Source organism: Leuresthes tenuis, unplaced genomic scaffold (assembly GCF_036924035.1).
Source record: "Leuresthes tenuis unplaced genomic scaffold, fLeuTen1.0.hap1 SCAF_13, whole genome shotgun sequence".
Lineage (NCBI taxonomy): Eukaryota > Metazoa > Chordata > Actinopteri > Atheriniformes > Atherinopsidae > Leuresthes > Leuresthes tenuis.
The window spans coordinates 15,765,378-15,837,466 of record NW_027325367.1 but is presented as its reverse complement, the minus strand read 5'-3'; the positions used below and the strand labels follow the sequence as shown (position 1 = coordinate 15,837,466).

Below are 72,089 nucleotides of genomic sequence, written 5' to 3'. Positions count from 1 at the left end.
ATCTGTCTATCTGAGTTAGATATAAAGCAAATGAAATGAACACATATCCCCAGTCGGTGTGCTTCCATTGGAGAGCAGGAGGCATTAATGTAAGGTTCTTCTGCACTCCTCCCACACGCTGAGACTGAGGAGAGAGAAGGGGGGGGTGACAAGATGGATTTCCCATGGGCTGCTACTGAAATGATAGATTTGTAGGAGAGTGCTGCAAGTGCCTCATTCAAGGCAGAACTATAAGAATACATTTCACAGCAGATAAATGTGTCAAAGTGTTTTATATCCCAGATATGTTCCCTGATGCTTCTTTAATAACGGAAGATCCCCGTCGGGCTTGATAATGAAGCTCGAATGGATACTCAAATACAGTTGTGTGGATAATAGCATTAGACACACAATCATTAACAACATAAAATATATCTGGCTGTATTCTACTATTCAACTCAAAGGCAGGGTAGAAGGCATTATCATGTATTTATGATGCAGTTAACTGAGTGATATTCTATATTTTCATGATTGTCAACAAGTGTTTTTCTACTCTGTCTGGGACACTAATGCAAAATCCTGTTCATTACAAGATAAGTTCCAGAGGCGCTCACTCAGCATCTCCTAATTGGGCCACACACCAACCGGCTCCACAGTGGGAAGTCCAGGGACACCTCCATTGCAGAGGACACACTTCGTGTCTGCATCAACTGTCCAGAGGCGGCTGTAGGTAACATACTTTTGTGGCAGACTCTCTAAAAAGAAATCACAAGAAGAAAAAGAAACCATCGTGGATATCACTCCATGTTGTAGTGTCACGCTGAACCTTCAGCTCTTTTGATGATCTCGAGCACGCCTCAAGACTGTGCAAATCCTTGAAGAAGAAAGGATGTTGTGGCATCAGTCATGTCATGACCATCACCTAACTTTAACCCCCCCGGATGAGTTTGACCAATTAGTTCGGAGCACACAGCCAACAAATGCCCATCTCATATAGGAATGTCTTCAAACTACTAAAAGATAATTTTTCTTCACCGTAGGACATGATTAGGTGAGAGTAAGCGGCTGGGAAATGTTGAAAATACACTTATTAGTGGTTTCTAGAAGTGGCAACTTGTTATTTTGAGAACCCAGCTGAAGATGATCCTAAACTTACATTTATTCTTAAGGAAAGGAGTTTCATTTCATACTTGGAATGCACAAAGTACAAAAAGCATATAGCCATACTGCCTTGAATGCATGGTTTTGGCAAAGTCACCAGACCAAACCCAGGCATCATGCTCAGGGTCTGTATGAGCTCTTTGTGGAGACGAGTCAATTGTTTCTAACAGCATAAGCAGGTTCTTGGCTTGCAGGAAGGCAGATTAAAAAGTGTAGCGTGAGTTAACAATGAATAAGTCCCTTCAAAATTGCATTTTCTGCTCAACTTTAGAGAAAACCCTAATAACATATCATTGTTGATAGATAACAGCAAGCACACTGCAAGGGAGGGAGGAATCTCACCAAGGAAATCTCATACCGAGCCAAACGTTCAGGATGACTACACATACAGTTACGCCCCTCGCTCAGAGACAGTGCAGCTCATTGCCTTTATCCCCCAGCTCATGCTGGAAAATTCATCACTTGTCTTGTGTATACAGGCATGATATGTGAAGCGTACAGTTGCCTGAGAGGCTCACAGCAGCTGTTCGTCTTCTAAGGTGAGGGAGCTTGTGGGCAAGACACTACACAAACAACAGCTCGTACGCTGGCTATGTGAAGCCATCATAGAGCCACAAGGGGGGACATCCTGCCAAGACTATAGCAACTTCAGAAAATTGTAAACATCTGTGTAGTCTCTGGATATACTGTTAACTGTCTGTTGGAATTTAATGGATCGTGCTTGTACTCAGATCCACAAGCCCTGCGATCACAGGACTAATGTTAAAATTCACTTTGGATAGTCATTAATATTCACTGCCTCGACAAAATATGCAACACATGACTTTTGGCTTTTAAAGCTTAACAAGATGACTGAGCTCAAAGCTTTAAAAGCAGAATTAATTCATCATTAAAAGAACTAGTAAGAAGAACTAAAGAGTAAGAAGAGTCAAATCTGCTTGTTGAGCTGTGTATAATAAACCACAAAGGATTATCAAATAGGCTGTCTTTCAAGGATAAGCCATGGAATCTATGTTTTATTGCAGCGCTTTATTGGATATTTGTAACAATGGGATTCTGTGAGCACATATCCAGCACCAATACTCAATACCACTCCATTAAAGAACTTCCTGGGGCAGTCAGAGATAAAATGCTGGGATTATATCAAAGCAATTATTTGAAGCAGCGTGATTTCTTTAGAATGAAATCTCCCTGTTTTGCATCAAAACGACTGTGAGATGCTGCGGGGCCGCTGGCACAGACATATGTAAATATGAAAACGAAAAAGTAGTGGCAGCGAAAGACAAAAACACAGGATTAGGCGTGTATGAACAAAGCCTCTTAAACACTGGAAATACTCAGTGTTTATCTCCCAACACTTTTCCCAAGTCCATATCTGTATTGCAACGGTTCCAAAAGGGCTTACTGAAAACTGTTAGAGGAGCTGTTGTTTGAAAGAAAATGAAAACTAAATGAAAGAGAGCTGTAGAGAACAGCAAATCCCATCCCTCCTTCCATACCCTGATTAATTAGTTCTAAGTTATCCATGGAAGCAATACACTGATAAAGCCAGGGCAAACAGAAGCCAATTACTAGTGTTTCCCTGTGAGCTCAGAGCTCCTGAACACAAGCAGCACTGATGGAAAACATTTAAGGCTTGGTTTTGTGGGCTGATTGGACAGGTGTTGTTGGGTGCTTGCACTGGGTCTTTTTTTTGCCTGGGAGCACGTCTTTTCATTACTGAGCCAAGTCCACACCCTTATCACACTGCTTCCATCGATCACGAGAAATAAGATCTTCCATGAGAAAAGCCATCTCCAACAACAGCTGTGACTCAAGGAAACCTTGGGAGCTGTGCTGAGCCGCGAAGACCACAATGGTCCCACGGAGCATGAGAAGTACACACACTCGCTCACATACACACTTTCAGCGTGGCTTAACATTTCCCAGTCTCTCAGATATCTACTTGTGCTTTATGCTGCTGTGATCCTGCTGCTGCAGCAACATCAATATATTGATTTTGTTGCCAGCACACACAGCCACCCTTTGACCGGGAATAAGAGTTTTTTTTTCTACAGTAACCCACACAGCTGGATTCCTTTGCCCAAAGCATAATTAAGAATTGATTAGCAGTCAGTTGGTCTGATAATGCATCATGCTAAAAACTGCAGGACTGGAAGCATCAAGCAGATCTCCAGCTGAGTTTTTCATCCATCTTGGAACTAAGAGCCTTTAGAATCTTAGAACGAATACACATTTAATTTAGAGACACTACAGCTTTATGTACTTGTATAATTCCTGTCATGTCCAACCAAATGTCTCACTCAGCAAAGCTGTGGGGTCCGCCCTCAAATGTGGTATGACCTAAAATTTTTAAGAGGTGCATCCACTCCCTATCTCCTTGTCATCCTCCTTATCCATTCTCGTAGAACATAAAAATCAAGTGCAATCACTTTGCAATCAGCCTTTTACTTGTTTAAGAGCCCCTTCTCGCTCTGCAGAGCGGGCCCGTCTTCCCAGAGAGTTCACTCACGTAACGGGACTCCTCCCGATATCAGAGGAGAAAGGAAGGATGTCGACAAGCATGATTGTTTTGTCACCTCAGACGAGCCTTGTAAACTTGGTCATCCCCTGGGGGTGTCAACGAAGCCTTCACACAGCTTGGCTTGTCATTGGATGAGACTGTCATTGAGAGATAATTGACTGTCAATTAGGGAAAGAGACAACAACATGAGAGTCAGTGGGAAGGCAGTAAATCACTACCTGTCTGTCAGGAGGCTTTTGTTGGCCTGGTCTTTATTTCCCGTCTCTAACTCTCTCCTCTACATCATATGCTCTGGACAATCCTGGGCAATTCTGTTTTTTTCACTCATATTCCCTGATGCCATTTACTCCGATGCCATTTATAGTACGTACAGTTTATTTGTTTCTCCAAGCAAACTCTTTGCAGAATGATTGCTCCGACTAAGCAAAAACAACTAGATGAATGGTGTTCACTCTAAGGTTGAACATACAGTTGCTTTTTTTGCCTCACATTCACATAAGCAACCGTCTCCGAACTACTTCTTCTATGAGCCATGCTGCCACGTTCTGGTGAAATTATGTAGCCTTGTTTATTTGTTGAAACCGGTTAACGGAAACTGGTCTGAATCACTTTTTTTTCCCCATCTTTTTTTTGCTGCTTTTCAAAAGATTGCTTCAGATTTGTGAAGCTAGTGATTAGAAACCAATCTACTGTCTCACCAACAATGGAACTCGGGCACAGAAGTTGTGCTGATAAGTTTATGTGTTTTAGATTTGACCATCTGCTCATAAGTCTACAACAGAGTACGGATCCCAGAAAGTTTGAGCTTTTCCAAACATTGCTGAATGAAACTTCTGCAATGTCTGATTAATGGTTTGCCAAACTGCTTCAGCACCAGTCTCCTTGTGTATAGCCTCACCCATCTAAACACATTGAGACGCAGACTACTGACAGAATTAACTGCCTGAGATAATTATGTTCTCAACGTTGTCAGAAGTGCAGGAGGACTGGAGTTTGAATGAAGAAACTAAGACTTGAATGCTGAGAAACAGGAGATGTTGCAAATGACAGCTGCGGGGGATGAGCCAGGTGTGCCGTTAAAGATAATGTCAGTCGCAAGTGTGTGTGGGTTACCGGGGCACTATTCAAAGTGTTACTGTTTCCATTTCATGTTGCCTGCATCCTGCTGTAGTTTCCATCCAGTCTGCAGAGAGAGGCTGTAATAAAAGTTCCACTGAAAGGTTCTTAACTCCACCTCTTAAATTCATTAATTTGTTAATGTCACAGTCATCTGGTAGGTGTCATACTAGTGCTCAAATAGCATATTATATATATATATATATATATATATATTGATATAACAGATATTTATGTTTATGTATGTGCATGTATAAACAGGTTTTCCCCAAATTAAATATTTCATAGAAGAGATAGAAAGTATCTCAAGCATTTAATGCCTGGGCTGGACAAGTCAAATGACTGTTTTTGACAGTTAAAAGAAAAAAGATAGAACGAAGTGTCAGTTTCAGGATAGTTTGCTACCACACAACTTCTGGGACCACACACTGCATCTGCATTTCTTATTAGACTGTGTACCGCGAAAAAAATAAACGCACAAAAGGACTTAAATTCTCTCAGTCTGGGAGCATATTGTCGAAACCATAGAAGTCTCTTTTGCTTGATACATTTCAAATACTCCTGCTTAACATGCCCAAAATGGTGTTATTCAGTCATAAAAGCAATTAATATCATATTTACCCTGCAGTGTATTAGTGCTTTAGGCAAACTGCTGTTTTTGGTTAGCTTTGATTCTAACCTGCCTCTGCCACTGTAACAAGTCAAAGCCCATTTAACTTCAGCGAGAGATCCGTTTGAATGTTTCAGCAAACGAAATATCCTCCATCCATCCAGCCATCCATTTTCTATACCCGCTTAATCCGTCAGTCTGGAGCCTATCCCAGCAGTCATCGGGCGAGAGACAAAATATCCTTTTAATCCCAAATGCTACAAGCCAGTTCTGGTGTACCTCTTACCATGGCGTGAAAAAGCTTTGGTTTTGTTAAGGCAATTACAAGACTAAATCTCGTCTTTCTTTAATCACCATGACAATGGGCCTTTGAAGGGGGTTCCTGAGAACCAGCATCTGTCACCAGACACCCACAGCTAGTAGCTTTGAGTCATCCATTTTATAACATTTTATATGCAACCTACCTCTCTTTGTCCTAAGGACGATGGTGTTTGAATTTCATAGACAGCCGGGACTCCGCTTGGAGCATAAATGTTTATTAAGCAGACAACCCTGAACACACAACAGCCAGTACAGAGGGGGGAACAGATTAGTTTTCACTTCTGCTAAAACATGAACGGATGCGCTTTTGCCACTGGCAACAGATTTAAATGAGTGTTTTTGTTTTTCTTGGCTGTGCTCGTAAGAATGATAATAAGTTTGATTTAAGACATGAATAATAGAACAATGTTTCAGTCTGTATGTACCCTTATGGCACCTTTAAACGTACTCTTACGAAGGAAGAAAATTTATTGCATATAACTGGGAGCAGATTCTACAAATCTATTCTTTATTCACCCTCAGATGACCCATTTGGCAACGCTTCACTGTTCATAAATTCTTTGCTAATAATTCAAAATTGAGTGCTTGGTAGATCTACATTTAAGAACTGACAGGAAAATACTAAATTCTGGTGTGATTAGTATATGTGATTAGTTCTTTATAGTCTATAAATCAATCAAACTTACACATTCTTCATGAGTAATTCCTGATTAACTTTTAATTGAACACTGAGATGTGTTAATGTAACATCAAGTGAAATAAAGTGTCATATTCAGTAGTTATTCAGCAGTTTCTCATTTCATAAATACTTTATCACTTCCAGTTTGAGTGTCAAATAAATGAAAGCGAATGTTCTTCATTACGTTTAAAATGATTTCCTTGACTTAATCTAAGGATGTTTTTTTAATAACCATTTTCATCTAATATTTATGTCAAAATTTACCCTCAGGTCACTTTCTGCAACATTAGAGAGACGTATGCCTCATAAAATGTTATAAACATGTATGTCAGGATGCTGGAAAAATTACAACTTGAATAAGGAGGCCAAGAGTTCAAATGGAGTTAATATCTGTTTCATAAAACTTACATAATACAGAAAACCAACAGGGGTCAAATCAGAACTAGTGGCTTAGCAATCACTTCAGGGTTAGCTCTGGATTTTCAGTTATCATAAAGCTAATGTAGTTCTTACCAGATGTTTCACCATGGTGACTTACTCTGGAAACCTAACCTGCTCTGGGGCTGGTTACGTTTCCAGATATAAGATCAGCACAAGAAAAAGCACCACCTCCAGACCAATCACTTCACTCAGAAAATTAGAAAATGAAATAGACATTACTGCGTTAACAGTCACAGTCTAAGCAATTAAAGCTTGATTACGCTGTTAGACTTTGACTCAGAAGCATCTTTGTTAGAGATGTGTCAGCCAATGGGAATATTCATTTAGCCTAAAACAGGGATTGATTTTCCTAAAACTTGTGCTCGCTGACGTTTACAGATTTGGATCTAACATGACTTTATTAATCAAAATTCTAACTGAAATGCAAAATATTTTTCCCATTCATTATGTGAGTGTGCAGTGTATCAAAGTCACAAAATGCATCTTCCAAAGTGTTTTAAAAATCAGTTAAAATCATTGGTAATAAGAAACTCTTTTGCCCCGCATTTTACAGCCTGTAAAATTTACTTTCAGTAATAAATCTGACAGAATAAGAAGGAAACTTTCTAAAATAATGATAATATCTTTATTACATTCATTTAGAAAAATACCTCTTTGCTAATCGCTCAGGTCTACTCCTGCTCTAATGATGTGGCGGCGATACTGATCAGCTTATGAATGACCCTTTTTTTTTTAGTTTTTTCCCCTTTTTGTCACCTTTTCTTTCCTTCTTTGTCTGCAGCAGCTATGCCACTTCACAGTTCAATAGAATTATAGATGGTGATTGGTCAACTGATGCCAACGCCACCTGCTGTAAATGAACCTGCAAATATCCAGAGTCACAAAACCCGGGTTGATGTGGAGTTGATAACCTGCATCGAAGTACTCCTCAGCGAGATCACCTCATGATACCCAGGAAATGTTGAACGTGCTCCACAGTACAGGCCCCAGGAGAGATGGACAGAGAAATGTTATCAACTTGTTAACGAGTATAAACGAGCTTTGTTTTGTCAGGATAACAGCAGAGAAATAAATAATTCCAAGCAAGGCAGCTCTTGGCTTCTGTAGCATGTACAGCTTTACCTGCTCTCATTTATTTCCTTTGTCTTGCAGGCTCCAGAAGGGGTCCGGTTACCACAGCGACAGAGAGAGAGATTCCACATAATCTGAGAACAATGCCATTTAATATGCACTTAGTGGTTACATCATGACGATAACTGCTGTTAGTCATTCAGCTGGACTTAACTCACAAGTTGTTGTTAGTTATCATAAAGACTAAAGAAGAAGGTGTTTGCTACTGAATAGACACAGCCTTTTGACTCAAGTGAACAATGTTCTGTAAAAACTTACCTGGGCTCCAGTGAGCCAATACGGTAACTTCTCAAGTCTCCCTCTACACATCCTGGTTTTGACTAACTTAGTTCATGGAAGTGCAGGTGAACAACAGTTGGATGATTGGACATTGTAACATAAAGATGGATCAATAGATCAAAAACAATATTGGGAGTACAAAAAAATTAAAAGCGTTATTATGGTGTTATCTATTATATTCAGTGTTGAAAACAATTCTGTAATAAATATATATTAGGTCTCAATGATACATATTGTTCAACATAAGGAAATGCATTTCTTTTTGGGTGTGGAAAAATGCACATGGCTAATCTTAGCCTAACAGCACGACACTAACAACACAGGTTGGTCTACCTGGTGGTGCTTTCTGTTCAAGACGTCGTCAAAAGACAAATGAATGACTGAAAACATGCTCTTGGTCTGTTACACATCAGCTTCTCAATATTGGTTAATGAAAACTTATCGACTTGTTTGACTATCAAGCTGTTTGCTAATTTGCGTATCTCACTTCCTGGCATACAATGCAGTCTCACTCACACAGCAAAACTTACAGTTTTTCAACAAACAACAGAGGGCAGAGTTAGAAGATGGTTGCTTGCACATTGTGCTCATCTTGCTATCCATTTGGCCATAAATGCAACACTTTAAAGACTAGATGATCCACTACCCCTTGATCCCCAAAAAGAAAAGGGATACCTTGCCTCACTAAAACAGAGGTGTAAGGTGAAGTGGTTCGGGTATAGAGGAGAAATTGGGATTGGGCCTTAAATTGTATCCAGCACAAATAATTTCAAGTCAGCAATATTATCTCTGCAAAATGGAGGTGAAGGGCCAAGTGGTAGAGTCAAAAGGGGGCATGGGCCAAAGACTGGCTTTTATTCGTTATGGATAATATACCAGCAGTGTTGTTTGGGTTGCTTTTCATTGGATGAGCGGCCATTGTGAACAGGCTGTAAAATTACTTGTTGATACATTTTTTAAACTTATCCAGAGTTTAGAATGAGAATATCTGCTCGATAATACATCAGCAGCTCCCTCAAAAGCCTCACTTATCACCATATTAGTTTGAGCACGTATAAAAAGAAGTTGTAGTTTTCAGCTGAAAGATTTGGCACGTCTGAACAACGCAATATTGGTGTTTCTTCTGTTTCCAGTTATGAGGCTAAGCTGAGCTATCTACTGTCTTCTTGTAGCCTTGTTAAGATAATGCATGTTTCTCCAAATTTTAGAATAAAGCAAATCAGATCAAATGATTAATTTCAACATTTTCTGTTATATAAGTAGAAGTAATTTGTTATTTGTGGTGATAACTGCAGCTCTTTACTTTATCTTGCAGCATCTTGCAAAAGAAAGGTTCTCCTCCCGCAGCTGCTGCCTCAACCACTTTTAAAAAGCTGGATGCAGTCAGAATCTGTACAACCTCATATTTCTCCATATCTGACTCCGCTTCCCTTGCTTGTGTTTGCGTTTATAAATAAATCTTTGCAGGGATATCTGGCTCTCTCTTGGCAGCTTCAAAATCCATAAAATTGGTTTCATCTCGCCCGCTTTCTTTCACTTGCTCACAGACAAACTGTCAAGTGCAGCAGCAAAATAAAAGCCAGACATGAAATCCCATTTGAAAGGACTTTCCTGGAAATACACCACCTCTATTTATCAAGAATTGCACAGAGCCATGGATGGAACCCAGCAGTGCAGCAGCAGTAGGTTCAGGCTGTGCCTCTTTAAAAAGAGATATTTTTCTTTGTATGAGTGGTTTGCACTCAGAGCACTGCATTATTCACAGGCTTTTTAGTCATAGCCCGAATATCAGCCTGCATAAAGAAGCTGCTGATTTAGGGTAAACAATGGTATATATGCTTCATTGACAAACACACTGTAAATATATACAGCTTAACCCAAGGGCATTTGTCTCCTCTTGACTCAAAGTATCTGGTTTGTCATGCATTGTCCAGATGTAGCTCTGCAGACATAATAATAATCAATCTAAGGCTGTCATAGAATAGGCTCACAAAAATAAAAGCACACACAGAACTAAACTAAACTTCAATCAACATCTTTTCTATATAATCATAAATCTTTACATTTATTATGAAATGTGACATGAAATTTCTACAGCAGGACACCAGTTTCCAGTAGTTTTCTAAGGCTGCAATTGGACATTAAAAGCAGAGATAATCTTGACATTTGGCACCTCAATTTGAACTTTGTTTTGCAAAATCCATCCAGACAAGAATGCATAAATTTCTACAATGGTTGAAATAATCAAATCGATCCACTAATTATTGATCACGTCTCCATTTATGACTGTAGTAAAGTGAGAGATGCAGGGGCCCAAAAGCCTCACGCTGGTCAGGAGGTGTACAGAGAACAAGTTGACTTTTATTAACTAAACAAATGTAGCTTTTTAACAAAGGTAAAATGGGAATATCTTAATTTATTATAATGATTATTAATTTATCTTAATTTAATTTAATAATCAAATTAAATTAAATTAAGATGAAATAAATAAAATACATAAATGAAATAAATAAAATAAAACACATTTAATGATAATTAATTTATCTTAATTTGTTTGTGCCAACAAATACAAATGAACTCCTGCAAAATGAATAAAGAAAATATAGTTCAAAACTATATTTTGAATCTCCATAAAGAGAGACCAGAAAGAGGTGGGGATTGTTGTGATTGGTGGACAAAATGGTTGGAAATATTTTCAGTTAATTAAGTTGGATTATTTATGTTGTACATTTTGTGGATTAGTTTTGAATGTACTATATATTCTTTCTTTATTTTGCAGGAGTTCATTTGTATTTGTTGGCACAAACAAATTAAGATATGTATGATTTCATTGTTCATGATGTCCGTCCTCTTATCCACAGATCTACTCTGATTCAGGCTCATTTGAACTGGAGAGGAGGCCTATCAGAATATATATGAATGGTGGGATTTGTTCAGTCGGTTGGAAGAGGGTATGTTTTTTATGTGCTATGGGAAGAGCAACATCCCATTTTCCCTTTGTTAAAGGCTACGTTTGTTTAGTTGGTAAAAGTCAAATTGTTCTCTGTACACCTCCTGACCAGCGTGATGCTTTTGGGCCCCTGCATCTCTCACTTTACTACAATGACATATCGAAGCACGAGGAGCTTCCCATCGTTGATCATATTTTATCTCGAATAATTTATCAAAATCCTTGTGACTGGGTTGGAGCCAAAGTCACTGTAATGCCAGACTTTGAATGTCAAGCGCTGGGACCTAAGTGAAACTGGGTGATGCAGATGTCTGTGGGTTAGGTGGTGCACTTTAAAATGTAGTTTTAAACATATTACCCAAACCAGACATAGACAAAACAGTGTACAAGCGCAGGAAAGTTTGTGGTTCCCCATCGTTTGCTATGCACACCTAGATACTATGAAAATGGAGTTTTAAACATCTTAACTTTGGATGGCATTTGTAAAGATCTTAGTTTGTCTGACTAAAATCAGTGAAAATGTGGATGCAGTGTGCAAACGCACAAGGAAAAAGGTTGTTCTGCAAAATATCTGTGTTCGTGTGAACAGAGCTTTATCCATGGTTTATGGTCAAAGTTGAGGTCACACAAGGTGTGCTTTGGCGTTGTTTCAGCTGATCGTGCACCTCTCAATTTTTGTGATTTGGCATGCACTGCATAAGGAACAGGTTTGTAAAAACAAGAGGAGCTGCCGGGAAGCATGTCCAAGCTCATCCGTCTTCACATACTACCGTCAAAACCCAAGAAGTCATCGTAAATGTTACAAACGGCGTAAAGCGCTACTTAAAAACGGAGCAGAGAATTTGAGTGAAATTCAATTTTTTTACTTCTTGCGTGACTTCTGAAACTATTCCGTTAGTGTTGGGGTACTATTGTGTGTTGTGTTAACATCACAGTTCGCCCGTGAAATGACCAGGGCGTGAGTCTTCTCGCAGTTTTAGTCTAAATAGGATTATAATTCACGAAATTAACACGGCGCTGAGTTAACTATGACTTGAAACTAATAAGTCAGACCATAAACTCATGATGAAAATGTCCGCCAAGGTAAGAAATCAAATAGTTATCCCAATAGACTTCTAAACAATCCAACTTATTTTGCAAACACAGGAGCCACCCCCTGCTGGTCATTATGTAGAACGCACATTTAAGGCAACTCGGCATTGGCCTTACTTTTCTACTACTTATATCCATTTGTTTAAAAATCTGGTGGTAGGAAAGAGTTAAGACAGAGTTAAACAACACCTGAGCTTATTCACATATTGATTCAAATCAATGCTCACATTCTACCAAAAGAACTATGAGTACTTTTTTTTTTAAATACATCAGGGAGGTGCAAAGAAAGTAATTTCCTCACACCGGTGCACTACAGAGTTCGCTTCTTCCAGTTTCCAACAGGCTTTTAATGTTTCACTCTATAAATATTTTCAACCATTTTTCAGAAATAACTGACAAATACAGTCATCTCATTAGTTATTCAATTATTCAAATAATTATTTTCTTCTCTCAGCTGAGAGGGGTTTTAAAAAAAAAAAGCAAATATAGTCACAAAAACTGAGTCTAAACATAGAGACTGGAGGTTTTGTTTTTGTTTTTTTTTCACGGTCAAGAGGCTTTTGTGATCTGGAGCTGTAGCCTTGGGGGAATGCAATGGATATTAAGCTGAAACAGCCTTGGTCTTGGCCAGTACTGTCATGTAAGATGAGCACATTCAGAAAACAGAAAGGTCTGCATGTAATTAGATTTAAATGAGGTTTTTCTTCTTTTTCTTTTGTTTGGTTGGATTTTTTGTCAAAGATTCTGAATGCTCTCCCCACAGAAAACATTTCCTTCTCCTTGAGACTAATTTCATCCTAACAGTCTTGCTTTACAAATTAACATCATACGCTCAAAGCCCACACCTGCTCATTGTGGAATCAAATCCCCTAAGTACCTGGATCACTCAGTGAGTTTCTTACGATTTCAGTTTGCCCAAAAACCTCTTTCATACCTCTTGTCATAGTCAAAAACTGACTATGATTTATTTAGATGTGGATCACAAACCTCTCCAAAAGATATGTTAATTTGAAATCTTTTCCATTTTCACAGCTGTAGAGATGCAATGACGTCAGTGTCAGTTAGCTTCTCATTCACTTTTCAGTTGTCATTTTTCCTCGGCTTCCCCACTACTGTGTTATCTTGCTTGGGGGCACCTCATCCCCCCAAAGCAAACCCCAGAATCTTTTAAGGGGAGTTGGTAATCGTTTGTTAATTATGTACCTCACCCTAAGTTTTCCATTCGGGAGGTTGGGAAAACTGAAAACAAAATCCTCACCATCATTAATGCCACCGTCATTTGTCTTGTCAGGTGGTTTCACAGCCATAGTCAAGTCTTGTTCATTTGTTTCTCCACGTTTGTTTAGATTTAATGTATTCTGGCTCAGCCGCACTTTGTGTTGTTTTTGTTTAAATAAATCGAGTTTTATTTTTGAACTATCTGCATCCAGGTCCTAATCTCCACCACGCCACGCACCAACCTCACCGGTTGTGGCAGAAACAATTCATTTCTGGAACAAAACATTTTTAAAAAATGGATACCGTTTCCTATGACTTTTGGCCTGATCAATTGATGAACAATGCCAGGAGGCTGAAAAAACTCTTTAGAATAAAAATAAATAATTTATCGACTGGAGCTAGACGCCCAGCAGTATTATTTTGCTTTCTTAATATCAAACTATTTCCCTTCTCACTGATCTGTTTTCTCAGGAGTACTTATTTAACTCTGCAAAACTCTCCACTTTCCTTTGATAAATATGTGCCTATTAATTTAACCTGCATATGCGTTTGCTGTTGAACGCAGCCTCTTTAGTATATCCTGAAGAAAAGAAGTGGAGCATGCTCCTTTTTTTTTTCCCGTTATATGAGCATTATTCACTCTTGATGACTACACAAGCATCCTCACATCTCCTGTTCTGCTGCAGAATGTTCAGTGACAAACACATCAACTGTGACTCACTCCTTCCTCTCCTGTAATAAAAGCACTTCCCCACCTGGTGCTGCAGTCACATGTACTCTAGCACATCAGAAACATGTATAGAAGGATTTGGTTGCACATGATTCAGTTCCTGCATGGAATGACAGGCTAGTCACATCTGTTGGTCTGTGACTCCTAAAGAGGAAGTATGATTTTATACATTAGAGTCATAGAAACCATCATGATTTATCCTCAAGTATGTTAAAGACTCTGTAACAGGTCTGAGTTTGCAGGGTGCTGGGCAAGATAATGACTGATGTAATTGTTAAGTGGTGCTAAGTGGAGTCTTTCCTCAAAATAAATGTGGCAAAAAAACCAAGAATTGTCTATTGATTTTCTGAGGAAGCCCCTTCCTCATGCCCTATCACTGTGTGTGATTAAGTGTGAGACAGTGGTGGTAGTGCAGCAACTGAAGTATCTGGACTAGGTCTTCGATGAGAAGCCTAGTAATTTTAATGCAAACAGATTATATGTAGCATATAAAGAGACAAATCAATGGTAAATGTTTTTTTTAAAGACCTGAATGAACTGTAATGAAGCCTGTGTTTCAATGGAAACAACTATCAAGCTCTGCCACAGGTATTCTGGGACAACCCATAATAACCTGCAGCATCAGAAGGAAGTGAAGATCCAAGACAATTGCTGTGAACCCTTGTATTCTTCACATGCTGAATTCCAGATTTCCTCTCATCAGGTCAGATATTTAGTTTCTTCATAAAAAGCTCTGCTGTAGAAATATGGTCCTCTATTGTCCAAAGTATTTTCCTTTTATGTAAATATATATTTTTTGCATGTATAAGGCATATCGAGAAATTCTATATAGCAATAAGACTGTTAGCTTTATATTTCAAATGTATTAATGGTTGAAATAGTTAGCTATCATAGATGAACACTGCAAACACTTATCTAGCTAAAAGCAAGCGCTAATAAGTTACTACTGGTAGCAATATGAAACCAAAACCCTTGTTAGCTAAATCAACAAGCAGCTTCCTATATTACAAAAAAAAATCTGTTTTGATTGTCCACTAAAAACTATTAGCCATTGAATAAGTCAGCTAAAAAGTAATTTAATGAAATATGAGTAAGTTAGCTAACTAGTGAATAGTTGAAATAGTTTTCTATTTCTATCACTAAAAAGTGACTAAAAAGAAAAGTTCTTAATTGTCTTTTAGGGAATAAGTTAAAGCTAGGTCTTACGTTTTACTTGAAAAAGAAATAACCTCTTTTGGAACATCACAACTATTAGAATAACTGGTAATAGGTCAGCAACAAAAGCTGGTATAAAAGAGTATTCCTTTATAATAAGGAGAAATGTTCACCAGTATGTAAAAGAGTATGTGAGCAGATGAATGATACATTTAGGAAGAACATTTGGAAAACAATTTGGTTATTCAATCTTTTACAGTCGCGTTGTCTAAAGAAAAAGAGAAATCTCTGCGCAAGGGTCAAGGCTGAAAAATCTGTATTAAATGGTCATGATGTCCTCAGATGGCACAGTATTAAATAAAATCACAACTCTGTTACATTCACTTAATGGGCACGGCCAAATTTTTAAAAATCATTGACAGCTAACACAATTCATTGATTCAACTACAAATGTATGTTAGAACTCTGTCATACAAGTAAATACACAAAATTCAAACTGAATGGAGATGGGTGTTCTAATACTTGACTGCATGCGCTGCATTTAAAGATCCAGAAAAGGAGCTGCCTTCTGGTACTGAGGTTTTTTAAAATATTTACCGGGCAACCTGGAAGCTGTCCTGTGGTCTGAAACATTGAAATTTAAAAATTCTTTCAGAAATCATGAAGGTTGCATCTTCCGGGCAAAAGAGAAGTGGGGCTGCCCAGCTTGTTATCACCTTAATTTAAGAGCCACAAGTCTATGATTTGATAGGGGTGCGTTAGTGCACATGGCATGAGTTATTTTACATCTGTGAAGGCATGAATATTGAACAACATATGCAGGAGCAACCTATACTGCTATCAAACCTTTTCAAAGAAGGTCCCGCTTATTTCAGCATGGTGTGGTATCAATCTAGGGCCAAGATTGCCTGCTGTCCACACCAGACATCCAGCTGAAATATTTGTTTTCTGAGACAATGGTATTATGAAAGAGGCTTCAAACTGTTGAGGAGCAGAACTCAAACAGGAATGGGGCGAGAAAACACTTTCAAAATGACAGAAATTGGTCTCCTTAGAGGTGACGCAACACACTAGCAATCACTAGAAATGTGTTGTTTGCATTAAATGAGCATACATTTATCATCAGAGACAACAAAATATTCAAGCTTGTTGTTTATGAATAGAGCAGAAGTACGACTAACAATCATGACACGAATCATGTTCAGTGTTGAGGTTGAGCTGAGTGTGTCTGCTTTTACGTTCCATAGAAAGTATGGAGAGGGCACAAAGGAAGGTTTACTTCTTGCTTGAAGCAAAGATATTGGTGCAGATACAAGTCTCTGTTTCTTTCTGGTAAAAACCACCTACACACCATGACTCAGCCGAGGTTTGCTTTTGCTTTAAGTGAAACATCTCAATTCCTCAGCAAATTCTCTCAAGTTGTGGAAGGGTTTCAGATAACTACACATCTTTAAGGTATATAACTCCCAGGGGGGGGTGGGGGTGTGGCATTTAAAAAGGGTCAGCTTTCCTTTCAGGTTTATTTGTCATTACATTTGAACATGTCCGTATTTGCACTATGTACATGTTGCCTTCACACAAAATAGGAGAAAAAGATCCCCAAACACAAACATGACAAAAAAAATAAATAAAATAAAAAATTACCTTCTTTAATCCAGCATACAAGCACAACACAAAGAGATCGCTATCACCCTGGCATTGAGACTTGCCCTCATCACAATGAAAAGAAAATAACAGCAGCATCGAAATTCACATACTGTTGTAACACACTGCACGATACCAGGTTGCCAAAGAGGCCGGATTAAAAACACATCATTTGAATCACACGCCACATAAAACAATGCATGTTCATCATTATCTGCAATATATCTTTCTCCATGGGATGAAGAGCTGTTCACTATACTTACAGTGATGGTCATGACACGTGCATTCATTGGAACCAGTAGATCATGAGCTGCTGTTGATACGAGTGGTAGACTGGGGGGGTCATAGCTTATAAGCGCTAAGACACCCAGAATAGAATCAGCTCTTCAGATGCCTAAACTCAGTCAATGCAAAATGGCCTCTTTCTGACTGGCTTCAATCCTGCAGCAACTGCATGGTTACTCATACAGGATGCCAAAAATAACATTCAAAGTAAAGCTTGCAGTATAAGCTGCAGTTCAGTTTAAGCAAAGCAAGCAAGAAACGTCCACGTATGAAGAATGTGGGAAGAATATTCTTTCTTCATCAGCACAACAGAGACAACTTCCACAGAGCCAGGGATGTGTAAATGACCTGTTTACTTGCAGGGCTTGACAGCAACCAGCGACACCGAAAGTGGCTTATTAGAGAAATTAATGTGGCTCTGCTATTTTGGGGTTTTCCTCCAGAGAATACGCATCCCCTCAGAAATACCTCAGTTGTTGCGGGGGACCTAATTTTGCACCAAAACTGTCAGGAATGACGAATGCAGGACCCGTGCAGGGAAGCGTGCAGTGTCACCTCACAAGGCTTCATCACTTGAACTGTCTGCCTGGCTTATAATCTGCAATACAGCAACGGAAGCTAAAATGCCAGTGATTTACAAGCCCTTCTTATAAGATTCTTTGAAGTCACAAGTGTCTGTAAGAACTCTTGAAAGCACGAGGGAACAAATTGAGATCTTCGTCCTTTATCGCTTCAAATATCCAGTTTGTTTTTCTTTTAACTGAAATAAGGGATGCAGGATAAAACACTGTGCAAAATATAAGCCCCTTCACAGCCTGATCAGTATTCATTTTCGCTGTTTTATTATCAGAAATCAGTTCTGAATCCAAAAAATCATGCGTCACAGTATAGCGAGACTCATGCACAGAATAACTGTTTTGACCGAAATTCAAAGCTGTTGCCACTATTTGTGCAGCCCCTGAATGGACTGCTTTTTAATTACATTCTCTAACTGATTTATTACCTCCTCATCCATTGTGAATGGCCAACGCTTCATTTCCCACCAAAGTACAGGGTGACGAATTATGTTATGTCTTATTTGGAGACACTGGGGATCCTTTTCCCTTAATTTCTGACCGTTTCACCAACTCACGTCTGTGCTTTTACGTTCTTTTAAGTGAGTTCAGCGAAGATTCCTCTAGACAACACAAGAAGACATACAAAAAAACAAACACACATTTACGTGTTCGTAGGCAAACCATATCTGCGTGAACAGATTCAGGGAACAGATTCTCGAGCATTCATCAGCCATGTTTCTGATGGACCCCTTCTCTATGAAAAAACACAGGACTAAGGCTCCATTGAGATTCTTATAATACATGCCAGTGCAATAATCTTAAATAGAATAAAACAACTTCTATTCTTGATGATATTTAAATATTTTTCCACCTTACATGGTTGTCTTTTTTTTCCATTGTTGTTATTATTATCAAAAGTTCTGTATTTGTCTAACCCTGTTTCTCTGGATTTCAAAGCCCTCCATTGTTATAATTCAAGAAGCAGTGGATGTGGTAACAAATCCTTTTTTTAAATCCTTGACTGCTAGGGAGTCAGCCCGTGACAAATGAACGCAGATCCTGGCAGCAAACTTCAGTAACAGGCAGCAACATCTCAAATGACAACAGAGTAGGATCGTTTTCAATGTGCAACAGTGACTTTGTGTTGATTTTTAACCTTCCTCAAAGTCATTAGTCAATAATCATGTGAGTTTGAATGTTATTCTCAGATTTCTTCTCTTCAAAGTTCCTGCAGGGGCTAGTCAAAAGACAAGGATGCAAAGCATGGTTTAAGTCAATGGAATGCAAACTGGGCTCCAATATTAGATCCATCCATTACTCACATCCTCTGTGTCAAAAAGAAAACGAAAGAAAGAAAACTTTTCCCCAGTCCCTGTCCTCTCGTCTCATAGCTTGACCCCTCTCCAGTAACTGTGGCTAATCTTGGCTGACAGAGGGCCTGCTGGGAGAGAAAGTGGGAAACAAAGGAAGGTGAAGGGAGAAAACTGTACATCCCCATAAAACTTTTTCTCGAAGTCTGCAGGTGCAATGATGTTCTCCAGAGGGAGTTGTTCTCTTCCCGGCCTCCCTGGAGGTGTGTGGAAGGAGGGTGCTTCTGCTATATGTGTCCTGGTTTCGAGAGGTAGGCAATGAGAGCCACCACCACGCCTACATACACACCGGTGCCTATAGTGATGGAGAGGGCAGCGAGGAACAAAGCCCGTCGGGAGGCGATGTTGGCCAGTGAGAAGTCCCCTTTGTTCACGGCCTTGGTGGTCTGTAAAGGAGAAAGTGAAGGAAAACGGAGTCAGAAGCCAAATATGGTTTTCAGCGATTCAAAGCGAAAGAGGGAACAATTTTAAAAAAGAAATGACTAATTGCTATTCATTATATCTGTGGCACCATAGAAAAAAACAAAAGCAAATGGAATTGAAGGATGGGCTTACTGAACCGAGCGGGACAAAAAAATGTCAATTAGAGTAAAAATGTCAAGGACAGGAGGTTACGGTCATCTCAGCCTCGAGCGTGAATGATGAATGGCATGTGAGAAAAGCGGATTCATCTTCATTTGTCATCAAATACGACGCACTGATATACATGATAATGCAATTATGTTATAATGAACAAGGTTTTGGGCCAGCTATTAGTGCTTTCACCTTGCTATTCGCATAGAGGGTTTTCTTCTCTTTTTTTTTTTTTGTTTGCAAGGTAGCAGCCCCGCTTTCCATGCCCCAATTAAGGCTGTAGTTCTTTTTATCGTTCCAGTGTTGGCACAAACTGTACAGATCCTCACTTTAGTGTTTTGTTAAACAGCAGCGAGTGAAAAGGCCACCGCTCTCAGCACATGTATGTCGCACTGCACATAGGGCACCAATAAAAAAAATTAAAAATTAAAAATCGGGTTCATGACAACTAATCATGACAATCATAATGATGACATGACATTATAGAAAATTAATTACACCCTGTTCCCCATCTCCCTGGGGTCTTTACTGTTCAGTTATGCGTCAAGCTCACATTTGATGGACAACTGTCTTTGGACATGGACTCGAGAAGGCATCGAGAATCGTGGGAAAGGGTATTAAATGATTTAATAATCGTGAAAAATTGTTGAATTGTTTATTTATCACTGTAAAGTTCACATTCAGTAGTTGTGATGGAATTTGAGAAAAATAACACGAATAAAAAAAGTTTAAAAATATCTGTATCAATCCACGAATGTCAAACACTTTCTTTTTTTTGTTAATGATGTTTTGTTTGCTGGTTTAGGTAGAAAGCAGAACATCAATCATGTGACTGACTTATTGTATGCTGTGTCACGCCAATTTAACACTGAGGAACATTACTATTAAGTTGAAGTTTTGTTTCTAAATCTGTATATCATTTGACTTTTTCTACTTTTTCCATCACCATCGTAAATACACACATTTTTCTGGAAGCTCTCAGTTCAGTTTCCACATTGGTAAATTCAAACAGCAGCACGACTGATGTTGGATTTCTAAGGGCAGGGCCTGATTTTTAGGATGTGAAAAAAATTCAGAAAACAAAACAAAAGTTTAAATCATTCATTCGTTTATTTTCCTTACTGGCTTTATCTTTTTGAGAAATGAATTAGGACCTTGCACTGAAAACACTTCACGACTCTGCCCCACTGTCTACGCAGCTACACCCCCTATGAATAAACAGTAATAATTTCAATAATCATTAATTACAACAATGAACAGGTTAGATTTAGTCTACCTTAGGCACCTCTGATGTGTTTAAATGACAGTTATGGTGAGTAAAATTGTATTGGACTTCTGCCAGTCATGAAATAGTACTTTAGTAAAAGTAAAACTTCTTGTTTTCAGACACTCTGTTGAATGAAACTCAGCCCCAAAGCAGAAATGACATATATGGCAAAACCCACACAGTGGCATTGTCTATTTTATTACAATGTCGTCATTTATTAATCTATTTATTGAGGTTGAAGTCAGCGTCATTCCCTTTCTGTGATATTCAAGTCTAATCTTTTTAAATAATACTATGTTTCTTGTTCAAGGCTGAGGTATCCAGGGATTGTGGCTATGTGAAGTTTATATCTCACACTGGCAGTAAGCAGAAAACTAAACATCTAAGCCAGTCTCTATACAGCCTCCATATGTGATCTGACCTTGAACTTTACTCTAAAGCTCTGAGACTGTGGATTAAAGTCTCTCATATATAGCTCCTTTGCAGAATTCCTTCCCTTGCCCATCATAATAGAAATCTGGGAGGATTTCAGACTCGAGCCACAGCTTCCTTTTGTTGAGAGGAGGCAGCCGGTTCAGGTTTCTGGCCCTGTACCTTGCTTAAGTGTGCTCTACACAATCTACATGGCTAACTAAAGTCAAAGTTTGCCCCACAAAAATAGGAAATGATCACCTTACTTCTCTTCACACGGTGATCCCTTATAAAATAAACAACATAAACCCAATTGATTGATTTGAAAGTATTTTTCAATTCAGCTATGCAATGTATGTTTATATTTAACACAAGTGATTACAATAAGGGAGACAGAAAAATGCGATCATGCAGTGTTTGTTCATGCTGGCAGATACAGCTAATAATAATGTTAAAATTATATGCAACCTCTAGTGGTCATTATGGCAACTGCATGTGAAGAATAAAAATGTCGTTCATGACAGTACAGTTGTTGTACTGTGAAAAGGTTTTTTTATTTTTATTTTTTTTAGCTCTAACTGTATGTTTTCTAACCACCCAAATAGCCAACCAGATTGTTTTGTTATGACATGTTGTGCTCACGTGTAACCAAGGCAACCAGCAAGATGGCATCCACGAAAATGACAGTCACATTGTAAAAAGAATGTATTTTAGACCCTATCATGATCTTTTTCTGTCGCTTGCAATGTAATATTACTAACTAAACCTAACCATGAAGTGACAAAAGCGTTAGTAGTGAAGTGTTGTCGTGCTATTGGTGGAACATATGTTGGATCCCGAGGACCCAAGGCTGAAAAAACAGTGGAGGACTTTGTGGCTTCTTAAACAAAAGACTTGAGATTAACGTCTGTTCAGTTGTAGAAGCACTCATATGAGTCATATTTTGTAGGACGGCACAGGACACCCGTATGAGTCGTAATTAAGGGTATGAACACATTACCTTTATCACCATTTCAGTTCGAGGATTTGTTGGGAAAAAGACTAACAATAATAGTAATATAAAAACCCAGCCCAGTGTGCAGGAAGACAATCTTCATCATGCTTCCTCTGTCTAAATTCCCACACTCTCATCCTCTTCCTTTCCCACTTTAATCTCTGTTGTTGACTCCCTTTATTCATTTAGTCAAATCAGAATTTGTCCTTACCTCTGCAAGCCAATCAGAGTTCCTCAATTGTTCCTCTCTCAATGCCAACCAGTTGTCATTTCCATGACCATTGTGTCAAAGCCAATCTAATGCTGATATGCAGCATTTGTTTTCAGCATTGCGTGTTTAGGAACTGATGACCAAGTCTGCATAAGAGGGCAGGAGGTGTGGCAGTAAGTCGCAGCACCATCATCCATCAAGGTTGGTTTGTCAGACTTTTTTTTCCACTTACAATTTTGCCACACAGACCAAAGTTCCAGACTGATGGGCTTTTTTTTTTCATTTCGTTATCATTTGCTTGTTATTTTATTTTGTATTTCGTTAGTTTCATTCGTTTAAAGAAGACTTTTACTTTTTTCTTATATAGCCCTAGATAGTCCAGAACAAAAACAGTCAGAATATGACACACAAATGCTTTTAAAAAGGACACAATAGTAGATGAAGGACAGGGATTCGATGCAGGGCTGTTGCCCTCTAAGACAATAGTTATTATGAAACAGCAGCATAATGTTTAAGGCTATATGGAATATAATTATTTGGGGAGAGTGAATCCAAACAGAGTCAAAGCAAATTCAGTGGACAGGGTTGAAGGAAACTTTAATTTCCTCACTCAAAGCATTTGAATTAATACAATGTGTTTGCTAAATCAAAAGAACGTTGAGCTCTCCCTGTGCAGTAGGCAAAAGACAAACTGAAACAATGCTGTAATGTGGACAAAATGTGGCCTTATGGGACATAGAGTAAATGACAATATGAATGTGAGGATACCCTTGAGAGCAAAATGGCAAGAGGCATTTATGGCTTCACACTCCTCAGCCTTGACAAAGTGATTGAAATAGGGTGTCATGGAAAATAAGATAAAATACCAGACTAGCATGACGACTCATACAGCTTAGTGCTCTCAAAAATCAACTCAGCACAGTAAAGAGTCTTTTATTTTATTTTTTACCAAATAACACATAAAGCAGAAGTTAAGTCTCCCAATAATGAGCTCCTTATTTTTCATTCATTATGACTATTCTTTATAATGATATAACTTCAGGGGAGCCGTATTTGCATAATCGTGTAATGAATCGCCGTGGCTCTGAAACTCGGCTTTTTCCAGCACAGATATGTCAAAGCTGAGAGTAAAACGTATCTGCATACCCCACAGAAAACACACACCCTAATAGTGGCATTAATTTCAAACTCAACACCGCTTCCCAATCTGAAGCTCAGAGCCAATTATCTGCAGATAGTCATGGTATTTTAGTCATCGTCACTTGCATGTGTTTGGGATTTGTCTAACATAAATCCTCAAACTGTGCTCCCCTACTTACAATAAAGATATTACGTAAGATTAAAAATGTTGTCTTAGGCAAACAGCATATAGTAATGTAAGGCACTGAGTAAAATGTCTGTTTCTATGCTGGTGCACTCCCTGATGCCTTGACTCAACTCCTCTCTTGCAGCTCTCTATCTGACTAGGCCTGACCTTCCAGTAGAACAACAACACTATTGATCTGCCAGCCACAGACTCTATTACAGTCGCTAACCGGTTTGTTTGTAAATGTCCTTAAAGTGAATTGTGAGGCTGATGTGCTATAATTTCTAAACTTTTCTTCTCAGCTCGTACTCCTGTCCTTGTGAAAACTTATAATGCATCTGCTCATGCTGCCCAACGCAGGCAGAGAGCTGGAAAAAGTGAACATGAGAAAGAAAAAGTTTAAAGTTTTGAATGTACTTACAGATACAGTACAGATAAAGGGCTATGAGTTCATCGTATATTTAGTTGTTTTGTCCAGAGTTTTACCCAACAAAGGATTCTGACAGAGCATATGTGCATGTAATTACACAGACTGTATAGAAAAGGCATCCCATCTAAAACAGAAAGCCAGTGCAAGTGCCTTAACCTCCAATCTGTCTAGCAACTTGTGGTTGCAAAGAGTCATTAGTTTACAAAGAGGTCTATTTGAAAATGACTATACTTACTTAATTTAAGATCTTAATAAACAACTTTTTAATGAGTTAGTATCTCTTCTTATAAGGCACGATGTCCAATGTCAGCTATGATCCAATTTAGAGTACATGAGAAAGTAAACCAAGGTAGGGACTGTCATGATCATGCTTGGCTGTGGTGTTTGTTTCGGTTTGGAGTCTTCGGCGGGGTTGAGCAGGTTGAGCTGGGGCGGATTCTGGTTCAGCTCCTGCACTCGCACTTGCTTTCCATCTGCGCTCATCAAGACGCCTTCATAAGGACCTGCAGGAGCAACCAGTCTTTGGCGGATTGTTCTCACTGCTACATTGCGCTCATTTCCTAGCGAAACTCTCTATGTACTTACCTTGTTCTCTTGTGCTCCCAGTGTCTGTTCCTTCCTTGCTCATTGCACAGACTAAAGGATTTAGATCTCCACTGTGAATTCCGAGACACCTGCCTGCTCACCACCTGCCTGCTCGCCCCACCGTTGACTCAGTACCTTCTTCACCAAAGCCAGCACCCGCCCCTCCACTCTGGAAACCTTCTTGGACTCAGTAAGGAAAAACACTCCTCTTTTCTTGGACAAATTACCTTCTGTCCGGCTCATGCTAACCATCTTCCTCTCCTCCCAGAGTTACCTGTTCACCTGGATCCACTCATCGGCTCATCGCTGCACCTATCTTTAATAAACCTTGTCTTAATTCTAATCTCTCTGAGTCAGTGTCTGCTCTTGAGTCCAATTTGTGAGTCAGCCCAGCTTTCGTCGTGACAGGGACAAGGGCAGAGCTATGTTATGATTGACAACTTGCTAAAGTCTTGCTAGAGTTACCAGTAGGTGACTTTCTCTATTTTTTTAAAACCTCTCTATTATTGATTTAGCTCTATTATTGATTTACTTGCGTGCTTTGAGCCATTGTCTGGTTGCATCGCCCAAACATACGTATAACAAGAAAATTCATGAACTGCTGCTCTGATGTTTTTCTGTTCAGTCTCTTCATAAAATTAAGAGAAACTTTAATTCTTCAACAATCCAGCTCCTTGGTAAGCAAAGAAGTCTCTAACTACGATGCTCCCCCTACCAGGCTTTACAATTGCAATAAAAAGTGCCTTTTTTTTCAGCGTTTCAATCATCATTCTTATTGAATGTATTATTTTTTGCTAGAGTGGAAGTATGACACAAGATTTGAGCATCTTGTAGGTATTTCTGAAGGTGCTTTGTTGTTGCAAGATTACATGCACTCTTCTTATATTCTTTGCATTATATTAATCAACATTAGCGACGTAAAATAATTCCTTTAGCGCCTGACTGGACAAGCCATTAACGCAGGTGTTTACACATTTTTTTCAGTCTATGCTCAATAAGGATAAAAAGATCACTTGTTTTTGTTTTATTAGTTTACTTCTCTGAGTTTTGTCTGTAATTGTGATGAAAATTGAGATCAGACTGCATTTTTATGAGAAATCTATGCATCTATGTTTTCTTGCAACTGTAAGTAATTCTAATCAGTATTCATCTAAAAGCATTCAGCGCTGCCATGTTAACTCCTACAGCATTACATTCTTAGATGGGTGGACTTTCCCGAAATGAAGACCATTGAAGTGGGTTATTGAGCTATAAAATTAAGCAATTCAGGCTCCCTCAATATCTTTTCCTGACAGCCCTTCTAAATGCACCTTCTACAGAAGGGAGATTGGCAGAAAAAAGAATCGTCCCTTAAAACAGCCATCGCTTCTCAATAATTACCCAGGAAGAATCAAATTAGCTCCTGACAAGATAACTCACCAACTGGCTTGGACTCCTTACCTCCATAGATAAGACAGCTAAATACTCTAGCTTTGGATAAGAATTTATGGTCAAAGGCAGAGCAAATTACTCTAAGGCTTGTTCTTCTGTAGCATGTGTGTGTTTACAGTGTGTGGTAGTTTTGATAGGCTTATCTTTGAATGCCTGTGTCCTACTCATTTCTGTAAAATGTGTCAGCTTTTGTCCTGTTGATTATACACAGGACAGAATTGATCAGCAGCAGGATCTGTTTGACACACCATCAGAGTTGTTTCCTGCAGAGCTGAAAGACAAAATAAATCCAGCAGGAATCCATTCGATGCCTATGCAGTTTGCTTATGTTCCTGGCTAAAATCAAGGAAAAAGCCTAACATTAATTAGTTTTCCATACCCACTTCATTCCATCAATTTAGTATCACCAATTAACCTAAGCCTGTATCTGGACCGTGTGAGGAAGCTGAAGAACCCGTAGAGAAGCTAAGAGTTGAAACCCGGAACCATCTTGCTGTGAGGCGACGGTGCTAACCACCAAAACACTCTTCAGTTTTGACAGTTATGTAACATTTTGATGGACTTCAAATTATAAACTGAAAAATGAATGTCAAACAAAGGCAGTAAACAAGCTTGTACTTCACATCATGTGAGTTTTCACACAAGTGAATTACCTGTGTCCAAATAATAATGTGTGCAATAATCCTTTCGTCACAGTAAAATTCAGTTTTCTCTGTTAAGATAATTACTTTCAAAGGCTCAGCCTTTGCAAACATGAATGTCAGTCCAATGACCACTAACTGCACTGGATTTAAGATGATATTTCAATTACAAATGACTTCTTCTAAGTTTAAGTCATTGATGGCCAGTGTTTTAGAAGTTCACACTTTACTATTACTACTTTAAAGTTGAATTCAAATATATGAAAAATGTAAGTTCATACTTTAAAATATGGAACTAAGTTCATAGTTCCAAAATTAACTCCAATGAATTTATCACAATTATTATGACCTCTGAATTGTCCTCCTTATATGGTACAGTACCCCAGTACCCAGGTTCTTTTCTTCTAACACCTACTTGGCTCTACTCGACTTGGTTTACCACCTCAATTCGGGTGGGGTCATTATAGCAAGAAGGTCCTATGTAATTGTATTAATGCGGTTGCATTACTTGTATATATGTTATTTATGTCTGTGGCAGAAACTGTAAGCTCTGTAGATTCTGCTGAAATGTACACCTACGGGGTATATGCAGGCACAATTCAGCATGACACGCTCGACAAGAATGTTGTTGAAAGTCGTGAGAAACAGCTGCTCTCACTTCATGTTCTTCAGTTAAAAATAGCCTTGCTCAGTGAAAAGTTCACAGAAAAACCATAACGTCGCTCATGAATACATTAAAACAAATTCATGCACAACATTGTTGACAGCTAATACTCAAAAACAGATTACAACTATAACTTTTCTACCAACAAGATAGACTCTCTACGCTACAGAAGTACAGCTCAAACAGGTCTGTTAAATGTTTCTCACAGTTGATCATCTGTTGTCAAAAACCTTCAATTACGGTAGAATCGTCTTTTATCATCTTGAAAAAAGCCTCTAATTCAAAGATCCAGTCTCATCTCAGCATTTTGAATACCTCCTTTCTTGACGTTTAGAGATATAGCCCTGAAAGTGATTTATATACTCTTCCTGATCGAGACTCTCAGCCTGTTTACGGAGCACCATGTTTACAGATTGGCCTTGAGTTATTGTGGGTAGCTCAGTAAAAAATGGCCTTGCATTAAGAAAGTCAGCTCTTAGTTTATTTTTTTTTATTATCATGTGGGAAGATCCTTAATCGTCTGTTAGTATGTAACACAAAAAATAAGACGTGCATGTGTGCGTGTTTACAAAGGCATGAAAATGTGTGTCTGCCTGTGTTTGGGGAGGCAGGTAATGTTGGACCTTGACAAAAAAAAATGCTGTGCCATTAATGTGTCATGGACTGCAGCTTTGTAGGCGTGTGCATTGCTTATCTGTATTTGTATGTGTGTTTATGTGAACTCACCCCCTGTGAGAAGTAAAAGGCTGCAATCCCCAGTGGCCAGAAACAGCAGAGCATGGAGAATATGGCCAGGCCAAGGTGGTCTCGTGGAGGGACAACTATGAAGTTATCTTCACTCTCGCTGTCGCTGGAGCAATCCGTCTGCACAGACAAGGTCAAAACACTTATTTTATGCTTCATCTGTGAATACATTTCTTCACGATAAAATCAATGAACAAAAAGCTCTGTCAAGCTAACAGAGACGTTCATTAATATTTGATAATATTCTCTAAATTGTAGGAAAGTCATAAGGAAGTCCATGTAGATTAATCTTAAAGCTACAGTCGGCGGTTAGCTTAGCATAAATGATGGAAGCAGAGGTGACAGCTTGCCTACAGGCACCCCTGTCCAACTGTAACATCATCTGCCTACTAGCTCCTTTGTAGTTCACTCGCATACTATTTCTTGCTTAATTGCACCATTAGGTGTATATCTTAAGGATGAAATATCACTGGCTGTCAGTCTAGAGCAGGTTCAAACAAATAGAGCTAAAAATCAAACTTAAAACCCAGCTCAGATCTCTGAGAACTCGTGGGGCTCTCCATCAAATCAGGATCGTCTGTGGTCTCTATGAGGAAGTCTTTTTGAAAAAGAACACAGTTTAAATATACAGCACTGTATCAGCTTATCAGCCAGCACCTATTCTATGCTACCATAGCACAAAGGGATGATTGGATTACGACCAACACAAAGGGAGCTGATTTAATTTTCTGGTTAGGACGTCGTAAATATACTTTTACATGGAGAAAAAAACAAAAAAAAACATTCAGTGTTCGGGCTACGCATCTATACGTTTAACCTTCAAGACTTAAAACCAGCAAAATGATAATCTATCTTATAAGGCTTTAAGTTGTTTGGACCAATCAGCAACATAAGAGTAATTGCTGGCTGTTCCAGGTGTATTTTAGGTGTGAAAACAGTGCGACTAGTCTGTTGTGATGTTATGAAGTGACTCTTTTATCAGAAGTGCCTATTATATATAACATTTATTTTGCAAAGATGAGTAGAATCTATCAAGTTAGGCTATACAGCTAGCTAAAGTGCCTGGTTGCTAGTATTCAAAGTTCCTCTGTAGGTTGTTATTGCCTTCTCGCTCCCCTCATAGATTTTTTGAAAAAGAAGGAGGAATTGAATTGGAGTAGTTGTCCTCAACTACTGGCTTGTGGACAACTCTCTCACAGATTGACTGTGAAAGTTATTTTTCAACCCCTTATCCTGAATATTTTTGCTTTTTTACTCTGAACTAAAGTGTAGCACTGCCTGTCAAACACAAACTAATTTGTACTTTTATCTCTGGTTAAGTAAATCTATAAATAAAAACGGATTACCACAGATTTCATTGTCAGTGATTGAAGTTTTATTTTGTGCCGTAGAACAATTATGAACAAGTTGAAGTTATTTTCAAGCTGGGTGGGGAAAGAATGTAACCCTTGAAAAGAAAAAAGCATTTGTGTAATGGGAAAGAAAGCATGTCACCACATTCAGGATCATTTGCTATCATAAAATGTCACATACTCGTGAATTTTTTTTAGGAGGGCTCATTAGTTTTTCATTAGTTTTGATATATGCAAATTCCTACATCTAAACAACAGATGGTATAAAAAAAAGAAGCAACCTCCATTTCAGATGAAAATAGTTCTGAATCAAACACACCTCCACCCTAAAGCTTTATGAAACTATTTCACGCTCCATGCAATATTCCTCACATTATACTGAAATGCCTTCAGCAGAAGAGAAGGGATGCACATAAATTTGCATTCTGTTTACCTTTCTGATTCTTAGTCCTGATACAGAGCAGAAAATATTAGAATGTGTCACAATCATCTAATGTACACATACATAAGTACAAAGACAAAGGTGAGACTATAACCAGAGATTTATTTTTCATGGTTCTGGTACTGAAAATAAATAGTAGATTTAGGTCACTGTTTCTATATGAAACATTAAGCGGCATCCTTCCCACATTATCCTGTTTGGAGGATGATCCTGCAGGAGGAGAGAACACGAAAAAAACCCCAAAGCTATTCTGTCAGAGAAACTGAGTTCAGTATCATATAAGATATTTCAATCAAGAAGATAAGGCGAAGCTGGTAAAAGGTGGGTGAAATAGGAATGAATTCAATAAGTGTTAAAATGACAACCCCATAAAGACATGATAGAGGTTTCACCTACATCCTCAAAAAGCAATCTAAAAACTTCCCAACAAAATCTTTATTTTTCAGTTTTTTAATGGGTCAATAACTTCTAATTCCCTTATCAATCATGGCTCACTGCTGTGTTGGCAGTAGCCCGGAACTCTACAGAGGACTTATATCTATTTTGCCATTTTAAGGGCTTCTGCATTATATTCTACATGTAAAGAAAGTTAAAGTGAAGAGTAATTAGTTGGCTGCAATCTGCATCCAGAGCCGACAACCACTACCAACACACTGCTGTCACTAAGCTGAATCCCCAGATTGCTAAACTAACAACTAACAACTAAACTAACAACTAAACTAACAAAGAGAAACGGATGTGGCCTAACTAGGACACCTTCTCTGTGCTGATAAGGTGCAACAGCAGTGTGAAAAGAAAAAAAAACCTGCAAATTATAGAAGTTAGGAGCATTAAGCAACAATTTAACCAGGCCTAAATCAGGGATCAGTACACCAACTTTTACAGCACTTAAGAATTTGAGTGAGAGATTTTTGCTTCATCAAAAGCAGTACTTTCTATAAAGAGCCACAAGCACTTTTACATTGCTGCTTTTAATGACAAAGCACAGGGAATTGCTTATTATTACATTTGCTTCAAAGAGTGAAACGGTTTTCTGTTAATTTTGATAACACACACAACTTGTGTGAATGATGATGAGGGTGTCAGCCGGCGGTTTACATGTGTGGAACTAATAGCAAATGGAAATATTGAATTAAACTTAAAAAAACAAATCAGAACTAAAACCATTACATTAAAACACCAAACCTGATTGAGCCAAGCAAACCCTTCAGAAAATGCCACATTGTGTTGTCAAGCTGTGCTCACAAACCCGTTAAAAGCTGTAAAAACAGGCGCCCGTTGTAGTGATCAATATGTCTTCATTCTCTCCATAATGAAATGCAGAGGCAAAAAGGTCATAACGCTTGAGCATAATGCACCTTCCATTGTGCATAATGTCATTCTGCCGTTATGGCCTTAAGCAAGCGCTGTGGTGCAGTCTCTACAGAGCCATATCTGCCCTGTGCCATGCCTCTGAACTCACTGCACAGCCTATTGGCTGTTTGGAGACGGAAAACATTTTTTATTTATTTATTTTTTTAGAAATCCCATTGTTTTAGGTTAGCAAGGAGAGAGAAATCCAAGAACCAGAGAAAGTTGGTAATCTAAGTGCAGAAAAAGGTTTGGCTGACCGTACAAAATGGTCATTAATCGCCAACTTTTAAGAGGAAAAAAAGCAACCTGCTATCTCATGAACCAATTATCAGCCTGCGATGGCATGATTGTCTTTTCTTATCCCCGAATTGATGTCAGCCATGAAATTAAGTCAATCTCTCAGGAATCAGGGCAAAAATGTAGTTACGGGTCACAACTCTCTACTGAATTTACAGCGAAGCCGAAGTTAACTCGATGTAAACGGTATTTTGTTTCCTCTCCTAACTTTTAATGAGCCTACAGTTTGTGTGTGGTGCTGCCTTGTCAACTATTCACCTCCACTATAGTGGCGGGTCTTAATGACTATGCATGCAGATGCTGCTATCTGTTCTCAGATATGCCCTGTGGGGCAAATTTCAGGAACATTAGACAACTGGCTGACAAATGGAAAATAGCTAATTGTTGGTTTCACCATGTGGCACTATCAACTGCAGGGTTTGTGTAATCTGTGAATATAAATAAACAGGGAATGTGCCACTGATCCCTTTGCTCGTGTTCTGTACACTACAAGCCCAAGGTTTAGTCTTTAGTGCTTCATTTTCCCCTGATTTTGTGGCAATTAAATGTGTGTCTACATATCATATGTAGATGAGATGCATGTGAACATTGTTTTTTATATGTAATTTAGATTGTACGCATGATTTTATTTGGTTTTCTTTCCTTTGTGGAGTGCAAACATGCAAAACTGCATGTCTGTGAATTCACAATGGGTGATTTATAACCACGAGAGCGCATCTAAGAACATCAGCCTAAGTCTGCATTTTAGATGCATTTAATTTAAAAATAACATTTCCGTCAGCATCATTTGATTCTTTATGATTTTCACCTTCATTCTGTCATTTTTGCTTTCCTATTCATTGTTGATGACACAAACAGTTTCCTTAGATGTTTCTTGGAGGCTTTTGAGGACATCTTCACATTTTGAGAGCTCACTTCTTAGTAATATGCCTTATGTATTTCTATCCAATGAGTCTATGATAAAAAAGGCTCCACAGAATGGGTTTTTGATTTAAGCAATGCAGCTGCTTGCTTGAATGTAAGAGGGGAGAAAAAGGAAACTCAAAACAAGAACGCTTTCAGAATGAAAACTACATAGAATTCAATTAAAATGATTGAAATTAATGTTGTCTTTTCAACCTTTCTATGACGCAGAAGCCCCATGGTGGAGATACCACTCAAACTAATTGTTGTACTGTGCGATCATACAAAGGTAAAGCATGCAGGGAGACCTGGATGCAGAGAGAAACTTTACAACCAAAGGGGATGCAATTACTTGGCTGAATGCATAAGCAAACTTAACGAGCAAATTCCATTAAAGAGGCAATGCGACACAAAATGACATTTTCAACACATTTATAATCATAAGACAGACCATGCATTCATGTGAACTGACAGAAATTATGGATATTATCATGTCTCATGTTATGGTTTCTGGCACTTCTGTCCTAGACCCATAAACATGCCATTTGGGTAGAAAACAGACAGAAGTCATTAGGATCTGTTCCCTCTTAATAGTCCCCATTTTGTTTTATTGCTTTGTCTCTACAATAGATGGTCCAAGTTCACTTAGCATAGAAGTCATATTCAGGTCATCTCAACTGCTGCACTGTAGCTCGAGCAAAAGACAACATTCACCCACACCCTCCACATCCTAATGCAACAAACACTCAGCCTACATTCTTGCTTCATGGTCATGTTAATTTTCACCATTGCCCCAGAGGTGAACATACTGTAGGCTATCTTTAAGGATTAGTCACTTATCAGACCGTGTGCTTAACGCATTTCCTGCAGAGTCCGCCACCCTCAGGTACCACAGAGGAACACTCAGTCACAGAGTGTGTGATCACAGTAAAAAGAGCTTTGTCACGATGCAGTGACGCGGTCCACGCAAACGTGTATAACACGGGGGGCGGGGGGTGCTACCCGTGGTGAATTAATTAACAAAATATTCATTTTTCTTTCCACTGCCTCGTCATCTCTCGTTGACAGGTGTGCAATTTAGGTTCGGGTAATGAGGCTACAACAGGGAAGCACTATAAATCACGCTTAGTATTCACGCCGTGCTGTGTAAACAGGTTGAAATGCGCAAGCGAAATTGGCTTGTGGAGCAAAGAAATCAGTGATTAAATATGACAAAAACAACAAGAGCCTGTTGAAACCTGAATGCCTCTTGTATATTTCATGTTTTTTAGAAAAGCACTTTTTTTTGGATGCTCCTGCAACCTTGGGCCTTCATGAATCACAATGTACCAGCTCCATTAGGGACCTTTGCTGTTTGTCATGCCCTGTCCATCTCTTTCTTTTCCATCACTTCTCCATTATCAAATAAAGACACAAAATGCACCAAAAATGCCCTCCTAGAAAAAGTACACAACAAAATGGGACACTTTCATCATCCAACCAATGCTGAGATCAGGTAGAAGCTGCAAAACAGAGAAACATTTGCATCCAATTTGCATATAATGTAGCGAGAGACATTACTGTTGTATTAAAGTAAAGCAGTTATAATTTAGTGGGTTTTGACACATCCACAGAGGTGTCAAAACAGACCTTCAAGGTTGACAGGGACAGACAAGAGTGAATATGAAGAGAAACATCACCAACGTATTGCAACTGCCCACCAATTCCTCGCATCATAAAAAGCCAGATTTCCATTTTTATTTTTGAAGGAGAAAAAAAACCCCAAAAAAACCAAGACCATCTAACTCCATCTCAATCCAACAGCCTGATTCTTATGAGTCTGTCTCTAAAAGAAAAACTGCTCAGATTTGCAACATGTAATCATCCCTCCAAGGGCTGATAATACTCAAAGCTCTTTGCATTACGGACACATCTTTCACATTATTCCCTTTTTAATACTCTGAGCTGCTATCCAGACAAGGATAAAAAAAAAGCCCTGGTTAGATTTGGCACAGAGATGGTTCTGTGCTGCTTTTTGTTTTTCTCATGCAAGAACTTTATATCGAGAACATTTTGTTTCTTATTCTCTAATTAGCAATTAAAACGGCATCACTTGGAATGACCCGCAGCGTAGGTGTTTTTTCGCTACTGACAAACATGGAGCATTCACTGGAATCACTTACCTGCTTCCCACTGGGGAACATTGCCAGCTGTGGTTTATGGTTAAAAAACTGCCATCTGTGTTGAAATCTTGCTCTCAGCAGCACTGGTAAGTTTACCTCCTCTTGTACCAGGACACCTGTCTTTCTAAATGGTCAAACCGCATGACATATTAGTACTCTATATTACCACATACCATGAGAGTGGAGGAGGGCCAGTTGAAATTGGTAAGAATGTCTTTAGTGCGTTTGCTTTATTTAGTGAGATACCGAACAGTTTCTGTAGGGCCTTTGCTCTTAGAGATGCAACTGTCCTCCCAAAGAGCTTCATGAGAAAGAATTTCCCCTTCTACTGAAATGTAAATTAAATTTACAGCGGAAAGCAATGATAGATTCTAACATACACTAGGCGAGAGAAGATTTCAATATATATTGAGAGAGATTATGTTGTAACAGTCACTAATATCATTATTAATGATAATCTAAAAATTCAGATATCTTTATTGCTCATGTTCTCGCACACAGGGACACTTTGCCACTGTAATTTTAGGAGAGAAATTTAGAGTTACTGTTGGAGAGTACAAGTGAGAAAGGCAATCAGAGCTGGAGGGATTTTTTTCTTTTTTGTAAAGCGTTCTCAAGCACATTTTTCTTTCTTCATACCCCAAATCAGAAAAAAACTGAAAATAAAGGAAAAAAAATGAAATAATAATATGTAGTTTGTCTGCTTGAGAAATATGAGCACTTTTCCATGTGTCCAAAACGTAGCAGTGTGATATTTTCCTAACCTTTACCATTTGTGACTGAGAGCGAAGTGGAAAAATAAAAGGAGAGAGGAAAACATATGGAAGGAGTTTCCAACTCAGCTATTCAGCATGGGAGTCAGCAGAGCGACACTTTCAGCTACTGTTCCTGCTTCGTAAGAAGTGTCTGTGGATAAATCAGCTTTGTCAAACTCATAGTGGTGAGACGTCAACGGCTGACATCGTGACAAATGAACAGCAGCAAGACGTCTTCAAATCCCAACACGTCGAGCAACCAATTCATCAAGTAGCCGTAAGCTGTGACTTCAGAGAAAATATGGAAGAAAAACAGTTATTGTTCAATTTTTAAACCTTTATTGTGAAAGTGTATAGTTATGCTCCATGGACCAACATAGCTATCACCCACTCACACAGGAAAATCCACTTCATTAATTATACAAAGTTAAGTTTGTGTTGATGTGATGGTATTGACTGAACAATTCCTAATAATGAAAGAAGGGTATGTTTTTTGTGCTTTATTTTCTTTGACTTTTTCTTGACCCCATACGACATGTAACTTGTGAAAATTTAAAATATATGACCCGCCACAACATCTGTCACTTGCAGAGCAACAAGGATTCTCAGAAAGCCAGACTCTGGAATAGATATCTTCAGTTATAAGACCTTAAAACCCATTGCAGGATTGAAATAACCCCAGAGATCTTTTTGTCATTTACTGCTGAATGAGCAACGTCTGAATGTGTGAAAGATTTCGCTACAAAGTATGGCACACTGGGCGGACCTTTCAGCAATGGAACAATTGGTGCGCAGCAAACTCGAGAGCGATTGCATTTTGGATTTAATGAAAGAATAAGCACTGCCATTCCCTCACATTTAGAGTGAATGAGTAACCCTTCCAATCAAATCTGATCTGATCTAAAATGCTGCAGGGTGGGAGAAAGAGGTCATTGATATCTATTTTTAAAACTTTCCCCTCTATTGATTTCACACCCATGCCGATGACTCCAACATGTCAGCACTTGTGGTGCAAAAACATGATACATCAGAAGGGCTGAGAGGTGGCTGTTTTATTGAAAAGCTGCAGGGGGGGAGCACATGTTCAAATTGTCGTGCTGATATAAAATGTACGAATAAATGCAAATTTCATGCACTGAGAAGGTGCAACAGATGGCAGACAAATAGATACGCTTTGGCTCAAGTGTTATTTTTGTATGCAGGTGAATAAGCATGGAGATTTTAATGGTCCAAATCCATGACTGCAAGATCAAAGACATCCAGGGTCACTAGCATTCTGCTTGAGGCTATAACTTTGTCATCGTCTCAAACCCACGTTTCGCTACAAGTCAATAATTGCATATCCACTCATAAACTGTCACTCTATGCAGCACTTTGCACTTTCACTGGTGGAGTTCGCTGTTCCTGAAAGAATTATCTTTGGAAGAGAGGGACATTTTGGCCACTAAAGCACTTCTAAGCATACATACAACAGCACAAGCTGCTCGAGTCATTTTTCTTTCTTTTCACTGCGCTGAATTACTGACAGAGCCGCCACCAAGAGTACATTTCATGAAGCAAGTGATAAATTAATATGCCATTTGGAAATGTGGCTTGCATTATTAACACAGTCTTTGCATTTTTAGGGGGACAATAGTGTTTCCAAATCAATTTGAAGTGAAACACAACCAAAAACTGAAACATGAAACTAAAACTAAAGGATCAAGTCAATAAAAAAGTAGCAAATTATGATGTAGTTTCTTATTATAACAAGCACCTTTTCAAGTTTTATAAGATTCACCATGTTCAATGAAGTGTGTCGACACTGGTCAAACCAGCTCCTGGAGCTCTTCATCACTGATGCACAATGATTAATGGCACACAAACATATGAAAATAAACCAAAGCCAATAAAAATCACCCTGCATCTTCAATTTTGTTGAATCATTTTATGAGTCTGCTTTATGTTAGAGAGTCTGCTCAGGCACTGATAGACCTGTAACTGTTATTTTCAAAGAAAATGTGCTGACACGACTAAACAAAACCAAGTTTGTTGCAAATTGGAAGAAAATCTCACTTTAATAAGAGAATACATAAGCAGGGATATTTACTGTTAGCTCCTCACTGGAGCAAGAAACTGAGGAAAATGTTTCTGTTAGATAGCCATTTCATATCATAATATTGAAGAATTTCTAGTCAAAAGAACCAACTACTAGTGGAAAAAAAGGGATTCGGAATGGGAACTGGTTAATATTGCTTAACCAATAAAAAGGATCATCAATTCCACTTCACTCCTAAATCTCAGACAACTACTTGCAGAAATGAAGGCTTTACAGTCAGTCGGACCTCAGTCTGTCTGGCACAGGCACAAAAATTCCTGCTGGAACTTTAAAACTAAAGGTGCCAACTTGATTTAAGTCGGCGCACGTTTTTACCCCCATTTTAAAAAATACTTTGTACTTTTTAGTACCACTTTGGACAAGGTTGCAAAACATGCTCAAATAAACAACCAAAATGCAAAGGGGCAACAGTGCGGAGCACAAACACCAGCTTCACTCCATGTGAAGTCGCATGCAAATGTATGCAAATAGTTTTCCACACATGTCGGCGCGAGTTACTAATCTGACAGACCGAGAGCACAAATTTACATTTGCTTTTCCTTTGCTGACCCCGGGTGGGAGACAAAGTGTGCACTTTTCACTTTTAAAAGACATTTGACACTTCCACAGAGACCCAAGCATCCACAATGCGATGCCAACGAGCATGAAAGTTTTGCTTCCTGTCTCTGGGTCACAGCAGTTCTGCCCAGAGATAACCAAACAGAGAAGACAACCTGGTGAGTGGAGTCCAGTCCAGCTCTACCATGCAATGGGAAAACAGCATGTGAATATTTACCCGACACAACAAAGACCAACAGGTCAAGTCTCCTCGCTTCAACTTAGTATTCAGGATTGCGTTCCCACATAATAAGCTGCCAATTTTAGGTATAGATCTCTGAGTGCGCTATGTTTAGTGGCTGCCTCTGACATAATACTGATTATGTTGTCTGACAGCTGAATCACTAAAGCAGATTTTTGCCCATGGTTCAAAATGTGCTACCTGTTAATGATCAGTCATCAATTTATATGCAATGAGAGCAACATTTTGCAAAATCACACTAACATAAATCCTCTCGTGGTATAAAATTTCACTGCTCTAGTCTAGATTTAAAATTTTATGTATTGCATTCAAATTAGTCAGCATAACAGGAGTCACTGTAAGCAAACCCTGCTGCATGTCCAGGCTCCTGAAAAGCAGCAATTTAATAGAAATGCTTTCTTAAGTGAGGCTGGCTTATGGTCCACATGGTCTCACCTGCCAGCGAGCACTGAGACTAAAGTGGGAGGGATTCATTTGGCAGACCGCCGGTGTTAAAGCTGAGGCTATACGAGGAGGCAGGAGAGACTAGCTTGGTATTCTAGAGCAGAGATCTCAAAGTGTTAAGCTTGTTGACATCTAAAAGTAAAACTTTTTTTAATCTTGTATAGTGCAGAGCAGTGCATCCCTGAAGGATTTACTGAAATCAAGCATTAAGAAAATAAATGAGGAAATATCAAAATGAGCAAATTAAAGTATGTAGACTGTATCCTGTTGTATAAATACAATTAAAAAACATTGAGGAATAATTTATTTTTCTTATACAGTATATTTATCTAGTATAATATATTCTGTGTAACTAATCTAGATAAGAAAATTAAAAAAACTTAAAAAAATACACATGCAAAAAAGAATACTGATGTAAAAATATGGAAATAAGCTGAAACATTACTCTTTTACTTCTTTATATTCTATTATTTATAAATTCATTTGTATTCTGTTTAGCGGCACTTCTATTGCTCCATGAATGCAACTTCATGAAAAGATAATGTGCGAAAGGCTGAGAGTGATGTTACATAAAGACAAGAACAGATAGATTTCTTATAAAACAGAGAAATCATGTAAAGGGAAACATTAAACAAAAGCAATAAAGGGAACTAATAAAGGTCATTTGTTCTGTGGAGCTGCGAGACGTGAAAAGACTTTCGAAGAAATGTTCTGAAGAGATCATGTGACTGAAGCTCAAAAAGAGCTGATTGCTGAAAAAAGGTTTGCTCCCTCAAGTTTCAAAAGCATTTAAAAAAACAAAAACAAATGAATGCAACATTAAATCACAATGATTTCCACTTTTAAAACAGTAAACGGATGCCTCTCATCAGGCATTTCTTCTCTCCTTGAAGAAATTTCCTTTATGGTTTGCCGATTGTCCTCGGAGGCTGAAAGTAATTTACATATGCACTTTGATAATTGGCGAATTTGAGCTTTATTTCATGGCCTAACATCTTTTAAACTCTTCCTTTTGAAAATAAATTGCAGACCACTTCATTCCACTGCAGCATTTCCTCTCTTTGTCTCTGTTTGACGAGTGGCAGAAACAACAGCAATATCAGCGAGTTAAAGAAAAGGCAAAGCAAGAACACTGCACTGCCTGAAGTTAATCTCTTATTATATTATATATATATATATATATATATTATATTAGTCTTAATATGAAGTGGAGGCGCTGTAATCTTGTTTTACACCATTTCTCGCAGCATATACAATACCAAGTGTATATGTGTATCAAGAAAAAACAGTCACAAAAGGATACGCAATAACAAAGATAACTTTTTAACTTTTAAAATGATCATATTATTATTAGTAGTACTATTGTTATTATTACCACTTTCTAGCATTTTTTATTCTTAACTATTAAACTACATAGTCTGTTTCCAATGAGTCAGTCACGGATCAACTTAATGCTTAACAGTGATGACTGAGGTACGGCTGCGATGATGGATCATATGTGGGGAATTAGTGCTATAAATAGCCACAGCAGCATGTTAGCTGTTGTGCATGAAAACAGCTGCTCTGGTGATGGAGAACCTCGCCAACGTGACACAAGTGGATAAAGCACAGCGCCTCTCGCTGGCAGGTTTAATGAGAGGTGAAGTGGGTGCAAGACTTGACTGAATGTCTAAACTGGTCTGTGAATGGCTAACTTTTGTGGCAGGAATGATGCCTGCCTTTGTGCACATGGTTCAAGAGTCTGTGAGATTCATAAAATATAACCACAATTAAAAATTAAAAAAAAAAAGTTTGGATGCTCAAAATAGAAAAAAAAAACAGAAGGCAAGATTTGGAAATCAAATGAACTAATACTATATCAACATTAGAGCAAAGAAGGCATATCAAAATGCTGAAAGTGCGATATTTAGCTATTTCGAGAAAAACGTTAGCTCATCTTGACTATGACAGCAGCAACACGTTTTAAAAAGATGGGTCACTAATGGGGGTACTAAAGAGAAACTGCTGGAGATACATAGTAACATGATTGGGTATAAAAAACGAGCACCTTATGGCTCTTTTCTATAAGAACCTACACAGATCTACTCGAATCGACTCGATTTAGATGTTTTGATTTGGCGCATTATTATCAACACAAAACTACAGTCCCAGGACTGTAGAGCAGCTAAAATCCTATATCAGAAAGAGAATCATACAATATTTAGCTACTAATTAATTTCTTTGTTACAAAAGGGTACTACCTATTCCTCGCTCTCGTGTTTGGGTGAACAGAACTGTGTCTCAGCCCTCGACTGTTGGTGCTGTTCTCTTCTATACGAATTAATGCACCAACCTGATAATGCTGCCATTCTTGGGCTTATGCTGTCAACACTGGCATATGTCGTCTGCCATCGAGAATACAATTTTATTCTCAAAACAAAACAGAAACACATGAGATGGTGACTGCTCCTCAGCGAGTACAGAATCTTTGTTGCGAGCCATCATGCTGTTATAAAAACCCTCCTACAATACCATATCTTTCCATGGTTTGGCAACCTGCCAGATGAGTCACAGACTCAGATCACCAGGCGTAAAGAGACAGCCCTGAAAATCAAAAGAAGACAGTTATTATCCCAATGCTTTTTTTCCAACAAAATGTGATTAGAGAGGCTCAAAAATCATGTTTCATTTTGTGTATCAGCTCTTCGTTTAAAGCAGGCAGAATGGGGTCCCTACGAAGCAGACATAAGCCTTTTCCCCACCCCTCCATTAAAGCCCTCAACAGCACCTATTCTGAATAGGAGCATGTACTCCTCGCACTTCTTTTGTCGTTGTTGATTAAGGATCACAGCTTGGGTTAAACCGTTGGGTTGTGCAACTGATGGACAAATTAACATTTATGTGTGGTCATGATATCTATTGCAAATTTATAAAAAATCTGATCTTACAGCAGATGTACCGCTCATACTGTTGAACAATTTTGAAAAAAAAGAATAGTCGCAGGGCCAACACAGAGAAACACAACAACGCATGCTCACACTTACTCCCACCATCAATTTAGAGTCACCAATTACCCGAACATGCACGTTTTTGAGCTGCGGGAAGAAGCTGAAGCGATTAAAGAGAACCTTCCCATGCACAGGAAGAACATGCAAACTCCACACAGAGTGGGCCCAGTATTTTTTGGTCCTCCATAAAAGAACCTGAAAACACGTAATCAGTACAATTGTCCACATCTCCAGAACAAAGCAGTGTAAAAATCCATGGTTGTAAGGTGTGAGATGTTAATGCATCCCCAGGCTGTTTTATACGTGTAAAACGTATAAAAACAGAACATAACAAAACATAACTGTTTTTGTAACATCTGTACCTGATCGTGTTCATTGCTTGTAACCCAAACCATGTATTTTCAGCCCGGTGGAAGAGTAATGCAGGAGTAATACCTCCTTAAGAGCATTTATGGTCAAATTATCTGCAGTGAGATGTGGAAAGTGGACGTCGTTATGTCAAAAACATGAGATCTGTTTAGCCACAGATCCCGCAACATCATCTGAGCTGACTTTTTGAAGTATCCTGACTGTATTTTTATCAGATGGATAAAAATAGTTTCAGAAAATTTCAAAAAAATTTTATAGTGTTATTCCTTGTCAACATAAAAATAATTGGTAGATATTACATTAATCTTTCATCGTTTAGTGATATTTTTAAGTTAATTTAAAACGTATGACATACTTTGTAATATTATATTCAGTGTTTTTTTATCCTCTTAGGACTCAAGCATTCATTTTGTAGGAATGTTTAAATTCTTCTGGCTATTTTGGATGAGTAGAACTTGATGAGCATAAAAGCATTGATGTTTAACAAGAAGTAGGTTTAGGGCACCAGGGTTTATTTAGGACTTGGTCTTAATAAGTTAAGAGTGGATATGTGAGTTTTGGTACAATACCGATCTTGAAGGTTGAAGTGCCCACTGAAGATGTAACTGATGCACTTTTCGGTTTTCTTGCAAGTTACAGAGGCATGTGGTAGAGGCAGCCACAGTGAGAACTTGGCATGTTTGTGTTAGGGTGAGTCTTCACAGTGTAACACGTCACCGTACTAAGACACGGTTTGATTTGCAAACTGAAAGCGCTCCTAACAGAGCCATGCCAACTCTATTTGTAAGATAGTCCAGACTTTTCAAAACTTGATCAAAAATGACCTCATGTCCAACTTGACATAACACATGGTCCACTTAAGAGCGAAGCTTTCTGAGAGGACATCACAAGCAATCAGACTGCAATCCACACACCCCACAGGATACTGCAGCTGTCAATGAACTGCTTATAAACTACCCGACTCGGCTAAGCTGCCTGCGCAAACCAACTTGAAAGCTCCGCTTGACAGAATATTGAAAGGCCTACTGAATAGGTGGTGTCTTGTTTGGGTAAGCTTATGAATTGTATACCCTACCTTACAGTTTATTTGCTCAGTATTAACAAGTAAAGGCCAGCAACTGCCGTATTGCAGTTGTGTCCCTTTTTCCACAGATACAGCACAATATCTCTGTGAAAACACTCAGTTTAAAAAGAACTCCTGTGAAGTCTGGTGTAATCCAATCCAACACTTACATCTTCACCTTTAATTGATGTCAAAATGTGATAATTTGTCTTTATGACTGAGGTCATAATGTGTGTTGGTGTTTGATTATGTTTACATCTTAAATTGTAAGTCATTAATGAACTTATTGCAGACTCATCACCTTTCTGGCATCAATTTCAAGCAGACACATGATTTTTTTTTTTTTTTTTACAGACAATTACATGAGCTGGAAGTATTAGGGGAAATGGGATGAAATGATGAATATTTGATACTGTATGAGCCTGAGTAGATTAAAACCTCTCAGAAATATTTCATATATATATATATATATATATATATATAATGTTTCCTGAGTCATTCCTCATCCCTGGATCATGATGATCACGGACAAGAAGCCCATTCAGCAACGCAGTACGCTGGTTGAAAGCAAACATATTTGGAGACAAACTTTCTTCTTGTTGCATACTTTTGAGCTGAATCAGCCAGAAGCCATTACACCTTGCTGATTCCTTTATCAAATCAATGCAGCTCACTGAGGAGGAGCTGCATACAAATAGAAAGAGACGAGATAGATTAATTCAACACTTCAAAAAAATCATTTGAGATGCAGAGTCAGACATTCGTTTTTGTTAATGTCCTTATTGATTTGGAAATGCCGAATGGTGCTGTCAGTAAGCAAACTAATTAGCTCATTTATCATCCATCCATCCATCCATCCATCTCTATTTCTGAATGGGGTCTCATGAATCCCCACAAGCTCTTACGGTGTTTCAGGTTATGCTTCAGTGGAGTAGTGTGGCCACTAATTAGCTATAATAGCTTCTTTCATTTAGACCCTTGAGGACTCTGTTCCAGGCACTGTCAACCCAGCTTGAAACCGGTCAGCGGTGCAAAGCCGTAGGTCAAGAAATTCAGCAAAGTCAAACACAACTTTGAGCTGACTTTGTGGCTGTGTTACTTTTTAATGCTCATGCAAACAAAGTTTTTTTTTTTTTAAATAACTCACTTTGGGTGATAAAGTTTGCATGACTGCAGGGTTAATATACAAAAAAAAATATGTTCTTCCACAGTTTATTTTGTGACATATCACCATCATACACACTCATCTTAGGTATCACTGCTCACAAGCTGACAGTTCCTTGAAACCCACCAACTCACAACACTGTTGTGAGTTTTTACTCACAATTTGAGTAAAAACATGAGGCATCACTGCGCCGCAGCTGTCATCCTCTCCTCAAACGTTCTTCCACCAAGCAGACAATTACACGTCACCACCGAGTAACTACGAAGAACTGGACTTATTTATCATTTCATCTCTATTGTGCGCCAGCATTTTCAACTGAAGGCTTTAAGGGAGAGATACAGTATTTTGCACTCACTGAAACAAAGCAAATTCTTAGCTTATCCTTCCAAAAATAAGAGAGGCCATCTGAACTTTGACACAGAAAAAGAATAAACTGTTACGTCTTAATCAACTTTTTACATTTGGTTTGACTAAAACGTTTCCTAAACACAGCCAACCTCTTGTATAGCTCCATACAGTGCCAGAATACATCCTAGAGTTGCACAACACTGAAAAAATGAAAAGATTCTTACATTGAAACATAAAAGGAGATACAGGAAGGCAGCTTTAAGTGTTACGATTTGGTGGTGGCGGAAAGAAGAGGACCCGAATGCAGACAGCAAATCAGAGGCTACTACAGAAACTGAAGATGCGGCAGAGCTGCAGAACCCCAAACTAAACTGTGAAAACAAAAAATTAATTACAGACAAACCTGATGGTGAAAACAGACAAGCGATGAAACAAACAACAGCGACTAACCAAGCGAAGACAGCAACAGCAAGGATCTGACAACAAAGCAAAGAGCAGAAATACTGTGGGGAACTGGTGAGTGAGTGAATTATCTCCTTTCTTTCAAAAAGGGATGGTCAAAGGTATCTTATGCTAAATGAGATTTAAAGGAAGCACCATGGAGCTCCTGTCCTTCATTCAAAGAGCTCTTATTTTGGCTGCAAATCAGATACTTCCGGGTCATTTCACTCTGTGAAGTAGGTTACTAAGCAAAATAGACTATTTGTCCAAACTTTAGATATCATGCAGCCCTAATAGATATATATACGGCACACTGGAGCTGATGCTGTTTTGTAAACACACTGCTCATGCTAAGCCTTCTGGACACTGTTTTACACATAAGGCTACACATTGTCTGTTTTAATCAGAACTGGGTACTTTCAAACCTGGAGTGTTGGACTTACAATGTCCCAGATGTACAAATAAACCTCCATCACATTCACACCCTTGCCAAACAAAATCACACAGCACTGATGTAGCCTGTCAGCAAAATAAATCTCTGGCTGCAGCCACAATCTAACGCTGGTGAGCCGGGAGTGACAACTTTAATGTCATCACCCATGATGGGTTTGCCAGAGCTGAGGAGAGAAGCGAGGGAGGCAAAGTAAACTATGTAAAAACTGTAGAGTTTTGCAAAGTCTCTGACAGAAAGACCTAAGAGGCGTCCAAGAAAAGTTGCTGATATTCAGGGTGAAAACAAAACTTGGCATTGAGAAGATGGACTTCATAAGAAGGCAATTGATTGCAAGGACAGACATTATATTTACTCTCGCTGCCAGAAGGGGAAGAGAAAATATTAACGCTGCAGATTTAATCTAATTCATTTTATGGCCTTTAAAATTGACAAAACTATATTCTTTAGGTGCACTGACTTTCATAAAACTCATGAATACGTCTTGTACGGCATTGTTTCCAAGACTGAACGTCAACCAGTCGGTGCATGGCAACAGAAAGACTTTCTAGTCTAAAGCCTTTCACTGTGTCAGACTGTGGGCAGGAAAGTTAAGAGACACCACGCATTTTGTGGTCTCAATTGTCTTGTTGGGAGACTACATAATGAGTCCCACTGTGTATTCTCCTCTTTACATCTCGAAACTAGCTTTGCGGCCCGATGAGACTATTTTTATGCACTTGTTCATTTCTGAACGGAAAATGTGTGAAAAAACACAAGCATTATGGTAATGTGGTAACTTAACCTTTGAACGGGTAAAAGGATCCGGCAGTAGTCTGTGCAGAAATTGTGCATGCCTCAACTGTTCTCTTTGGGTGTGCACACTCACAACTGAGCGATTAGAATGGGAGGAAATTCTCCCATCAGAAAAATGTGCAGGTTATTTGCTCTTTGGCATCTACACATCAAAGCTTTTCTGATCTAATTCTCCATGGATGAGCACAGCCAAGGGAGTTAAAGTTAGTAAAGAACCGTGGATGTGAATTTTTCTTTGGTCATAACGTGGAATGTAATGAGTGAGCCTCGAACCTGAATGCACACGTCACATTGCATTTCTGCAGCTACATATCTATCACAGTTATCCAGGCTAATTCTAGCCGACTTTGGTGTGTGGCAGCCAGTCCGTTAGGTGTTACAGGACACTGATCGGCTCTTAGCTCCCAATTCTGCCGGTCCAATCCTCTAAATCCTTTGGAGTGCTTTGTGCTATTGGCTGTGCGTGTTGAGAGTGAAAATACTGTAGCTTATGCAGTGGTACTGTAGCACTTCACATCATTGTGTGAGGCAGGGACGGGTGATTTATTATGATCTAAAAATGAATTTTAGCAGAGTTGGGAATTGAGGGCAGGGTCAGTGGATCAAATGGGATTTGCGCCTAATAAAATGTCACTCAGACAAAGGAGTTGAGCCTGATCCTTTAATGTGATGATATAAGTGTACACACACCACAGGAATGCAAGCAAGCTTGCCTTCATTTAATATAAATACATGACAAGTACGCAAAATTGTATTTGCTGGATTATCCGCCTGATAATGGACCTGATGGTGGGTTCAATTTGAACACGGAAATTGGAATTTTCAAGTTCCCGAAAGGAGAAATCAACTGTAATGCTCCCCTCATAGTTGAAATTCCAACTCGAAAAGTTGGAGGAACCCCAGCATCAAAATCCAAAATGGCCACCACTCATATAAAAAGTGTTGATAGCTGTAGTAATAAACTGTTTCTTTCTCCCATGAAATCAGTCACATACAAAGCATTTTTCAATCCCTATCAGTTAACACATCGACATGGTGCAAAAATGCATTATCAGCTTGTGTTGTTAATGTTAGCTTGGTCAACTGAGGAGTGATGTCATTTCCAGTTCCAAGTTTTGACTTCAGAGGCAAATGGAACGCAGCATGACTGTTACTACACTAAACCCAATTAATCTGCAAATACTTATATCTGTATAAGTATTAGTGCCTAAAGTCTGATTAGGATGATGGCAATTGGATAAAAACTCAAGATTAAGTACTAAAAAAATCCAGTTTGACACTGAATATTAAAGTACCTTTATGCAACTGATCTCACCTACTTTCCAAAGTCTAATTAGCACAAATTCTTGCTTTCTTACCTCATACTCCACATACTCCTCCTCCTCCACCTCATAGGAAACTGTTTGGATCTTCACGTGCTCGGCGTCCTCCAGCAGCTTGGTATGAGGATCCTCCGTGCCAGATGTGTCTGCTCCTGCAGTGCCGGATACCTCCTTTTCCTTCTTTTCTGTGAAGGTGGTCTCACAGCATTCGCTTTTGTATTCCTTGGCCTTGATGCTGCCACTGTCCTCCTTGTACAGGATGAAGTTGGGCCTGTAGAAGGCCTCCACTGCCAGATGCAGCGAAGTGGCATCAAGAAACTGCTGCGATTTCATCTTCCCATTGGTATTGTAACCGCCTCCGCTCACCACACTGCTGTTATTCACTTTTCCTCCTCCTCCACCCTCACCTCCTCCGCCTCCTCCTCCAGCAAAGTAATTAATAATGTTTTCCTGATACTTGTTATTAGGGAAATCTCCCCCATAACCGTTGACCATGTGCTTGCTGTTTTTGTCCAAGAGTGGGTTCTGGAGTTCACTCAGGTTCTCCATTGCAAAAGGAATCAAAAGGTGGGAGGAAAGAGCTTCTAAGTGGCAGCAAAGAGATGGAAGAGTGGCGGGCGAAAAGGCTCCTCAGTGGCCGGTGTTTATTTCAACAAAGGAGTAGATGGCATTAAGCACTTGGAGATCTACAGAGGAAACAGACAGCAACACAGACAGTAAGAGTTTTTCGCTTCAACAGAAAACTTGGAGGATTTCTATTCGACATCTACCAGCAGGTAACGGTTTACCCAGCACTTGCTCACGTCAGATCAAAGTTAAGGTGTCGCTCCCTCAGCAGCAACAACTTTTCCAGCTTTCTTTTTGTCAAGAACAGATGAATTCATTAAATATCATTTCCTTCCTCGCTCTAGAATCATACTTCCCAAGTAGCAACAATAATAAATTGTAGCATTTCTGTCTACTTGAAATGTCTTGTCTCAATATCCTTCTGTATGTCTGGTTTTCTGTGCAACTAATTACATTGTTATCGTCTTATTAGGTGTCATCAGCATCTGATATGGATTAATTGAGGCGTACTTCACCTATAAAGCTGAACGGGGTGTAATCTTCCACAGCGAGTTATGCTGAAAAAAGGATGAGACTCAATTTTCTTCACAGTGCCAGTTTAGTATAGAAGCTACAATAGGTTGCAGATAGGTACAGGAATAACTGTCAGTGCTTAACCCACCCAACCATTCATGCATCCATTTCATGCCACGTATCCAGGAATGGGCCTAGAAGGCAGCATTTGGAGCAGAGATCCCCAGACCTCCCTCTCCTCAGCCTCCAGCATTTTCAGAGGGACCCTGGAGCATTCCTAAGGCTGCTGAGAGATATAATCTCTCCAGCAGGTACTTGGTCTGCAAGACACCTCCCTGTGGAGATGTCTGGAAGGCATCCTGGCCTGATGCCTGATGCACCTCACCTGGCTCCTTACTATGCAAAGGAGCAGTAACTCTACTCTTAGCCCTTCCCGAATGACTCAGCTCTTCACACTGTCATTAACACTGAGTCCAGCTACCCTTTTAAGGGAGCTCATTTTGGCCATTTATATTCACAACCTCATCTCTGCAGTCACTACTCAAGACCATAGGTGAAGGGTTGGAACGTAGATCGACCGGTAAATTGAAAGTTTTGACTCGGATCAGTTCTCTCTTCACCATGAGAGACGGGTTCAGCGTCTGCATCACTGCGGATTCTGTAAAAGAGTTATTCTTTGACAACCAAGGCAGCTTTCTGACTTGACTTTGAATTGAAATAGGTTTTAAATTCAACATGGACTAAAATTCTTAATTAAATCAAATGTGTCATCATAAATGTAAATTATAATCATTAATTAAATGTGTATCGCAGGGCCACAACCTCTGACAGATTGTTACAAGCTTACGTGAGTATTAGCTCTATAAATACCTGTATTACTGTTGCTATTTACACAGCTAGTGGTTCAGAAGATCAACACAAAATTTTCTACCTGATCCAAGGATCTTTGTTGCTCTGTGATTCATACTGTGTATAATAAGCATCCAAAACCAAATCATACATTTCTTTTCTCCTATTTCCACATGGCAAAAGTAACCCCAAATTTTCTGCTTCTCAGCAGCCCCCCCGTAACCTTTCTCTGATTAATCTGTGGTTTACATAGAAATGCCAAAAGCAGATTGTTTCTCTTGGTCCTGACCCCAATCGTGTATGGCTGGCTCAACGCAGCATTTTCAAATGCTTGAAGGTAATGTACTTCCAGTTGAAGACAACAAGATTAGACGTAATGCAAAATGGCGTTGTGATGATGGGGAAAGGATAATAGATTGTTGGCTCAGAGGTTAATAACTTGCACACCAATCATCTCATTCAAGATCCACGTGTTCCTTTTCCCCTTGATTACTTCATGTCCAATACCTTGATGATTCATAAAGAATAAGCTCATTGAATTGAGTCATTTTACAAGGGAAATGTTCTCCTTACTGCTGTATGTTTACCATACAAAGATCGAGCTGTGTTATATTTTTACCAGAGTAGAAGGTTGCATTCTTTCGTCGTGGAAAGTAATACAAGATGCTCTGTTCTGTGTTGTGGAAGTCAGTGCAGCCACAGATGCATATTACTGAGTGTGAGTATTTCACATGCAGTCCAGAGGGGATGAACTTCCAGATTTTTCCCCTTTGAATACACCCCATTTTGGGGTAAAAATCCTTGCTCTGGTTTACCCAAGACAGAGAAACCTACAAGCTACTCAAAGGGCTCCAAGTTAGATTTCACTGTAAGCTTTGACTCTCATTGTTTTAGATTTTGATTCGTCTGCTGTTCTATGACACTGAGAGGTTTTTCTAAAGTTTTACGTGGCAACTTTTACATCTGACACCGTGGTAAAAGTCACGGACGGGTTATATCTCTTGGGTTTGCATGCCACTTCTTTTCTACCATTCGAATTAAAATTGCACAAAAAATGTCACCCTAATCCTAATTGAAATGTCAAAAACAAGGTTTCAGCTTCAACCTCGTGCCATTTGGGAAAGAGCTAATCTTCTACTCGTTTAACAATTTGCAGAAACGGAAATTTTGACCAGGGGTGCTCAAACTTTCACTTAAGCAGTGTTCCAAGGGGAAAGTTGATTGACAGATTACTGATGGTTTGTGTTGCCATTGCTTACTCACTCATCCTCTTTCTATTCCCGTTTTTAAAATGCAATCACCTCTTCCTTTCTAGATACTCTGTGTCTCCTCCTTTACTGAATCCTTATGCTGCTGTTTTCTTTTCTTTCTTCTCATTTTCTTTTGTTTTTTATCCCATGAAGAAAATGCAAGTCTCACATTCCCAGATTTCCTAAAGCTTTGTAAGCACTGGACAAACCAACAATGTTTTCAAGGTTCTTCCCTGCTGGGCCTCCTGCGTCTGAATGTGCTGACAATGTTGTTCCACATCAGTGCTCCTTCTAGTCCATGTATAGCTTCGGGGGTCACACTCGTGCAGTTCTTGGCTTTGTTGAATAAAAGTACCATATGCTAAAGGATGAGCAGGTGCTGAGGTTGCTATCTGCTTTTGATCCTGCTGCTGTTCTTGAGGGGCAGGATGTTCTCCGACCCTTTAAGGTTTAAGCCCTTAGGTGGCATCCACCTCACTAAAAAATAAAAGAAATATTGCACCCCTGCCAGCTGCAAAGTGGATAGTTTGTTACTGATAATAAGCTGCTACTTCCCTCATGCGGATGATTTATTTTTTAGTATTTGTACAGTTTTCTAATAACTGGTTCCTGAGGTGTGAAGGACAAATGTTACATGACACACATGCAACATTTGTCTCCTGTTTTGTTTTTTCTTCTTCTCTTTTTTCCAAATGTCAAAGGATAGTTACTTAAATTAAAAAGATCACAGGATGGCATTTTAGCATCAATAAATCCACACTGCATTAGGTGAAACTGTAATTACCATAATCACAGGCCTGTAACTCTGCAAGGACAAATAACAACTGCTGGCTTCACTGTTTAGAACTGATAGAAGGTAATGGTAGCTCACACTGCCTCAAGGACGCACAATGGGTTGTTGGTCTTCCAGAAACGACCAAAAGATTTAAAAAAAACGCAGAGTGGATCTATAAATTTAAATTCTGTTTTGGGAATACAAGCTTGGCAAATGTTTTCCTTGGTTCATTTTTTTTGGTCCGAGTCATTCTGGTGTCATTAGGCTTGTCATGCGCCCATTAATGAGATATGGCCTCTGTCTGGCCCCTCTACCACAAAGGCTTGTAGTACTTCTGTATGGTCTCTCCACCTCCACATAGGAGCCTTATACTCACTTTTGCTTTGTTGGTCTGCTGGTGGTTCATCCATTTTAGAACAGAATTCTGTCTTGCAAGTCTGCAGGCAATGCCCTTCACCTCATGAATTAGTTTTCGCTACGACAGACCTTAGATATGTAAGTGTTTGCATTCTTAATTATAGCCAGTGAATTCCGTTAGGCATAGAAAAGACGTCAGCCTTTCACAAAAGGCTTTATGCCTTACAGTGAAAAATTTGTCCTTGTTAACAAGGTGCTGTCCTTCTACAAAATTCACACATGCCAAACATGGGCAGATCAGCCTCCAATCGCTGTGTCCTTACACAAATCAAGTCAGCACTGCGGAATCTGTTGTGACAACAGCGTTGTTGGTTAGAGTGGCAAGTTACGTGATGCCGGCTTGGTGTGTGTAAGCACACACAAGGCAGGCCTGTTTCGCCTTCATGTCTACCTCCCTTACCAGCTCAGATGCCTATCAGCGGCGCATCAACTTCGACCCGTTTGTTCCGTCTGTTGACTTTCACACATAACATGATGCCCAATGTAGGCACATCAGGGCCAGCTTTGAAAGGCATATGTGAAAGAGGATTTAAAAATATGTTGTAAGAGCATCTCTCGGACAACTGATGGCCTCACTTGAGCTCATAGGTGTATAGATTGGATATTTCAGTCTTGTTTTGTAAATCTAAATATATTTGATACATTTACATGAAACTTTACGACCTATTTTTGCTTCGTCATTCTTGACGATTGTGTGCAGACAGAAGGGAAAAAAATGTCAGGAGTTTATTTCATGGTCTTTACTTTCCTGCTTTTGCCACTGTAACGCTCCTGCATGCACAAAAGCTACAAGCCGACAGCAAATTATCTGTGATGCCATTTCTTAGAGACACACTGAGAAATCTTTATGGTGTTGTCATGCTTCCAAATTTGACGCTGCTTTGTTGTTGGTGCAGAGGGCCACCTTTATTAGCAAATGGTAACTGAAGTGTGAATAAGCTATTTCAGTGCTGAGCAATGCAGGACGCCTCGGAATCGGCGGGGATGAATATCACTGAAATAAACTGTCGTAGTTTTGCATGCTTGTGCGAGTGTGCACGTTTATTTGGAGGCGTTTGCATGTTGTGCATGTGTGGCTGTGAGTAAACATATGTGTGTAAAGAGTAGGTGGATGTGTTTAGGAAAGAAAGAGAGCAGCAAAGAGATAAGGAGAGAGGTTGAGAGAGAGATCACACTTATATGTGATTCTCTGGCTGACTGCATTTGGGCAAGTTGGCAGACAGCAGCGGATGGGAGGTATAAAGAGCTGGGAGGTATGGCTGAAAGCGAATGAGGCAGAGCAATCATTGCTGCAAGGAAAACAATTCGGCACGACAGAGATGGCTTGAGCAGAGGCCTGTGTGCTGCAGTGCTGCTGTTTAAGAGCTGTCTAGAGGTGTCTGAGAAGGGGTTCAAAGATTAGAGAACAACCTGTAAGCGTCTGGGTGTGAAAGGGTAACACTGAGACTGTGGCACTGCTAACATGCCAGCCACACAGATACATCTGTGTGTTTCAACCCCATTAGACTCAAGTCAGCATAGTTTTTTTTTTCCCTGTGTCAGCTTGTTGCCAATCAACTTCGGAACCTCTGACCCTAAAGCAGAAAGCGGGTATTATCAACAAGGCCTTGGGGCCAGCGTAGCGAGATGCAGCAGAATACCAATGTGTCTTATCTGTCTGACATGTTTACCAGCGTATTTCATCCATGGCTTCTCACAGCGTTTCCTGGATGCCGCATGTGGAGAACTGCTCGCTGCCCTCGACAACAACAACCCCGTCTCTCTGTAATTTAATTTTAGAAAGCAGTCTAATATGCATAATAAGACAACACCAGGTAGTTACTGATGACCATAAATCGGGATAATGCACTCGAGCTCATTATTTAAAATACTAGTACATCACAAACCACATTTGTCAGCGAATACACTCCTGTCCTCGGCACGTGAAAGTCCACGGACAGATTAAGCGTCAGAAAATGATTAAAGGAGTAATGGGCTTAATACCGCGATGACTGATCCTTTTATAAAGTATTATCATCAAAGGACATTCTGTAAAATGTCATAATCCACTTGAATTTAATCTGAAGCCTATTCCTGTGTCAGCAGCCACTCCTGATAGTCTGTTCCCTCTGTCTGCATGACTATCTGCAGAGCTGATAAAACACTAAACCCTGAGTGCCCTTCCACAGAGTAGGCGGGACCCCTGTGGAACTCTGTCTGCTCCTGTGTCCAGCTACCATCTTAACACTTTGCCTACAGTTTTTCCCACCTCTGCGAGCTACTTTAAAGTGCTCCTTGATGTGTAAATCCACCATCTCTGTCACTCTTGTTTGAATAATGCAATGGGAGGGTGCTGTCAATAGCAGCCACGTACACTTCTTTATTTTGTCTGTGAAAGGCAGGCAAGTTCTCTTCATTGTGTATTGATCACAGAGTTTAGAAGCAGGTGGCAAGACACCAGAATTTAGATTGTGTTCAGATAGATAGATAGATAGATAGACAGGTAGATAGATAGATCAGTTTAGAGAGTGATCAGACTAAACAAATTGTTGCAGGCTCTTAGGGAGAATTGAAGGCAGAAGGTGGGGATCGATGGCTTTCTGTGTGGCTACTTCTATTACTGATAATATGGGGACAGGGGTGTTGCGGCAATCTGAGGACCTGTTTCCCATTTGGGGACAAAAAAACAGTCCTCATCATGTATCATCAGTACATTTTACTGTTAAGCGGTTTAAGGTTAGAGTAGATATAGTAGTTAGAGTTAACTGCTGCATGCCTTCTCTTTTCTTTTTTTTTTGTCCAAGCTTTTAAACCTTTTAAGAAACAACTAACACCCCACCTTCAAGAAAGACTTCCTGTGTGCAAAGAAAAGATAAATGTACCTTACATGCAAACAGAAGCAACCTTTCACATTTAGCTGTTCTCCGTTTTAAGGATTTTCTTTGATGCAGAAAAAAAACAAAACACTCTTTGTCCAAGCAAATGCGGTGGACTAAACAACACCATTACAGTGCAGAGCTCTCAGAAAGAGTTAATTACTGTGCCCTACGGATTTTCCAGACATAATAGAAGACAAGGAAATGGGCTTTCTCGCTCCAGCAGTCGCAGGTGAAAACTGTGTGCAGACTTCTTTATCAACAGCATCCTCCACCTCCTCCATCACATAAGACACAATGCAATGCGACACACATGCCACTTAATTCTAATGACTTACTGGCGAACACGCAAAGACACTGTACGATGTGCGTAAAGGCACTTTACTTTCTAGTAATTAGACAAGTATAATGTTTTCCTGCTCTCAAAGAAGGGGAAAATGCGCGCTGTTATAGGCGAACTGTGAAGGAAAGAAGAAAAAGGCATAATGGATGAAATACTCCCCTACCTTTGAGTTCTTGTCAGTCCAGATATTGTCGCGAGGATGCAAAGACTCGTTTGTTTTTGCCTGTGCATTATGGCAGCGATACTGACGGTGTCGTCCACGGGAAAAGACATCTCTCAGACTTTCTCATTTGTGGAAAAAGCCAATCAATCCGGGCAAACAAGTCCCTTTTCTGCCTGGTAATCTCTCTCTTCTACAAATAGGAAGGACTCTCATCCCTATAAACCACTGAGTAACTGAATTTCTGTCGCCTTCGCAAACTTATAACACCCTCTGAAAGGGAGAGACTGGGAGATGAGTGGCGCTGCGTGGAGATTCAGAGACGCGAATGGAGAGACGAGGAGTCCAAGTGCGCGTAAGGCGGGAGAACAGAGAACAGGCAGCGTTCACCCTGCCGACTGCATTACTTTCAGCGAGTGTTTTCATTTCCCTGCTGTTTATCAGCAGCTTACGGAAAGCCATACAGACAGAGCTGTAGACACTCCCTGATTTAAATCAATTACCAACCCGTTGGTGCGCCTTCTGCCTTATTGCGAGTGTGAAAAACTGCAGGGATGAGATAAGACGTTGAGGTCCAAACAAATCTGAGTTCATTAAAGTGATAAGTGAATACACGCGTGATTGAGTTTGACTCTCAGTCATCTCTCAGTGAAAGCGTTTTAGGGCACATTTCAAAGGCAGCCACTGCAATTATAGAGACAGGGTAGTTAGTATGTCGACAGTGATGTCTTTTGTGAGCCTACTGATTTGATTACTTTAAATGGACACGCTGACCTCAGTGAAAGCACTCAGTGGCGCTTTGGTTACTTTATAACAAATACAATTATAGAATCAAAACTACTGCAGGGTAGACTGAACATCACAACACGATCTATCATAGATTTCATCAGTGGTTTAAAAGGATTTCAAGGTCAGAGAAGAAGGATCCAGCCTTTTTTTCTTTTTAAATCTCCTACTCGTCATTCTCTACCTGCAACTTCACATCATGCTGCATTCGTCTCATCTCGGGAAATTTTAACTCTTTTTTTCTTCTTTGCTATGAACAGGGAATTCTCATCAGGAGCCTAATAATGGTTAAGATGCTCTCCCAGTATGTTGTCAAATGTTTAATATCCCATCTAGAGACCGTGTATACTTGATGTGCATCAATCTCAAATAAGGCTAAAGAGTGACACCCTTGAGTGAGTCCACCATCTTAAACCTGCTTTTATGAACAGAGTTGTAAAGAACTGGCTGAACTATTGCATTTTCACTGTACCTCTGGGAAATTTTGACCCTAAGAATTCACAGACATCTCATTACCACGTCAGGATATTGTGTCAACTTGGGGGGATGGCATGTCTTCTTTACCCACAGAGAATTAGATACTATCAGAGCTGATGGATTTCTTATTTTCCGAAGAGAGGTTATTGATAGGGTCATGTTGAATAGGAGAGGAGAAGGCATGAGTGATAAAACACATTCACATACAGAACCTAGGGTTACATGTCTGTGTAAACCTTTCCAAAGGTCTTTGTGTGGATCATTAAAAGCTAAAACTGTGCATTTCAAAAATAAAATGTTTTGTGTGAATGTCCACCATTCTGATATTTAGATACATTTTTACTCAGATTTCGATGACTTTTTGTGTTTTCGGTCACTGAGAATCAACCCAGATGATGATGAAACAGATTTTAGAATTTAGCCATAAAGGGTTCACACCAGCAGCGATGCCAGTAAGTTCTCAGACCACACTTAACCAGGTCTTAGTGTGCATACTTGGATATGGATATTTGAATAGTGGAAAGCAATGTAAAGCAAAAGTACAATGCACACTTGCACACTCAGACACTTGAAAAGGATTAGCGGCCATATTCACTCATAATCTCATTTACTATAGTCATTTTGCAAGAATTTATTAATAGGTACATGGCTGGGTAAACTCCCATTGAAAGCCTGGATTGAATGTTGCAGACATGAACGCTCTTACGTTCAGCCTCTCTGGAAAATGTCCAAAAAATTTGAAGGACTCCTGTCCACATGAGGGGGAAAAAAAAGCTAACCTAAAATAATGCAAAATCTTCCCAAAGCACTAAAAACAGATTTGCTGTTCTTCCCAATATAGTTGGTGTCTCCAGGCCATGATGACACACTCAGACACAGACAGACTCACACTCAAAATGGTACCAGGCACTCTGTCCTGCCTAGTTATTGAATTACAAGTTCATATCCTTCTCATGGTGGAGAGCCATGAGAGGATAGTAAAAGCGGGCCACACATGTACATATAGGCTAATGTACAGGAGTAAAAAGTATGCTGCGCATCATAATTTATCCTAAAAACACTATCAATAATTACTGGCCACAGAGGCCACCGTAGGAGAGCTCAACAGCCTACTACTCTCACTAATGACCGAAAAAATTATACAGTTGGTAAGATTGAAAAAAAAAACTATTATCTCTAATTTACATTATATAGAAGGCATCCTTGATATACTCTAAAACTAATTTATTTTCTGTTCTGGACTTCCTGTGAACCCAGGTGATTAAGTACAAATCTTCCACACTCTTCAAATTAGTATCCTTGCAAACAATGCACTCACAAATCAACTGTTTTCTGCATATGAGTTCTCTCTTTGTATGTGGTTTAGGTGTAGTTATTATTGTAAATCTACTTAGAAACATACCAAGCGTCTTCCATAAAAAGGAGCATATACACTTGCACCAGGGTAGCCTACTCTGCATGTGCAACTCACAGTCATATGCACAGACTGTATATACATGCATATATGCGAGGATTGTTTTTTTCCCCATGAACTTAAATCAATAAACTTGCAGCAGAACAAGAACAACAATGCGTCAAAAGAAAAAGACAAATCGGTTTCATTAAGTCATTATTATTATTTATTTATATTCTCTTTATCACAAATCAAACATTTGCCTCAAGGATCTGCACAATCTATACACCAAATGACATCCTCTGTTCTTACAGAATCAGCTTTGATTGATGAGGAAAACCACCTTAAATGGGTCAAAATGGAAAGATGGAGGTGAACTGCAGCTTAATGAGGTTGTAATTGTAGTTACATTCAGAAAGGTGATATGTCATCAAAAGAGGACTCCAATAGCACAGTGACAACTCCATATAACTCTTAATAGGCACAAAACACCCTCTGTTATGCAAAGGTCTTAATTTCACAGTCAAAGTATCGTTCAACAGGTTCATATCAGCGTAACGTAAGTGAATGCACCTTAAAAGAAATCTATAAATCTGTAAATGCACTCCCGACCGTAATCTTGTCATTTCTGCCTTTAGAGTACAAGCTCGAGCGTCTGCAGCAAGAGATTTTCTGTGTTGACATTTCCTTCCTTTCATGTACAGTAGCCTATTTTGTGCATTTGACATTTGGACCTGTTCACTATAGAGCAAGCTGAAAAACAGGTCAAGAAACAGCCAGAGAGTGAGCGGATCAAAAATTGTCCAGTTCCTCTGTGAGGCCCACCAAGGATGGACAACAGGGGTGAAAAAAGAGGGCAAACGCAAAGGGAGGTGGCTCTGACAGGCCGTGTAATAACCTGAGTGTTCTGAAACATTGATCATACTGGGCTTTCCACGAAGATTTCTCTCTTTTATTTGTACTGTCATCCACTATCTTTCTTTCTTTCTTTTTTTTTTATTCCCCAAAGTCAGTATCACTGCAATCATTTCAGACAAACAGATTTAGATCCACTACCCAGTTGCTCTCAGGACCTCATCAGAAGCTTATCAATCATTGATATCATTCACAGCTTTTCTTCCTTCGTTCACTCTTCTAATCCCGAGTCCACTCAAAAGCTGTCATATTGTAAAATTTACAGTGGCATTCTCTGCTTTTCAGGGCGTTTCTACCTGCAGGCATGTCTTGTGATTTGGAGCAGCGATAAGATCTAATTTGTTTGTTTTGAGATGACGGCGTTTTCATTTGCCACAGAACATTAAGGCTGTAAATTAATGTCCCTGCGCTCAGTGGCTCGCAGGTCTGTTCAGAAAGAAACCTGGCATTCTTGGATAACAGCGCCTGCGTGGAGAAAATTCTTTAAGAGCTGAGGTGCATTGTCTTTTTAAACCCTTGTTCTACCCTCCCACCTTTTTCTCGCGTTCCCCTCATGGTGTCACCTTTTACAGACCTTTTCGCAAATGAGTGTAGAAGGCAGAGGGCTCATTGAAAGTGTCGTGCTCAGTTCCAACCTCTGCCTCTCCGTCACTCTCAGCAGACACTCATGGAGAGGAAAAGAAAAGAATACCAATGAGCAGCAGTGTTCTCAGAGACAAAACCTTTTACACAGCAGAGCCTGATGCTGATAGTCACACATTCTGGAGCTCATTGGCGTATTGAATGTTTTCCATGTTTAGTACATATGTACAGCATACTTTATTCTGTTCTGCGTGTCTTCTAATATATTTGAAAAACACATTTTTGTGTTAGCATGCATAGAATATATCGGTGGTCATTTTGTTAGATCTGGAGAGAATTGATGTCGGCAGTATTGTTACAGGTAGCCATTTGTTTTAGATTACTGACAGTGACTTTGCTTCTTGCAGTAAATATTGGGAACTTCATTATGTTTGTAATGTATTTTTCAAAATGAACAAATATTGGATGGCAGTTTTTGTTACTTTTTAATTATAATAGATATTTTGCTTTTTCAGTCAGGTAAAACTGAGAAAGGAAATTCTGCAGCAGAAAACAATAAAACTTTCATCACAAACCCTCCGAATGCTTGTGAGCACTGTGTGGTTGAAGCAGAACAAACTGAAATTTTGCTCACATGTCTGCACAGTGGTATAACCGACCAAACCACGCCTATGATGTAGGTATGATTAACTGCTGGCTCACGCAGAAGAAACAAAGCAAGGTGAATGTCAGTCATTCAGCGACAGTGCATCTGCAACAACGATGCAACCCTGCTGGACCCGTTACAGATCAGTTCCACACAAGCATAAATCAGTTCAGTATGGTGGTTTTTCAGCTGCAAAACAGCTTTGAACCCACATCCCCATCTTACAGTACACTACAGACTGCACAGAAAACATGCACTAGGTAACGTTTGGGCACATCTGCGAAACATAGTCGTGTCACAGTCTGTGCACATAAACTGTAATATGGAAACGTAACCCCGGGCTTTCTGTTGGGCAGCGTCCCCTGAATATGACAGGAATCCCTCCCAATGAATAATAAAATGTGCTACTCCAAACCAAAAGTATTGTTTCCAACCCTAACTATGCCTCCTGGAACATTTAAAAAAAGAGATACACCGATATATCACCCTAACAGGCGTCGGCCGGTATGCAGCGAGTTGACTGGAATCGGCCTTTTGGGAAAAAGGATAACATCAACAGTGTTGCACTGACTTTGCCCCGAAACTGACAGGCCTTAGTTCTATTTATGTTTAGTAAAGAACTGTTGTTGGACCATGTAAGCACTGAAAAGTCTTTCATTTATCATTTATACTTTTTTACACAAAGGATTTTTCTGTGAAAATTTATAATGAACTTTTGTTTAATGCATTCATGCTCATTAACATGAAGCGTTCATTGATTTTCTTTATAATGTATATTTCATTGTATTTATGTAGATTCTCAGTCATCCAGGTCATGGTAATTCTAAGGGCTTGAATAAGGGCAACTGGACTTCTTTTTGGCTCTTCAAGATGTTGCACCTCTCATCCAAAAAGGTCTCTTCATGTCTGATGTTCTATATTTCGGGTACAGTTCGATATTTCATTGTTCTCTGACATTAAAGGGAAAATAAATCAGCGGAAATTATTCCTTTTACAAACAACATCAGTCCAGAATTTCCTAATTGGTCTTATCACCAATTCAAATCTAACTGTGTATTTTGCAACTCTTGAATATAACCATTCTTGATAGAGGGGGAAGCTTTTTAAAAATGTGAAAGGACTCAACAAACCGTGCAGTGTGGGTTTCAGATTTGTTGTATGTTGAAGTTTTTGTTTTCTGCTTAGAAATTCGGATCATTACTGTGTTTGAAATACTTGATATTAGTCCACCCTAGAGCAACTCTTTGTCAAATACGACTTTCGTCTTTTCCATGGCAGATCAAAGCCAAAGAACCGGCAATAGTAACAACAAAGGCAAGCGTTGCCTTCATCTAAGACTGTTTTTCATTTTTTTTAGAGGCTGCCCCCAGTTGGCAGCAATAAACTGTTACAGATGAACAAATGTTTGCAAAGTTCTGCAACGCACCAAAGCAGAGTGGACCAAGGTCCATTCCAGGATAAAATGAGCGTTTGAGCAGATAATACCTTTAAGGAAAGGGAACAGGGAAAACAACAAGTCTATAGCAAACAAAATTCCTACAAAATTGATAAGAATGTAAACTGAAGAGTTTACCTAGAAACTACTGAAAGTTATATTAAATTTCACCATAAAACATTCATGAGCGTGAGGCTAACCTGTTGTGTGTTTAATGCTATGAAGGGTTTGTATGCAGAATACTATATACCAGCTCAAAGTAAAAAAAAAGGTCTTTTGTGGGCTTCTTGTCTCTATAAGCCTTCTTCTGAAGGATTAGTCAGTAAGAAAATCATATATACTCCACTTGGAGCCTATATACTATGGCAGCATTCTCCAAAGATGCCTTCTGCCTTCAAAATCCAAAAAAAGTGCAACTTGTGATTAAAGAGTATATTAAACTCTGCCATAGGGTCTAATAGTCCCAATTTATTCAAAAGTATACAATATCAATTCAAGGCAACTGACTGTAGCACCAGCATGGCTATAAAAGGTTTATGAGAGCACAGACATGTCATCCCCAGCCCTTTTCACACTTTTCTTTTCAAGACAGGAACTGATGGGCCTTCGTTGCACTTCCTATCCCATGAGTCATTGAAGAGGCAGAAGGGAGGTTGAAGTTGATGCACCACTGATATTCCTCTGAGCCAGCAATGTGCAGAGGCAAGCCGCCAGTGGAAGACGCCACTCTTACCAACAACACTGTTGCCACTCAGCTGATTATGCACTGTCAGTTGGCTGTGTGTAAAAAGTGCAAACTGACGCATTGCTTATGTAGCCTGTTCTTTGTCTGTGTACCAGCGGGGAGCAGCAGCCTCATTTTTTTTTCTTTTTTTTCTTTTTCCCAACTGCTGATTGTCTTGGTATATCAAAGAATCAAACTGATGATCATTGGACATGTCTGAGTTAACCGAGGACAGCTGTTTTGGAGTGACCACATAAAATAGCAAATTTCCTCTCATTGCTGCCGCTATACATCTTAAATCACATTGAGTAAACAGCCCGCTTCGGGGTCTGTGTTTTCTTCTTTTATTTCTCGGGTGCTGCACTCACAGCACTTTAAGTTGGACAGAGTTCAACTTTTGGAACACCACGGGGCTCATCATTATCACTTTCTCAAGATAAGTGTCTAGTATCACAGATTAACAAAGAAAGCTAATGCAAAGCTAATTTGCATTTAACATAATAACATTACAAGAACATTCGACGTGCTCACTGTTGTTACTGCTTTAACAATGTAAAACTGTGAACCCACTGCAAGACATGCTAGTTGCATTAGCTATATGGGTTTGCAATTTTCATTTAGTTAGCTAAACATGAGCTCTGGAGATACTCTGGAGAATGTGTGAACAGTTTGCTTTGACCTTTTCCTGTAGTTGCTGTTCATACATATACTTCCCAGCTGGAGTTTTTTATGCTGGAGTTGAACTCATGAAATGTGAGAGGTGGGGAGTTGCTGGAGAACATCTGTCTGGAGTGCTCAGGTGGCAGGTCATGATGTCGGAGCTACATGCCTTCATGGCATGTAGAGAATGGTGGATGAGGCGGCTTGATGACTGTGTTGATATCAACACCGTATGTATCTGAAAATATCCACATGACGTGCGAGTGAAAAGCGTTTGTTGCTTTTCACTCGCACGTTATCAGATAAGAGGATAACGTAGCGCGTCTTGCCAGTGCACACACTCACTCACACGCAGTAAATGCTCTAGAAGATTAGCTGCAATTTGCACAGCTGATTATGCAGATATTTTCCCTTGGGCTTCACAAGGACACCGTGGACATTTGGATTTTCAAATGCCACCCCTCTGGAACATCTCTTGAACATGTCGGGACAGCAGTACATGTGTGAAAGTGTCTCAAGGTTCCTTGTGCCCGTTTCATTAGAATAAGGACATAAAGTACTTTAATTTATTTACTCCTCTCTGGTCACATCAGGCAGATTTTCAATGTCAGTGGCAGAGACAGCTCTCCTAATGTAGCACTACTTCATACTGTCATCAGACTACATCTTCCGTTATCGTTTTCATTGAGCAGTAAAATGTCCATACTGTGCTTTTAAGAGAATCCATGCTGGGAAAAGACACACTTGCTGCCTGCATGCACACACCACTTCCATCCCTCTGAACTTAGTGCACAAAGAGAAATAACTGAAAGCATCGAGAGGTTTTGTTTTGTTTCTCATTTTTAAACTGCAGAATTCATCCGTTTACATGTTTGTTTAGATACGGGGCTTTTTGTTCAGTAATCTAAATGAAAACCCCTCATTTTAGACGTTACCCTATCTTTGTTTACACATTCAAGGGATTTTACATTCAGAAGGAGAGAAGATCACAGCAGCTTTTCAAACAAAGCTTTGTATTCTCTCCACCAAACGAAGCAGTGATGGGGGAAAAAAAAAGAAGTCTGAAAATAATCAAGCTGGAAGTCGAGCCATCTTTGGTGCTGAACATGTGCTGCTCTGAAAGGACTTTCATGGTCTTTCATGAATTTTGTTCTCGTTTGAATAAGAAGAGAGCAGTCATTGCATATTATGGGAGAAAGAGATGAAGCTGTCAAATCAGATGGGTGTCTTCAGACATATCTCTCCAATCTCGTTGTGTCTTAAATGTACATTCAAGGCCACAGTTTGATTTAGAGGCACATATTAAAGAATGCACTTCAAATATGCTTTATGGGTCACCCCAACTGTCAAAACTTTGATTATTTTACACTTGTAAGCACCGGTTTGTCCGTGGATCATCAAGCCTCTAAATTTGAGTTATTTCCCAATTCCTTGGGATTGATATTTTAATTTGCTTGTTGGAGTACAGTCAACCATGGTTCATCCATACAGTCATTTTTCACCATCAGTTGCAAGAGAATCAAGACTTCACAGATGCATTCAGTCATCAATGACTGTAGCTTTTCCAGTGTGTAATTGACCGTATTATTGAGGGTTTCTGGTGTCATAACAGCTGAAAGTGGAGTAGGTGACTTGGAACTGTGGCCACAATGATGTCTGGAAGTTGAACATCAAGGACTGAAATGACAGAGCAACTCTAAATGAAAGAAAAGTAGAAGAAAGATGGGTCAAGATTAGCCTACTGGTGCAACTATGAGCCTCCAGCATTGCTTGAGGCCTCCTGTCTGACAGCATATGTGTGCATGCGCCCACATGTCTATGAACAATGACGAAAGCTGAATACACACTCCTACACATCTCCCACTGTGTGAACCAGTACTGTAGCTATACTCTATATTTCAAATGGACCAGATACTGTGTACATAAGAACTTGACAATCATGTCAATCTGATGACTGCTTTCAGCTCATCCTCCTCTTTGATTAGGACGCCCTCTCTGTTACGCCACCATTTGGGTGTCCTATTAATTATCTCTCTCTAGTTCTTAGATTGTGCCACCTGCCTGCACTTTAACTGTACTTGGCCATATTGGTTCTAGCCACCAGCTAGTCATCATCAATGTTTTGTGTAAAAAAAAAAAACTTTTTTAAATGAACTAAATCCCTGAAGACACCTGTGCGATCAGCCACAACAATTGGGCCAACTAACCAGAATCTCATCAGCAAATTGCTTCGATGTGCACCATGTTATTACAATGTGTTAATTCAATTATCATAATGGATATAAATTGTATAAACACAGTCAGGATTTCTTAAACCTCTTATGGCCATTTGTTAATGTCTTCCATTATTCAATTTGGCAAAGCCTCTTTCACTCGCAAAACTGAGCTGATCACTGCACCGAGAAGTTAGGAGAATCTGCTTTTCTCTGTAAAAGAATAAACACTAAAACGAAAAAATAACTCAAAATGTTCATTTGCAGTTTGCACATAATCATATAGATGTGCACCTGTCAGAATGATAAGTCTGATTTCACCGCTTGGTAGGGCTGCATTTCTAACTTGTGCACATCTTGGATACATGATTGGCAACTGTTTAATGAGGGCCTGCATACCTTTGATTATGAGGCCCCACTAATGAACAGCATGTCAGTTTTACCCTATTAGCAGAGAATACAGTTCTGGCTACCCTGAGTAATCAGTAGGAGCAGCATGTCCAAATGCCAGTCAAAGGGCACATTTGATATTTCATGCAGCTCCCCGTGGAAAATATGAATAATCAATTCAAACGTTCAGATATTATTTCTCTGGGGTGATGTCATCTTCTCTATGTGAGCGGCTAGAACATATTCGAACACATGCTGTCAAGGTGTGGTTGTACAAACTGATGCGCTGCCAATTTTCATCACACACTTCAACAGCCTTTCTGACTTCACGTTTTCTCTTATCTTATCTTTCCTTTAAAAGACGTGACAGATGAATATGTTCGCTTTGGCTGGAAAACAGAAACACTGCAACACTGCAGGTAATGACGGACAGTAGATCTAGTAGTTGGACGTGCTTATATCACAAGTGGACAGCTGTTGTAATGTTACCTACATATGAGTAATAACCTTTCAATTCTTTGATTGTGACTGCAATCAATTACTCTCTGTTGACTCTGTTGGCTTTAATCTACTGAAAAATTTGCAGTTTTGGCGCTAAACACTGCAGATATTATTTTAAAACAAAACACACACACAGTCAAAATACACAGATATTTAAAAAAAGAATTCACATGGCCATATAAGTGAATTGTGTGCACAATGTGACACGCAATTCACATGATCAAATTCTATTTAAATGTTTTGAATTACATGCTCAACTGCAAACACTTAAGAACCTATAATTTTCTAATGATTAGAGCAAAGAGAGAACACACAAAATTTAGATTAAAAAACAATTACACAAAACTAATTCTACAGATCACCACTGTGAGATCAGCAAAGAGAGACGGAAGCATAAATTACACCATATAATTATTATTGTATCCATAAGTTACTTAGGACAAAAACTATCCATATTCGCTCAGCTGAATCTGACCAAAGGACATCGTTGATATCACAGGCTATTTTGTCTCAGATCCACCCGTATATAGAGATCGGATCACCTTGACAACAGGACTGCTCCATGGCTTGCATTGAGGTCTCTGAAAATAGAGTTGGAGATGGGAAACCTTCCATAGCCATAATCCAATGAGTTTTAGGGAGGAGGAGTATTGTGGAAGGTATTTGACTGTAAAAGTTGGATGTGAATTGAATCAGTGGAAAGATCGATTGTTCCAGACTATGACATATTGCATCTGGTCCATTTGGTTGCTGCTGTGAAATTGTGGCATCTGTCTGAATATGTGAGAATCAGGGCAGGTTTGCAAGAACCCAATATGGAATGAAAGTACAGGGTTCCAGTCTGTGTGATGGCAGCACAAAGATTAAGTTACCCCCACGTTGCCCTGGTAACAATAGCGCTGTGGCCAATGATGTTTCTTATTTTCTTCTAATACTTTTCATTTTAGTTTAAGATACATTAACCCTCCTGTTGCCCTTTTTAACGAGTTTAAACCCCAACTGGTGTGTCTACAAGTCAAACTCTACATTTCTGCGCACCCTGTGGCTGTGTTTAACCAGATGGTCCATAGGTTCAAACTGTGGAATACATTCAATTTCAGTATTCAAACAATCGTAAAACACGGGTAAAGATTATAGGATTTGCGATGTCCTTGTATACACTACCAACCTCTCTTGCTCGAGTAGACAGTTGGTTATTGGAGTCACCTTCAGTGTGGGCAGACATCTGAAGAAATATCTGCATGAGTCGGAATGCACAATGAGGGACCGCAGGGGGAATATGCACAGCTGAGTGCTAAAGGAGACAAGGGAGTCTAATCTTCAGCCAGGACTGAGTTGTGAAACACACAAAAAGACATGCATGCACACACATGTGGAGAGACCCGAGTCACTCCAACACAAAACAAAAGAATATGGTCTATGCTTCATTGGTTTTCTTGCTCAAGCACTTAATGACTCTGGGCTCAATTTAATATTAAAACAAGATTCATATGAGTTTTGCTTGTAGAGCATTTTCTCTATAACTTTTACATATTCAAACAAAAGGATATCAAAGTTTACTAAAGTTGCTCAATTTCGCTGTTGATTCACTAGCTTGCTTTACTATGATGTGATTACATTACTAAAGGTGGTTAAACCTATATTTGCTTGTTAAACAATTCAATAAATATTGTAGAGTCATCACCCTGATACCAATTTAAATTTTGGGATCTGTCCATCTATAATGTGGCATGTAACGCAGCACCATCAACAAAGAGGCCAGATTTATAAGCGCACACACAATGAACGGGATAGTATGTGGTTGATAGGAATGAGGAGATTTATGGGCAGGAGACATCTTGTCAATTCCCAGAATTCGATTAAAGCCTCATTTAACATGTCTCATCTAACTTAATGTGTCAATGAAAGACATGAACAACTATAAAAAGTAGCAATAAATTTTCTCTCATTTGCAGAGAAGTCATGACACCCACCAGTTATAGAGATTATGACTAAATGACACAGCCAGAGGTGGATATTGGAAATAAAACTTCTCTTGAAGTTACTAGTCCATGCCCATACAATCCGGCTGTCAAGGTCTTTCCTTTGTGAATTTAATTAAAATGTCACTTTGCGTTGGGCCATGCATAACACTGGAGTGCTTTATATATTTTCTGTGACAGAGGAGTGGAGCAATGGGGTGGGAAGGTTGGAGAGTCTATTGTCGATCAGTAAGTAAATGACTTGTGCTGTAAAACAGTGTGCAACAAGCTTCTCAGAAATATGAACTAAGCAGTCAGGAAATGGGATAAGAGCTTGTTTGACTTCTCACAATGTGGTGGCCAGTTAACACAGAACAAATTTCCTCATGTAAAGTGCAGTAATAAGAGCATGGGCTAATTAAGACAGAAGTGCCACCGAAAATGATCCATTTGATTACAGAAAGTAATGACCTTTGTTGCAGGGTATATCATGTTTTATGTAACCTTTGTTAAGCGTTGAGGGCTCTAAGACGAACTGCTTTCTTTGTAAAACAAACTGATCAGTAAATAGATTTTCTAGCTAGTGTTGCACAGCTCTGCTCTGCTGGACCTACATGCTTCGGAAGTATTATCACTGCCCTCGTAATGAGAAAAAGGTGCGCTTCTCCACCTCTTAGTTCAGTAGATCGACCTCACATTTCATCACAGAGAGGAAATGTCATGCACAGCATGCTCATAGATGAAAAACCAATGTGAAAAGTCCTCCTTCAGAGAGTAGGAGTTAAGCACCAGCTTAAATCAATAGCAGTATTTTCACCCAGGTGACTTAATTTTGACCACATTTTAAAACACTGTTTGGTTCTCTTTAGGCTAAAACAATACAATAATATTACCTTGCAAGGCAGCTGAGTTTTCAGGAGGTAAACATATGAAAATCCATCCTGCTGGGCACTAATCAATGTGTCTAAGCTAAGGTTCAGCTTTTTTGACTAAATAACATTCTTTATTTTCAGCAACGGTCAGTTTTTCAAGAGTTGAGATTTTCAAAATGGCAGCTCGTAGATGATTATACAGCATCTGGTTAATAAAAAGTTGGAAAGTGTTTCTACATTAATAAAATCTTTCAAACTGTCTTTGGCAAGAATTTGATGCCACCAGCTAGCCAGACGTCATAGTTCTGACAAATTGAAATAGCTTTTGATAGATGGTGGTGTTTCATCCAATCAGCTCTGCTTCCTAAAATCTGGGACAGTCTTCCAGAAGATGTGAGACAGGCCTCAACTCTGACAATGTTTAAATCCAGGCTGAAAACAGTTCTATTTAGCTGTGCATATGACAACTGAAAGTATTTTATCTGCACTCTTCCCTTTTAATTTAATTAATTAATGATTATCTTATATATTTATGGAATGATTTTATTTGCCTTCTTCGGATTTTATGTAGCTGTAAAGCACTTTGAATTGCCTAGTGTATGAATTGTGCTCTACAAATAAACTTGCCTTGCCTATTTTTTCTTCTTTTTTTCTAATGGTTTCTGTGGAGAATATTACAGATATTTCAGTGTAAAAAAAATCATCTGGCTCCTCAAGTTAACCTCACTGAGTCAAATCATCAATATATACTTGGTAAGATTTAAAAATGGTCGTGCTTTAGGTTAAAATCAACCCTATTTTCAGTCTTTATTACTTGTTTTTTTTTGGCCCAAACCATGATTGTTTTACATAGCCTAGCCAAGTCATTTTTATTTCTAACCCAAGGTGATGTTTTTTTCTAAAGACAAGCAGAAGGTGACATAACGAGTTAAATCAGAATTCAATCCATGAAAGTGATGATCGTGTTGTAACGAGAAGAAAAATTAACCAGCCTTAACCATGATCATTTTCTAACTTTAACGTCCCAGTTTTGATTTCTAACCCTAAGCAAGGGATGATATTGTTTTAGTTCAACCTGTCAGTGACAAGGAGGTCTTAGTAATGAACTGTCTGGTTATTAAGCAAATGAAACAGAAGCTGTTTTATTCTTGAGATATATGCAAATTTGAGTTACCTCCTTCATTATTAGTGCCCATAATAGTCAGGACAATCCTGTTTTCTGCAACCGAAGAGGGAACTTCCAGTTTGCCAATTACACGCTTTCATTGTCCTCCATTTCAAATCAAGGCAAAAATATGCCGCTTATAAAGGGGGGAAGTATATGAAATTGAAAAAACGTGAAATTATAATGTCTAAGGAGGCCACAAAAGGATCCCCAGACAATTCAGAGAACCCATGGCAACCACTGAAAAATAGAAACTGTATGTATGCTGACCATCTGTGATATTATACAACACATAGGACATCTCAACACATCGGTCACCTGGATGGCACTGAAACTAATGAAGCTGCATAAGAGATCGGCTGGGTTTTGATGACACCTCAAACTCAGAGCACAGAATACCACAGATACACCAACCCCAGGTACGTAACTTCAGAGTGCGTGATGGCCTTCTAAAATTAGATGTGTGTGAGCTACTTTTAGTGTTTTACATACATTTCTAAGATAACCCAATATGCTAGTGGCTCCACCACCTGTGAACACCGAGGAAAGGAAAACATAAGAGAGTGAATGGCAAAGATTTCTGTCTCTATAATAAGAATAGAAAAATGTCTTTTTTAAACATTTCCTTTGTCAATATAATTAAATATATAAAAAAACACGAAACTCCATTAACACAAGATAAGCAATCAATGCCATCAATTCGTGTTATTTTTTTATATTTCATCTTCGGTTCAGCAGGCTGACAAAGTGTAGCTCTCTGTGAATATTATGAATATGTCCTTTCTTTTTTTATTATTATTTTTTTTACAGATGGAAGTTGATTAATTCAGCAGCCAAAATCATTAGTTCTGACACAAGGGAGACTCATTCATCCGTGTTGCTCCGTTCTTATTCGATAACAACCTGAGGTGATCAGTATTCCAGTACCACTCCGCCTTTGGTATGTTGTTGATAGTGGCTGAAATGATGTTGAGTGCACCAGTGTTATTTCTGACAATACTGACAGGGAGTGAGTCACACTCTGACTGATTTTCTGCTTGAGAGAACAGAATATACAGACAAACTAGAGACAAAGTCCGAAGCTTTGTATTAGCGCCTTGGGGCCAAAGTGTTTTTTCTTTTTCTTTTTTTAAATCAAATTATTGTTGTGCGACATTGTTGTTGTACCTTTTTGGGTATAGGGGGACAAAGACCCCTAATACTAGACAAACTTACCATGACACATAAGCTATGTAGAGAGATAATCTGTGTCATGCCCAGTGCAAAGAGGACCACCTGATGAGAAATAGGCTATAGGAACATGATATACATGGACACGTACAGAAAAAAATAAAATGATGGAACGCTAATATAACAGCATTCCCAGACTGTAACGGATGTGAACGAGAGGAACAAGGTATCTAAAAGCTACAGTGTAGCTGCATGTGAATTGGACCCATAATCTATGCTTCTCTGACATTGTACATAACTATTTTTGTGTGGTGTGATACCACTTTGCATATCCAAAACAACTTTCAATAAATGTGTTCAACTGCTCTCGTGGGCCAAGAAGTTCAGAAAGGTATAGTCGCCATGGCAACATGATCTGATCTTAA

General features: G+C 39.2%; 1 protein-coding gene across 1 annotated transcript; it reads right to left on the bottom strand.

Moving 5' to 3' along the window:
- Positions 1–16,892: 16,892 nt before the first annotated feature.
- Positions 16,893–56,165, bottom strand: syndig1l (synapse differentiation inducing 1-like). Its single transcript, XM_072362751.1, has 4 exons — positions 55,778–56,165; positions 48,082–48,731; positions 28,482–28,619; positions 16,893–19,628 (listed from the first exon to the last, which is right to left on the bottom strand). The coding sequence occupies exons 2-4, from the start codon at positions 48,592–48,594 to the stop codon at positions 19,470–19,472; spliced, it is 810 nt and encodes a 269-aa protein (XP_072218852.1). The 5' UTR covers positions 48,595–48,731; positions 55,778–56,165; the 3' UTR covers positions 16,893–19,469.
- Positions 56,166–72,089: the final 15,924 nt, after the last annotated feature.

Excerpts from the sequence above, each read along its gene's own strand:
- syndig1l (XM_072362751.1), bottom strand. The coding sequence starts at position 48,594 with ATGGAGAACCTGAGTGAACTCCAGAACCCACTCTTGGACAAAAACAGC. Across the intron at positions 28,620-48,081 it reads AGGAGTATGTGGAGTATGAG|ACGGATTGCTCCAGCGACAG; the intron begins GTAAGAAAGCAA and ends TTGTCTGTGCAG. Across the intron at positions 19,629-28,481 it reads CCTTTTACTTCTCACAGGGG|ACCACCAAGGCCGTGAACAA; the intron begins GTGAGTTCACAT and ends TCTCCTTTACAG.